Below are 60948 nucleotides of genomic sequence, written 5' to 3'. Positions count from 1 at the left end.
ATATATATTATCAAAATGGGAATAATTAACATGTATTTAATATGTAATTAACCTTATTGTTAGAATTGGCAACTCTTTTGATAGTTGTTAAAAATGTTGTTTGAACAATATATAATTATATCTATATAACCTAAATGTGAAAATAGTATAATAAACAACCATTTTACAACAACATATTACGCAACATAACACTTCTGTGAGTTGTGACCACTAATCTCTCTCTCTCTCTCTCTCTCTCTCTCTATAGATCAGTGGCGATGACACGGTATTGAATCGTTTAAAAGCGGTTTTTCAAAACAAAGCGTCCGAACGAAACGATTCACTGAAATGAATCGGACTTTCCAGCGAGTTTACCATCGCACAAATATTACGTAACGGCGGCGGCTATATGCTAATGCTAAATGTTGCAGTGTGTCGGAGAGATGGCGGCACTCCTGCAACAAGCGCTGGAGAGAACAGAGATAAACAAACTGCCCAAAACCCTTCAGAACAAACTCGAGAAGGTTCTGTCAGACCAGCAGACAGAAATAGACTCACTAAAATCACACCATGAGAAACATAAAGCAGACTGCGGTAGGTAGTAGCAGACATGTGGGCCAGATAGTCATTCAACAGCTGTGTGTGTCTCAAAACGTAGTCTAGACGGTTTTAGGTATCATTGGAGCATTCATGTTGATGCCTAACTTTAATGAACAAAATGTTAGGGAATGAAAAAAAAAATCGGTATGAAGATTTGTTTGCTCTGAGCAGCTACACAAGTGAGCTAGCAAACTGTGTCAAGAGGTTTGCAGTAGACACAAGCTGTGGTTAACAAGTACATTCTTAGTTAACCAATAACTTATAGATATTCACAGACGAAAGAAAATGTTTGGGCTATGTTCGTCTGTTTTGCTGTCTTTTCCACTTGAGCCTTGTGTGTGCAGTTGGGATATGTCTTGATATTTATATAAGAGAATGGCTCGTCACTTTTCTTGTTGACTTTTAAAGCACAATCGATTTACTTTATTATGGTTGTGACTTTCCAATAATACAGTTAAAAACGTTTTATTAAGTATTTTATCTATTAAACCTTTCATGTTAATGAATGCATTCTTATGATCTGTCAGGAGAACAGCAGGTATGAATGGTCCCAGTAAATCATGTTATGTGTGTACCTACAGAACAACAGTACTTCAATCTTGAGAAGAAACTGGCTGAGAGTCAGGAGCAGTTCTTGTCCCAAAGTAAAGAGTATCATAGCATCAAGGAGGAGAATGGCCGTCTCTGTAAGTTCAGTGCTTTTCTGTTCTGTTTTCAGTGCTGCGTTTATGAATTGTATTGAACAATATTTCACCCAAAAATGAAAATGCTCTCATAATTTACTCAGCCTCATGCCATCCCAGATGTGTATTACTTTTTTATTCTGCTGAACACAAACAGAGATTTTTAGAAGAGTTTTTCCAGCTCTGTTGGTCCATACAATGCAAGTGAATGGTGGCCAGAACTTTGAAGCACATACAGGCAACATAAAAGTAATTCTCCAGTGGTATAATCAATATCTTCAGAAGCAATATGATAGGTGTGGGTGAGATACAGATAAATATTTTAGTCCTTTGTAATGTTCTTTTTTTATTTTTTACTTTAAATCTCCACTTTCACATTCTGAAAGTGAAAGCAGAGATTTATAGTTAAAAAATAATTAAATATTGATCTGTATCTCAACCAAAGCAATTGCATTACTTCTGCAGGTATGGATTTTACCTCTGGAGTTGTATGGATTACTTTTATGCTGCCTTTATATGCTTTGTGGTGTTTCAGGTTTCTGGCCACCATGCACTTGCATTGTGACGACAATCATCGTTTATGTTCTGCAGATGAAAGTCATACACATCTGGGATGGCATGAGAGTGAGTAAATGATGAGAGAGCTTTAATTTTGTTGTGAACTATCCCTTTAATGAAGATCTCCTGGATATGGTGAGTGAGCTTGTGCTCTTTTTTTTTTTTTTTTTTTAGCTGAGGAACTTAAGAAGTTAAAGGATATAGAGGAAGAGCAGGGGAAAACTCAGGAGGTAAGTTTTTTTTATGATGATGATTCATATGTACCTTCAGCAGTCAAAGGCATAGAACATATGGGATGCTTTTCAATTTCAGAGTAAGCCGCCAAGAGCCAAATATGAAATTGAGGCAGAAAACAGAGAGCTTTCACGTTTGCTTGAGAAGAGATCTCAAGAAGTGGAAAATCTCAGTGGTATGAATTAATTATGGGGTTGTTGTGTGTATCAGTGATCAAAGTCGTCATTTACATTGGAAGCATTCTTTTTGAAACATAATTAAGCTTAAGTATTGAGAGCTTTATATTTATAGCTAACATGTTGTTTATGGCCATTACGCAGAGGATCTCAAACATCTCAATGACAAACTTGTGGAGACCAATACAATCAAGATGGAGCTCCAGCTTAAACTGGATGAACTCCAGTCTTCTAAGGTTTCCATTGAGGTAAGCACTTTCCTTAAAGGAATAGTTCACCCATAAATTAATTTCTCTCATCATTTACTCAGCCTCATGCCATCCCAAATGTGTGTGACATTTTATCTTCTACTGAACACACAGATTTTTAGAAGAATATTTCAGCTCTGTAGATCCATACAATGCAAGTGAATGGATACAAAAATTGTGAAGTTTCAAAAAGGACGTCAAGGCAGCATAAATGTAATCCATTTGACTCCAGTTGTTAAATCCATGTCTTTAGAAACAATATGATCTGTGTGGGTGAGAAACAGATACATATTTAAGTCCTTTTGTAGTCCGATAGATTACTTTTATGCTGACTTAATCTCCTTTTTGGAGCTGGACTGATCACCATTCACTTGCATTGTATGGACCTACAGAGCTGAAACATTTGTCTAAAAATCTTTGTGTGTGCTCTACTAAAAAAGAAAGTCATGTACATCTTGGATGGCATGAGGGTAAGTAAATGATGTGAGCATTTTCATTTTTAAGGAGTACTATTTAATAGTGTTGAGTTAAATCTGATCATTTATTTCATGTGGTTTAATCTGTTTCTCAAATGATTAACTGATCGGTGCTTTCTCATTAGTGTCGTGAGAAGAGGATGGAGCAGGAGAAGGAGCTCCTCCAGAACCAGAACACATGGCTGAATACAGAGCTGAAGAGCAAGACAGATGAGCTGTTCACTCTGTCCAGGGAGAAGGGCAAAGAAATCCTAGAGCTCAGGTGCTCTTTAGAGAGCAAGAAGGAAGAGGTGTGTGGCCAATTAATATCTTAGACATGTCTCTAAATTAGGCTGTATCTTTTTATATTGCTTATCTGCAGCAATCTTATGTATGTAATACTTATTAGGTGACCAGGCTTCAGGACCAAGTCAACACACTGAAGAAAAACAATGACAGTATGCAGAAGAGTACTGAGGATCTGATGAACAAATTAAAAGAGGTGAACCATCAACAACGTCATTATTTATCAAATTTTTTTTGGTTTACCAATTCACATTCTAGGAAAAACTAAATGGAAAATGTTATGTGTCTGTTATAATTCCAGGCTAAAGACCAGTTGACTTCCATGGAGGAAAGATATCGCAATGAGCTAAATGCCAACCTCAAACTCTGTAACTTGTACAAGGTTAGTAAATGTTATATTTCTTGAGGAGGCTTCAGTGCCAGTGTTTGCTAAAATTGAAGATCCAAAATATTTGTTGTCCACAGGGTGCAGCATCAGATGCTGAAGCCAAGAATGGTGAACTGAACAGAGCTGTAGAAGAACTCAACAAACTGTTGAAAGACGCAGTAGAAGGTGTGGGCAATTTTTTGTTATTTTGTCCCCATTTGAAAGAATATTCTGAATAGAATTGTGGCATACTGCACAGTGTACCTTGTATAAAGCGTACTAGTATGGGAAAGCAGGAAGTTATTTAATGCTAAATGCTTCAAACGGTAAGATGCTACATTGTTGTTACATTATTTTGATACCCTTATTTGTGACATAAAAGCTCTATTGGCAGTCAGGAAGAAAAGTAATAATCACATTTCTTAAAATGAATTTTCTTAAATTAAAATGCATATTGCACTGTAAAATTATAAACCTATTGCAGTGTGCTCTTTTGTATTTTGCACATTTTGGGAAATAATGAAGGTCTTCTGGGTATTACATGCAATGGCATGCATGTAGAGAATTTACATACATTGAACATGTTATAAACTGCAGAAATGGTTAGAGTAGTTTTGTTGTATGCCACACTGAACATATCAATTTTCTTTTTTGGGTATACTTGCAACGTTTCCACTCATTGCCTCACTGTGAATGTTCTACCAAGTTTAGATGATACAGTATGTGGTGTTGAAAAGAAGCTCTGCCTCTTTCATCAACAGCCAATAAAGACACACAGAAGAAGCTCTCAGAGCTGGTGGGTATGAGGGAGAAAGCAGAGTCTGAGCTACACGAGAAGGTCAGGAATCTAGAGAAAGAGCTGGAGAACGCCGACACTCGACTTGCCGATTTTAAAAGGAGAGGTAAGCTGCTGCACAAAACACCTCTGTTTGGGTTGTAGGTAATAAAATGTAGCTTGGTAAAAGTTTATAGGAAGCTATTAGTTTGGAATATATCAATTTAGGTTTAAAAATCATGAATTAGTGCAAGATTTTATTCTATATTGTATTTATATGCTTCAAAAGGTGTTCCAGCTTTCACTGAAGAGGAACTGACAAGCATGTCCCCAACTGCCGCTGCAGTGGCCAAGATTGTAAAGCCTGGCATGAAGCTTATGGAGGTATGAAAGATATTTATTATTACAAGCTTGTTTAAACATTAATTCACATTCACCCCTATATATTCACCCCCACCTCCTACATGTATGTTGCATCAATGTGCTTGACTCTTCTGTATTATGTTCTCAGCTGTATAATGCCTTTGTGGAGGCGCAAGATCAGCTGCACCTAGAAAAGCTGGAGAACAAGCGTGTTAACAAGGTGCTGGATGAGATCGTACTGGAGGTGGAGACCAAGGCTCCCATCCTGAAACGCCAGAGAGAGGAGTATGAGAAAATGCAGAAGTCCATGAACAGCCTCTGTTCCAAACTGGAGCAGGCCATGAAGGTTTGCACGTTTATGAGAGACAATTTTTTTTAGATGGCATGATGTTGGATGAGGTAGACTTCAACCTGTTTATATTCTATTGGATAACAGGAGGTCCATCGGCTGCAGAAGGAGACAGATGAAGCCAATAAGAGAGCTTTAGAACTAGAAAGAGATAAGCAGAGATCACAGAGGCAGCTAGCAGACATGTCTGAACAGGTAAGTTAGAGTTTGTCTGCCTATTACTGGAAACATTGTGATGCAACACCTTAGACTATCCTGTTGCCCAGTGTTGTTATACTAGAATTCCATTTAAATGAATAGTTCACCCAAAAATGAAAATTCTCTCATCACTTACCCTCCTCCATGCCATCCAATTTGTATATGACTTTCTTCTGAACACAAACAAATATTTTTAGAAGAATATTTCAGGCCTGTTGGTCCATATAATTAATTTGAATGGTGGCCAGAACTTTGAAGGTCCAAAAAGCACATTTGTGTTCAGCAGAAGAACATCATACATATCTGGCATTAGGGTGAACCCTTTACACATTTTGGATGAACCATCTCTTTAAAAAAAATTCTCTCTTATTTTTCTTCATCCTTTGAATGGTTCAGGTTTGTGTGCTGTTGGTGGAGGTGGAGGAGGCTCGTGGTAATCAGGTGGTGCGTGAAGATGTGAGCTCGGCGGTCAGCAGCAGCTCTGAGGTGCAGGGATTACGGCAGGTGGCCTTCCGCACCGTCCAAGAGCTCCAGCAGCAGAACCAGAATCTTCTATCCCAGATCAGAGACCTAGAGGAGCAGACAGAGCGAGATCAGAATCAGGCCAAGACTTCCAGGTACTAAACATTCAAGCACCGTACTTTAAGCCGGGCTCTCCCTTCACGATTTTTGGCTGGGATTTCCGAGGTCTGCGACAAAAACGTCCTCGTGGACGGTGCGTCCTCGTGGTCGCGTAGTGACTCGCCTCAATCCGGGTGGCAGTGGACGAATCTCAGCTGCCTCCGCATCTGAGACGCAGGGCTTAAAGTATTCCTGCACCGTGCCGGATCTCCGGCGTGCAGCCGTGAGGGGAAAAAAATAAAATAATATTTGGGAACCTGCGCATGCGGTTTAATATTTTCTAGTCAATTTATTTCACCTACCAATCATTTGAGAGGAACGCAGCTCTAACTAACGTTACAAGCCTGTCAGAAGCAGAGAAGGGCGGGTCCTGGCAACACAGTATGATTGACACCCATACGTCAATCTCACGTTAGCGTTGTTGGTGAAATGGAGCGCAAGTTTATGAAGCCTGGGGATGATGTCCTAGCAATAGATAAAGGACTCAAAAATAAATGCCGCTGGGCGTGGATTGAAGAAAGTAGAGATGGCGAGCCTTTTGACAATTGGTGCCAGAAACTGAGAGAGCCCGATTTGCTCGAGGAAGCTACTGTATGCCAGCAGCGGTAAGAAAGTGCTTGCTCGTCATGATTTAGACTCTGGTCATAGAGCCGCTGCCCGTGCACTCAAACTTACCACGACATTGCCGGAGCAACTGTTACAGCTGACACACCGTTGTCTATGACTGACCGTGTCTGCAATTGTAAAAATACGTGCAGAACATGATTTGTCATTCAGAATTTCGCAGCCACTGGTCACCCTGTGTAGAAAACTAGCAGAAGACAAAAAAGTGTTAACTAGCCTGTCGGTTTCAAATCAATATGCGAGTTACATGAACACTCCATCTTCTGGTCCAAATGTCTTAAAAAGAACGAGTTTGCAGGACTGTGCTTACAACCTGGAAAAAAATAAAAAATAAGTGATAATGGCCTTGATTTTTCACTTCTAATCTTCAGTTTAGCTGTTCAGTTCTTTAGCACTTTGAGCACTTGTTATTTAAGCACTTTAAGCACTTGTTATTGTTCAGAAGGAAAACACTTTATTTGACATAGTACTTTTAAATAAATGGTGCAAAGCATAATCATTGAAGAGAAGTGAATCTGTCCATCTCAGTCTCAGTTTACCAGTTTTTTAAGCACTTTAAGCTCTTGTTACTGTACTTTTGTTATTATCGTCAATATTTGAAGATAAGTCTGTCTGTGCAAAAAAAAAAGTTCAGGCTCAGGATTTTTTTTCACTTTAACTCCTGGAGACGTCAACGCGCACATCTTATTACGTGGCTCGTTGAGCGCATTGCCTTGGACACATATCACATGTGGAGCTTCACGGCATCCACGCTCAACTCCCCATGCGCCCCACTGAGAACAAACCACATTATAGCAACCATGAGGAGGTTACCCCTTGTGACTCCACTCTCCCTAGCAACTGGGCCAGTTTGTTTGCTTAGGAGACCTAGCTCACTCAGCACCCCATGGGAATCAAACTAGCGAACTCCTGGTGTGGTAGCCAGCCTCTTTAACACTGAGCTACCCAGGCCCCGATCTGAGGCAGTCACAGACGCTGGGATATTTTCATGTAATGCTTGAAATTATCTTCACATGACCTTGTTGTGTAAGCGATGAAGGGACAAGTGCAAACTGCTCCAGCCAATCACATTTTATCATGCATTTTATGTACAAGAATGGAAATCATGATTATGTTTTATTGTAATAAACTAACAAGTAAGAATTTTTAACAAATCAATGTATGGTCTACGCGCTCTACTTGACATTGTGCTGTTTTTCTACATCCAATTCTTTCCCCAAAACAGACACAGTCCACAACCTTTTTTATTCAGTCAGCACTCTGGAAGAAATTTTTAACAAAATCAAATCGAACGAAATTTTAAGGTTTTAGTAAAAGTATATTTTAAAAACCTTTTATAGAATTACTTACAAATTCTCACCATGGAAATAGCCATAGAAGCTGGCATGGCGTTAAAAGCAAACAAACACAGTCCACGTCTTTCCAAATGTTGTTGCTGCCACATTTTATTTTGTTTTTCGGACAAAATAAGTGCACAGACAACTTTTGGACAACAAGCTGATCGTGACCCTCCATTCCTGGATAAATCTCGTGATCACTCTAATTACTTGTGTGAATTTATGTGAGAAAACAATGTTTTGCTCTGGGTTGTCTCTTGGTCAAAGATCTTGTAGTTTGTGCACCTCTTCTGTGTTCTGTTGTGTAGTATGAGCGCTGATATGAAGACAGATAACAAAAAACCTTGTTGTGTAATGTGATCAGTAGCGAGAGCCTAGCTGTAGTGTCAATGGCTATGGCATTTGGACCACAGCAAAAATGCATGTATTGTAACATAGTTATAAGGTTCTGTCTGCCCCCAGACCCGTTTTAAATTTCTTATTTCTCTGGAGCTTACTTTGAAGCATATGAAGAACAGTAAATAATCAGTCTCTGCTCTTTCAGGCAAACTGAGCTGGAACAGAATATAGAGAAGGTTCAAAAGGAGCTGGAGCAGTTTAAGGAACAGAGGAACCACCAGAAACAACTTGCCGACTCTGCAATCCGCCAAAGAGACATGTACCGCATCCTGCTGCAGACAGCCGGAGTTGAGCTTCCTCCACAGGGTGAGAATTTTAGACCAAACTATAGTTTATTGGCTTCTCATCCAATTGCTATTTTAAGTGTTGCTCAATTATTTTCTGGGGTCTGTGCTTAGGTTCAGAGTGTGCTGGATCTCAGTCATCTACTACCAGCAGGCCAGCACCAATGCCCACCAGATATCCACTTAGGGCTGCAGCCGCAGAATCTGTCCAGGCTACACAGGCTAAAGCAGCACTTAAACAGGTTCAAAGCCTCTATAAAAGCAGATCATTTTTTTTTTTAAACCTATAAAGGTTGTTAAATTACACTCTTGACCTGTAACTAATTTTTCCTTTAGCTCAATGACACCTTTACAACATATAAAAAAGAGAAAGCAGAAAACGACAAGCTTCTGAACGAACAGATTGAGAGGCTTCGCAGTCAAGTGTCTCACCTGCTCTCACAAAAGGCCAAACTTTCCTCTCAGCTGGAGTTCGCCTGCAAACGGTGATTGCAACTTGCCTGTAATGCATGCAATATCTTGGGTGAAACCGTTTTTTGCAATTTTTTTTCTAATTGTCCAAGGTCATTCTGAATATTCCAGCCACAATACACTGGACATATTCAGTCTTTATGTAGCTTTGATCTTCATTTTGCCTTGCAGTTATGAGATGCTTCAGGAGAATGTGAATGCCTACCGGCGAGAGATTGAAGCCCTGCGTGAGAAGAGTCAGAAGATGACTGCCACACATCAGAGACACGAGCAGATCATTCACACAATAACTCAAGACCTGAGGGAGGCCAATGAGAAACTAGCCATGGCTGAGGTAAAACAAAGCTGCATTAACTTTATATACTGCTATGTACTATTGGGCTGTCAATCGATTCAAATATATTATTTGAGTTATCTATAGGCTATTTTAGTTATCCAATAATTTTTTGTAGTTTAAGCATTCTAATCTTTACAAAAAAAGATGGCGCCGTGACTCAAGATGGCACCGAGTATGGCTGCTGCATTGCGAGATTCGACACAACGCTGCAGTTTATTGTTTGTTTTCGTTTTTTTTGTCTTTGATGGTGTCTGCCTTATTTCATATGACAGACAAATGCTTTTGGACATTGGTTCTGCAATTACATACCAAAAACCGGACTTCAAATTCCTCAATGCCAACCCGCTGTTTACAAACACTCCAGCGGAGCCCTTTGTCTGGGCTGCCCGGCTGCGGAAACGCAGAAGGAAAAGGGGAAAAAGAGCCGGCGTTCTCATCAGAGTAAGACGTTGCGCAAATTGACCCCCGCTAACCAGTATACTACTGGCAAATTTTCAGTCTCTGGACAACAAGCTCTGGGAGCTGAGAGCACGGATCTCTTTCCAACGCGAGACGAGGGATTGCTGCATTATCTGCCTTAAGGAAACCTGGATGTCTGCGGAGATTCCAGACTCAGCCATCGAACCCGTGGGTTTCTCCATGCACCGAGCGGACAGAGTGAAAGACCTCTCAGGTAAAAGCAGTGGTGGTGGTGTATGTTTTATGATCAACAAATCATGGTGTAATCAGAGGAACGTACATTTTATCAAGTCTTTCTGCTCTCCTGATCTGGAATTTCTCATGCTTCTGTGTTGACCTTTCTGGCTACCGAGGGAATTCACAGCGGTCATTATCACTGCTGTGTACATTCCCCCACAAGCCGACACAGACCGGGCACTCAACAAACTGTATGGGTGTATAAGTGAGCAGGAAACCGCGCACCCTGAGGCCCTGTTCATTGTTACCGGGGACTTTAACAAAGCCAATTTTAAAACAATAGCGCCAAAATACCACCAACACACGAGGGGACCAGGTTTTGGATCATTGCTTTTCTCCTTTCCGGGATGGCTACAAATCCAGGAAAATAACACCGTCCTCATGGAGAGAGCACTCGCGGCCGACGCTACAGAGGATGATCACTCACCGTCTATGTTGCGGATGTAACCCGATCCTTCCGACGGGTGAACATCTGTAAAGCCGCGGGTCCAGATGGCATTCCGGGGCGCATCATCAGAGCGTGCGTGAACCAACTGGCTGGCAGTTCTACACCAGCACTGTAGAGAGCATCCTGACTGGCTGCATCACCGCCTGGTACGGCAATAGCACCGCCCACAACCGCAAAGCCCTGCAAAGGGTGGTGCGAACTGCCAGAAACATCATCGGAGGTGAGCTTCGCCTCCCTCCAGGACATATATAACAGGCGGTCTGTGAAAAAAGCTCGGAGGATCATCAGAGACTCCAGCCACACGAGTCATGGGCTGCTCTCACTGCTACCATCAGGCAGGCAGTATTGCAGCACCATGACCCGCACCAGCCGACTACATGACAGCTTCTTCCCCCAAGCAATCAGACTTCTGAACACTTGATCTCTCATGATCAATATACACGAGCACTGCACTTTATTAATCTATTATCTCACACTGGACTATCATAATTATATTCCCCACAATAGAACTACAGCATATATATATATTTTTATATATATATATATATACTTTTTATTTTCTATTTTTATTGTATGTGCACACTATATTGTGTGTATTGTATACTGGACATTGTATATTTTATTGTGTTGTGTAATTATGTGTACATTTGATATGTAAATCTTGTTGTGTAAATCTGTTGTTTATTGTAATTGGTATATGTCTCGTCACTGTCATGACTTCTATGTTGCTCGGAACTGCACACAAGACTTTCACCTACTGTTGCACTTGTGTATATGGTCATGTGACAATATAAGTGATTTGATTTTGATTTGAAAAAGGAATCGTGTATTAAAGTATGTCCACTGCTTGTTTTACCTGTGCCTAAAGACACTGGACAAGGGTAGATTTCTGAAAAAGCAGTCTTTACTCGTCTCATTTGCACAACCAAAAACATGTTCTATTTGTATATTGAATGATGACACATACTTGTGTGTTTGCAAAGGTTCTGGCTGTGCTGACTGGTCTTGAGTAATCACAGAACAGAAAAAAGCAGTTATAATGTCAAACTGAATAAATGTTTAAAAAAAAAATTGTATACATTGAATTAATTGCATGCGTTAACTTGACAGCTCTATCTTGTTCTTCAAATTATGTTCAGCAGATTTTTTTAATATATTATTTTTTATGGCAGATGCGCGTTGAGAACATCAGTAAGGAACGAGACATTTTGAAGCAGGTGGAGAACAGATTGGCACAGGAGAAAGAGTCCATTCTGACAGAGCAGCGGGGGCAGAACCTCCTGCTCACCAACCTAAAATCCATTCAGGTGAATGTACAATGTGTAACTTGTGTACAATGCCAAGCAGGGTGCACTTTTTAAAGCACATTTCTCCATGGCCTTTTTTTAATAATTTCCTTCTTTCAAAGCTTACTATGGAGCGCTCTGAGACAGAGACCAAGCAGCGCTGCAATAATCAGATCCAGCGGCTGGAGAAGGAGATCATCCAGTTAAAGAAGAAACTGGAACAGGAGGTGGAACATAGACACACGATTGAGCGCAACCAAGACGTAAGCTGATGCAAACTTATTAAATATTTTGGTCACTGTTTATTCACCCCGTGTAACACCATAAAGAACATTTTGTCAATCTTCACACAGATCTTTTCCATTTAATCACCTAAAAATGCAAATTCTAGTTATTTACATACCCTTATGCCATCACAGACATTTTGTCCCAGTCTTCTGCTGAACACAATTTAAGATTTTTAGAAGATTTTTACAGTGCATGTGAATAGGTATCAAAACTTTGAAGCTCCAAAAGCACATAAATGGAGCTTAAAAGTTATCCATATGACTCCAGTGGTTAAATCCATGTCTTCAGAATCAATATGATATGTGTGGGTGAGAAACGGATCAATATTTAAGTCTATTAGCATTTGTTGTGCATATTGCCACCTACTGGGCAGGCAGGAGAATTTATAGTAAAAAAGGACTTAAATATTGATCTCTCTCTCATCCACACTAGGGCTGTAGTTCTTATTCATAATTTAAATTTAAAAACGTGAAGCGGTTTTTGTCATCTGTAGCATCTCAATCTCCACAAGGCACAGGTATCATAATAATAACACTGAATACAAGATGGGGTATAATTCAAACACCTTTATTAAATGATTGTTGAGCAAACAGCATTAACAGTAGCACCTGTAGAGTCCAGAAATGCACTCTTTCTCCATTCTCCTGTCATTTATTTACCTCACGAGAGAGTGTCGCCCTTATCACACTCCCAGTGGCAACAAGTGAAAGTGGAACTAATATTACTAACATCCAACAAAATTGAAAAAGGAAGGAACTTGTGTATATAATCTATATAAAATATTTACATACTATAATATAATGCATTGTTAAATGAACTATAATAAAATAATGAATACAAATCATTAAATGAAATGGTGACAAACTAACCAAAACTTTAAGGTTAATAACACCAATGGCTTATCAGTTCAACTTCAGTTTGACATTAATCCTCGTTCTTTAGGATTATCTTGTATAGTAGAGAATACTTTGTCTAAGCCTACTTGTTTTTTTATGGCATATGAAATGCGACAAATGTGGTTAGTGGTAATATCATGATTTAATGGTAAATCATTGAATGATGATTATAAATTAATCAAACGTATCACCATTACCTCTGATAATCGTCTAATAATGATTATCAATTATCCAAAGTTTAACCATTACTTAAAAATGTAATTCACTCATGCTTAACCATCAAGCCGTTGTCCCATCTCAATTATTATCAACAACTGAGTTATCAGTCATTGTATTCTCACCTTGTGGCTATGTAAGTTAGATGGGCGTACTTCAGTGTGACACATTCAATTTCATTGGTCTGTGGGCTGATGAATGCTACAATGGTACATGCTATAAACATGATTGTGAATGTGAACATGATGTGAGCAAACACTGAACGAACAACCGAGAAATCGAATAATACATTAATGCGTTTCTACACATTTGTTCAAGACTGACAAGATCAGGCAACTGCGACATCTGTTGTCTTTGCAAAATATTGAAATCTAATCGATCATTCATCTTATTCATGTATCAACCAATGAAATTGAATGCAAATGATTATCTAAAGGGAAAAACTTAATGGTAATGGTTATACTTTGGATAATTGATAATCATTATTCAGTGATTTACCATTATCAATTATTGCATTACCATTTGTCGCATTTCATATGCCATAGATTTTAAGGCCTAGAGTAAAGAGTCAAATTGAATATTGTGTTTATTTAATTATTCAACCAACCAACAGTATTATTGACAACAAAAACTAGGCAACAGCTATGATATTACCAACGGGGAAATTCAGTTAACAGTGACATTGAGCAGAAATCTTACATATAACCAGTTTTGACAGAGCTGCTATAAAAAGTGAAGTTATCAGCATTGGGCGATTAGATGAAAAGAAAATTGGAGATAAGTATCAGATGTTAAAATCCTGATTGGAGCATCCCTAGTATTCAAATTGACTGGATTTCAACAACTAATGATGATGATGATGATTATTGGGCTGAGACCCCATCACAAAATGGACAAAAACATGTGTACAATTTGAATATTAAGAAGACAGTGTTTTTACTTTGTTTCACTGTTTATTTGTTTGTGGGTGAATTGAAAAAAGGTCTGTTTGGTATTTTAAATAGGACTCTAGTATGAAAACCCCAGTAGCTTTTTGGCAGTTGAACACGTGAAGAACATTAAAAAAAAAATGTGTCTATCATAATCACAGTTGAAATTGCAATCTTTCTAAAAATGTTGGAGCTTCAAAGTTCTGGCCACCATTCACTTGCATTTTGAGGACCTAAAGAGCTGAGATATTCTTCTTAAAATCTTCTGTGTTCTGTAGAAGAAAGTCATACACATCTGGGATGGCATGAGGAGTAAATGATGAGAGAATTTTCATTTTTGTGTGAAAAATTGTAAGTAAATTGACCATTTAAACTTCATTTGGGTGAACTATCCATTTAAGCTTCAAAAATAACAGAAACACTAACAAAGCACCATAGAAGTAGTCCATTTTGAAACATGTGCTGTATTCTAATTCTTATGAAGCCATACAATAGTATTGTGGGATGAACAGACCAAAATTAAGTCACTATACATTGATAATCTTCCACTTAGCTTCAACTCGGCAGTAGCTTTTAAATAAAAAATGCCACCTATTTATCTGGTTTGGTAAAGAGGCACCCGGGAACTAGTTATGTTCGTTATCCATGTCCAATGTGCTCCATCAAGGTTATCATGACTTTCATAATGAATATTGAATAATCACTTGAATTTCTTGCTTGAGAGAACTGTCCAATTAGATTCACTCTTGTTTAGTTTTCATGTTATTCAGGTAACAGGTTATTTGGTAAAGGGAAAGTAGAACTGTCTATACCTAAAGTTAATTAACCTCATTACAGTTCATACAAAATCTATGTTTAAACACTGTCCCTTAATTACTTAATTTTAAACCATGACTTGCACTAAACATAAGTAATTTTGGCATTATATTCATGATGTTAGCCAGGAGGGAGCTGGCCCCCACAGTGAGCCTTGTTTCTCCCAAAGTTATTTTTCTCCCATTAACCAACATCTTATGGAGTTTTGTGTTTCTTGCCACAGTCACCTTCGGCTTGCTCACTGGGGTTATTAATACAATTATTATTTATTTATTTTTAAACATGATTCACAATCGTATTTTATCTAATTACACGTTGACTCATCGACATTATAGACATTACAGTTTTATATTCTGTTAATGCCTGATCTTCTGTAAAGCTGCTTTGAAAGGCGCTATACAAATAAAATTGACTTGACTTAATTAAAAGACTTAAATTTGTCTTTTTTTTTTTTTTTTGGCTAGACTAAGCTGCTGGAGGCTAAGAAGCAGTTGGAGACACAGACGGTACTATATCAGAAGACTAAGGAGCTGCTAAGATCTGCTGAACAGCAGGTCACCTCCCTGAGACCGCAACTGAACAACAATGACAACCAGAACATAACACCTAAACAACCTGTCAGGACAGTACCTAGAGGTAATCATACAAATGAGAGAATACAACGGATTTGATGGAGAGCATATTTATATTGTACGTGTCATATCTTTTCCAGTACTTTATAAGAACATTTCCTGTTGTTTTCTGCTACAGCTCCTGGCGTACCTCAGCAGGAGGTTGATGAGCTCCGTACACGTCTACAGCAGGCTGAAGAACAGAACTCTGACCTGAAGGAGCGTCTGAAAAACACTACTACCAATGTAGAGCAGTACAGATCTATGGTGCTTAGCTTGGAGGAGTCAGTAAACAAAGAGAAGCAGGTAATGATGACCTTAAACCAGTTTGCCACCCCTTCACGCCGCAATATTTTAACGCAACTCACATCACAAACAACATCTCGGCTGTAGATGCTCAATAATTCGGTTCACTTATAATATGCATTTAGAATGGCACTGGAGGTGCTTTTTCTTTTTTTCTTCAGAATTTGAAAAGAAGCTAATTAAACTACTGTGAAGTTGCTTACAAACAGAGACATACAGGACTTCCTGGAGAGTTCAGAATGTCAAAATAAAAGCGTGAGGGTTTAAAAGTTAAAGGTGTCATGGAGAGAATCACGGAGGCAGAGATATGAACTCAGTAGCAGGGTTTATTGAACAGATGATTGAAACAGTGATGTAAACATTGTGAGAAAATCCATTTAAACAGAGTTGCAAACAGCAGGTGAGTAATGACCAGACGGTATAGACACGATGAACAGATAACTCACAACAGTCTTATGATACTTGCAGGCCATAATGAAGACACTGGTATTTTTGACATAGTAGAAAGGTCTTGAGTCGCAGAGATACTATCGATGAGAACGGATAGTTCCCAGATAGAACAGTGTGTGTGAAAGTGGGGTATATTTGCAGTCCTTGATTAGCCACTAATGATATGCAGGTGTGTAGTGACAACTCAGGGGAGAGTTAGCCCTGTGTCTGCAGTGAGGGAGAAAGAGAGAGAGAGACCAGTGGATCAGTGACAAAAGGTGCACGATTGATATATATTACCATTTATATTATTATTATTATTATCATCATTTGTTTACAATTTAAGCTGAATGGGTTCCAAAAAATAACTGTGAAATGAAAAGGAAGCTGATATCTTACAACTAAATTGAACAAAAAAGAGATCTGAATCCTTTAAATCCAGATACAAGTTGAAAAATAAATTGCAAAAAAACTAAACAAAATGGGCTTTTCTACTGTAGACTGGAATTACTGTTAATTTTGCTGCTACATTTTCCAGTATACTAGTTAACAAAGTTTTTCTTAATAAGATAGACATTTATATTGAAATAACGTGTAGTTAGAGGTTTGTGTTTCTTTACATATTAAAGTGTACTCCCAATTAGTTCCACACAATAATGTAAAGATATTCTAAACTGATTATGCAATAAAACAACAACACTGGTATCGGATTAGGATTAGTATTGGCCGATACTGTGATTTTCGATATCGGATAGGAAGAGAAAAAGTGGTATCAGTGCATCCCTAGGTGACGGCAGCAGAAAAGGAAAGGTGGGGCAAGTTGTGTTTTGATGAAAGATTATGAAGAAAATGATTTGTATTTTGGAATAACGTGTGCTGATGAATCATGCATATTAAAACCAGGACAATGTATTAATACAGTAAATATGTTACATTTTGTTTTCATATTTACTTTCATGTTCAGTCAGAAACCTAGGGGTAACCATCGACAAACAACTCAATTTCACCGACCATATCACCAAAACTGCCTGATCGTGTAGATGTTGCACTGTACAACATTAGAAAAATAAGACCCTTTGATCATGCCACACAACTCCTTGTTCAGTCATTGTCATATCTAGACTGGACTACTGTAATGCTCATTTAGCCGGCCTTCTGGAATGCGCAATTAGGCCGCTGCATATGATACAGAATACAGCAGCACGGCTGGATTTTAATGAACCCAAGAGAGTTACACCCCTCTCTACACTGTCTGCCAGTTGCTGCACATGTCAGTTTCAAGGCTCCGAAGCTAGCATACAGTGCTAGTTAACCTAAAATAATTTATGCATAGCTACTTTCTCGCCAGAATGCTGCAGTCTGTAAATGAACAGACCGCAGCATTCTGGCGAGAACCAACTTAAAAAGGTACCAAATCACTTTCCTGGACTTTCGGCTTCACTGTACTCTGTGGTGGAACAGCCTTCCCAACTCAATCCGTGAAGCAGACTCCCTCTCTGTCTTCAAAAAATAGTTAAAGACACATCTTTTCCATGAGTTTTAACCATGCAGTAAAATTATTTTTATAGTCTTTTGCTAATACTTTTCTAATGTAATTGAAACTTTATAATGCAGCACTATTCGTATTACTAGCTCATTAAGATGAATCTCTTATGTTGTGTCTGTCCTCATATTGTCGCTGGATGAAATCTGCTAAAATATATTTTTTTAATGTACTTAAACATGTCTTCCCCTCTGGTTTCAGCTTCCTAACAATGTGGTTTAAACATTTTCAAGCAAAAATATTTTAGTGTCGATATGGCAGTTGCTATGCTTTGTTTTGCCTTAAAACTTTACTGTAAACTTTAGTGTAAACGTTTCTCTTCTAGTCACAGTTCTAAAAATTTGCTCTCAAATTCACCTCCAGTTGGCTGAGCAGACACGCTCTTCAACTGACAATCAGCTGAAGGCGGTGCAGCTGCTGAACCAGCAGCTGGAGGCCAGACTGGCAGAAGCAGAGAAGGAAAAGCTGGATCTCCAGGAGGAGAAGATGAAAGCTGTAGAGAGTGTTGAAGAACGTGTAAGGAACTTTCTCTGATGGCACCTCCATTTTCTTTTGCTTTTCTTAAAAGCAAAGCCCTAATGATTAAAATTCCTTGTTTTGGCTCCACGGCAGGTGAAGGAACTAAAGAGGAGTGTGATGGACATGCAGACGGAGCTGCAGGAAGCCCTACAGAGAGCTGCAGCAGCGGTGACCCAAGAGCAAATAGCCACACAGGATAGCAAACTACAGGTGGGCCTGACACTACATCAGCCAAACAATAATTTCATCACAGTCATCCACATGACAAAACAATCAGCAGGCAGTTTAACTAACTTACTGTATGAATTTTATTTTGGACCCCAGGTTAAGCTGGCAGCAGAGGCTCAAAATAAGTATGAGCGAGAGCTCATGCTGCACGCTGCAGATGTGGAAGCCCTCCAGGCTGCCAAGAAGCAGGGACAGCTGTCAGCACAGAACCGAAAGCAGCTGGAGGAGAAGGCTCAGAAGGCAGAGACGGAGCTGCGTCAGATCCGCACTAAATGGGAGCAGCAGGAAAAGAGAATGAAGGTGAGATCCTGATTCAGATTGATGTTGTAGACATGCCCTACCTGCCATCATTTAAGAAATGTTTTAATTAACCTTAACCATTATGATAACAATCATAATGTTTCGTAGACCAAACACTAAAAACGGTTCAAGGAACGAAAAAGAATGACATTTTTAGCAATACAAAACTGAAAACGGAGTGATTTTCAATTGTTCCGGAGTGAAAATTTTAAATGCTGTTAACTGGTTTTAACCGGTTCATTTTGTTCCGATAATTTTTTCATGGAACTAAAGTCCAAAGTGTTTATCACAGTATATTTTTGGAAATACATCACTTCACATTGCTCGAAAAAATAAAATATGTGCTTTGATCCTGAAGGAAAATGCTCCAGCACACATTTCTATACCTAATCGCCATTGTAGATGTTGCATTCTCTGAATGATGACCTTTTTAACAACTATGTATAATTACTACTGTACATACACAGCTAATCTAGGTACAAGGAAAACATTATTAAAGGTAAAAAGTACAAGTCTTCACTGAATTATTGTTAAATATGATGCATTAATACAAATTTGATGCTACCTTTTTTTGACTCTGAAGCAGATCTGTAAAGAAAATTATACTTAACTGCTTATGATTTCTATGGCGATAAATCCACCACACAGAAAAATAAATAAGTCTTATTTTGGGCTTGTTTTTCCAAACCATGTTGCTGGTTTCTCTTGCAAGATCTGGCAACTGGCAACACTGCAAATGGTATTTCACCTTAGGCAATTACACCTTAGCACAGAGTACTGTCATTTTAAATAGAACGTTATTAACCATTCATTTTTGTTCTAACCGGTAACCTTTTGGAAAGGATGCTGTGGAACTTCTGAACCGGAACAAAGAAAATGCAGTTTTTGCTCAGAACAAACCAAAATGAAAACATTAAATTTTTAGTCCCTGATGTTGCCAGCTTTCTTGGTCTAATAACATCAAACTGTCTGCCTTTTCAGTAGTTTTTATTCAATTGACTTCATCTACATTTTTTTTTTCTCTCAGGAGGATTTGTCTAAAGAGCAGAAGAGAGCTGAGGAGCTGCAGAAACAGAACAGCATGCTTCATGAGCAGATGGAGAACCTGAACAGCAAGATGACCACCTCTGTTCAACAGCAGGCAGACAGAGAGTGCAGTCTGAACATCTCTCTGAATGAGGAGGGCAAGTCTCATGATCAGATCCTGGAGATTCTCAGGTGAAAAGCTTTCCTAGTCCCTTGTTTTAAACATACAGCCCCTTTAGATATCAAAACCTCAAATATTTGAATGGACTGCTGAAGTGGCATAATGTGCCATTAAAGGGGTCACATCAAATCGTTAGTTTTAAATGACCATTTTCACCCTCACTCTTTCTTTGTTAATAGTTCTTGCTCATATCCATATAGTGCAGAAATACCAAGAGTATTATGATATTCTATGCAAACTATGTTTTTAATTCTATCTCAATCGATCAAGGAAAATTGGATTTCTTATGCTATATGACCCTTTTAAACGGTCTTGCATTACACAAAAGGTTGCTAATGATGTGGCCTCACATTCCCCATAGGTTTGTTCGTCGGGAGAAGGAGATAGCTGAGACTCGGCTGGAGGTGATGCAGGTGGAGACCTTGCGCTATAAACAGCGCATGGAGTACCTGGAGAGAGAGATGAAGGAACTACAGGACAGCCTTACTGCAGAGAGAGAAAAACTACAGGTCTTAACATGCATTCTTACTTTTTACGGCTCTCATGCAAGTTAGTGATGTGTACATTTATATATTTTTTTATAAACGTAATTTGTTGAAATTGGTTAACATCTTGTTCTACAGGTGACGGCAAAGACCATGGCACAGCAGGAAGACATGATAAAGCGAATGGAGAGTATGAGTGCTCTTACTGAGACCAACAAGATGCTAAAGAATGAGAAGAACAGACTGGAGCATGAACTACAGCAGACTCGGGCCAAGGCAAGTCCTCAAAAGCACATTGTGTTCATCGCTGTCTGACAAACACCTCATGTAAAATCAATATAATGCACAGCCTTGAGTGGATTATTACTTTTAAGAAACTGCAAAGCCAATGTTCAGTAATTTATTACAAAATCTTAATGATACATTTTTCCAGGGGGGCCTGGGTAGCTCAGCAAGTATTGATGCTGACTACCACCCCTGTAGTCGCGAGTTTGAATCCAGTGTATGCTGAGTGACTTCAGCCAGGTCTCCTAAGCAACCAAATTAGCCCAGTTGCTAGGGAGGGTATAGTTCATGGTCACTATAATGTGGTTCTCGCTCTCGGTGGGGCATGTGGTGAGTTGTGCCATGGAGAACAGCGTAAAGCCTCCACACGCACTACGTATCTGTGGTAACATGCTCAACAAACTATGTGCTAAGATGTGTGGATTGATGTCTCAGTCAACTGAGATTCGTCCTACGCCACCCGGATTGAGTCGAGTCAATACGCCACCATGAGGACTTGGAGCGCATTGGGTATTGGGCATTCCAAATTGGTTAGAAAAAAATTATTAATTTTTCCAAGTAATATAGTTAGCCTAACTGTTTGCTGTTAATGGTTTACAAGCAACATCTTAACTCGCCACATTGGCGTATACACTAGGTGTATATCAGCTATATTACAACTCATTATTATTATTACAGTCTCATTCAAGATTTTGGAGCCAGAACTGTCAGTTTGATAATTAATAATTAAACGCATGCAAGTATAACCTTGATTGTAATGCCTTGGCTATAGATACGTAAGCTGGAAGCAGACATCAAACCCCTGCAGGACTCCAACTCTGAGCTGAGTGAGAAGAGTGGCATGTTACAGGCTGAGAAGAGACTCCTGGAGGAGGACGTCAAGCGCATGAAGACACGCACACAGGTCTCAGGAGGACTTACTGTTCATGCATGAAGTTCTATACACCGAGTATATTATGTGTAATCTTATCATATTAAACACCAGTAGATTAAAATTAGATTTGACAATGAGATCAGTGCTCTTTAATTTGAAGCCCATGTGAACATTGTGAAAGGATTTCTCAGTGTCTCATACTGTGATTGATTGGTTCTGTAGCAACTTCTAAGCCAACAGAAGGACAGCGATCAGGAGGAAAGTAAGAAGCTGCATTCTGAGAGGGAGGCCCATCTCAAACGCATTCAACAGCTCACAGAGGAGACCAGCAAACTGAAGAATGAGGTGGCCAGGTCAGTGTACACCCTCTACCAGAAATGTCAATTTAGGCCAATAAGATCTTATTAGATTTGAACAAACCTCTAGCTTGTTCTGTACTGTTTATGTTAAGGCAATGAATGGTACCCCAAATTGTGCAGTTTGTTAAGCATATGTGTGCTATAATTTTTTATTTGCAATCTGTAGTCGATTTTCACCTGACAGATGATAAAACAGGCAAAAAATCCCATTGACTTTCATTGGATGAGGGGTCTGAGTTATGACTTAGGGGTGGGCTCTTTTGGGCCAGAAAGGAACCACCTAGCTTCCACAAGTATACCCTAGTAGCCACTTTGATGGCCCTACCTGAAATTGCTTATACACCTTGTTACTGCATAGCAATGGCCTGGTAACCAGCCATGACAGCTTAACATTGCAGTAAGTTTTAACCAAGCAAGCACCACTTTCTATAGAAAATGTATAAATCTTACTTTTTACTCCAGCAATAAGTGTGATCTTTTAACCCCTTAAATTCAAATGGGCTTGCGAGAAAAAGTGTAAAAACATTAATAACTACTGTCTAGGCCAACACAAAATTGGTAACGTTTTACTCCGTTACAGTTGACATGATTGGGAACAAAACAAAAGCAGTTTTTCAGAGCCAACTTATTTACACCCAGAGATGTATAATGTCAAATAAGAAAAAAAATTAAATTTTGGCTCAGGTTGTTTTGTGATTTTTCAGAATTTTTTTTGTTTTATTTATTGGCTGAGAGTCTCATAATTTATCAGAATCTATATCATTAAATATTGGAAAATGTTTCTTTACAATGATACTAAACACTTCATCCTTTTACAAGCTATGAGCCTTTATTTTTGGGTATGCCACTGAAACAGGAAATCTTTAAAAACACCTTCAGAACCTAAAAGGTTAATCTGTATCAAAAGTTTTGAGACAGCAATCTACCTTTTTCTCTTCCATACAGGAGTCAAGCGTCTATCAGCACAGCTCAGAGCCAGGTACAGAACCAGCAAGACAACCTAGGGAAGATCACCACTGAAAGAGACAATCTGAAGAAGGAGCTGGAGGCCAAGACTCTGGACATCCAGGAGAAACTCAAAACCATCACGCAGGTCAAGAAGATCGGACGTCGCTACAAAACCCAATATGAAGAGCTCAAAGAACAGCATGACAAGGTACACCATAACAAACTATCACACTTTTTATTATTATTTTTAAAAAATGTTGTCAAGTTAACCATTGAAAAAGGCTATTGTGCCTTAAAGGAATAGAAAATTTAAATTATGTAATGAACTAACCCTCATGTCGTTCCAAACATGTGGCTTTCTTTTTTCTTAGAAACACAAGAGGAATTTTGATGATTGTCCTGTTAGCTGGTTTCAGTTCAATGGCAGTTTAAAATTTAAAGACCCAAAAGTGTCAAAAGTAGTTTCTACATACTCAAATTCCAAGTTGATTTGAAAGATATGACACTGTAGGTTTTGGTGGGAAATGACCCCAAATGTACGTTATTTTACAGTGGACAATTTTTACGTCTGCCATGGCTCTCCTTTGAATGTTCATGAGTGTATGAGGGAAAATCTGTCTTGCTCATTCAATTTTCTCTCTATTTGATAGATGGTGGCAGAGACTGCTGCTAAACCAGCACAGCAGGAAGAGCATCAGGCAACAGTGCAGGAGATTGAGAACCTGAAGAGCTCCTTGAGTCAGGCACAGAGCAGAACCTCAGAGCTGGAATCCCAGCTGGACAGCAAGCAGAAGGTACTCACTTGAAGTTTAGTGTTTTGCTTTACCAATCTCTGGATATATTTCTGAGAAATTGGAGGTCTTTGCCATGTGTTTCCCGTTCTGTTCTCCATAACCTTAAATTCATCAGGCACAAAGAACTAGAGACTACAAATGGAAAGCCCTTGAAGCAGGCTTTGTTTGTGTATTTTATTTTGCAAGATATTTTAATTGCATGTGCTCTGGCATTGATCAGAGGTAGTTGCTCATGCTACTTGTCATTTATAGCTCTTACCATTGAGCCTCCCACATGACCACTTTAAAGAACATTCTATAGCTGGTCACCTTCAAAAGCACCGTTAATCTTAGTTAATCATGTTATGCAAGTGTAATATGAGAATCTGGTTTTGTCTCCATTTCTTTCGGTTTTCAATGTCAAAATGAGATTGGAAATAACTTTTAGTGCCTCTAAAGAAGTGCAGTAAAGTATTGGCCTTAAAGTTTGTTCAGTAATGCGTCACATTAAGGTTCCATTTATTGACATTAGTTAACATGAACTAACAATGAACATTTAGGTTTGAAACACAAGTGTTAGTGGCTTTAATCATGATGAGCATACTGTTTTCTTGTCTTTGGGGTACAGAACATCCATTAGAAGTAAAGGTTTATGTAATCCTCCAACATAAAAATCAAGCAATTTAAAGGTTCCTAACAATGATTGCTATTACAATGTGAGCCAAGATCAACATTGTTTTCATCAAAGAACTCATAGGGCATACAATTTTGGCTTTGTGAAAATTAGACATTAAAAGATATTTGGCTCAAAAGAAACAAGACACTTTGTTGGGCCCCTATTTATTGTGTGTAAACTCCACTATTGTGGGATTCACTGGTTTGGCTGACTCACTGATTAAAACCTGAAGTTATATAATAAAAATGTGTTTTTCCTCCATTCCAGTATGTAATGGAGTGTTGTTCATTAACGTTTGAGACAGTGAGGTGTGAAGTATGACTGTAATATTTTTTTGATTGAGTGAAAAGTGTTTGTTGAAAGAGTGTGCTTTGTGGAAAGGAGTTTAACAAGGCATATTTTTTATTTTTTTTTGCATATGAAATGTGTTAACTTCATAAAAGTGAAGCGATCAAACTATAAAGAGCCTGGCAGTAGTGGATTAGAGGATATTCAAAGTGTTCTGTATAGTGATGTTTGATTATGTTTGTGCGCTATCAGACAGTGCAGGAGCTTGAAGCGGAGGTGAAGAGCCAGCAGGAGCAGCTTGCTCAGGTGCAGCCGGAGCTCACCCGCATGAGAGCTGAGCTGCAGGACAAGAGTAAACTGGAAGAACAGCTCCGACAGCAGATTGCTGATAAAGAGGAGAAGACCAAGAAAGCCATCATAGGTGCCAAGCAGAAGATCAACCAGCTCAACAGTGAGTAAACCAGAACATGTCATGCACGCAGTAGATATTCCTCTGGTCAAAAGCAGTTCATACCTGCTATCAGGAGCCTGATCACAGATCAAAAAAAATTTTTTTTGCAGCATTCCTCTTTTCTCCCTTTTATTTAGTTATTCATTTCATTATTTGTATTTATTAAGTTTAAAGATATATTTTATTTTAGTATGTCTCTATTAGCTCTGAGGTCATCTAAACTGTCTATGGTAGTTCACAACTACCCTTTTAATGGGGGATATGAAATATTAATTTTGGCACCCCATTTTGCCATCTGACCAGTATTATACTCTTAAAAATGACAAAAACTGTTAGCAGATATATACATTTAAATGTAGTCTTTAGTTTTTCTCTTCTAGTACATTGGGCCAAAGATTTATTGTCTTCTAAGCAAAGGCATATGCAAATTCTTTCTAGAACAAGAATGTCTGGGCTGAATTGTGAATGGCTATTTTTTAATAAAAGAGCAAGCTCTTGTATATGCCCTGCCCCAACTTCCTGTCTCAATAGGAAATACATCAGCACAGGACAGAAACTGCTATAGTCGATCCATTACTTTGGGGTATAGAAAAATATCAATGGGATGTCCCCATTTAGATAGCTAGGTAAACATGCATTTGTATGTTAGGTGCAAAGGAAAGGCTGTCAAAGGAGAATGAGGAACAGAAGCTGCAGAGGGAGGAGCTGGAGGTGAGGGTGAGTGCGCTCAAGTCTCAGTATGAAGGCCGCTTGAGCCGACAAGAGAGAGAGCTGAGGGAACTCCGTGAGCAGCAGGAAAGACATGGAGACCAGAGAGATGAAGCTCAGGAGCCTGGCCAAAGCAAGGTACAAGAGCACAATAACTGTTTGTATGCTGTCAAATTGATCTCCAGTTATCAGTCAATGATGTGTCAGTTTGAATGGAAGTATTTTAATGACAAATGTTTTTGAATTAGCAAGCACACCAAATTATGTCTTTGAAATAAAAAGGATGCTGAATTGCATTAATTAACAGTTGACATTAACAGTGCTTGCATTTTTGGGGGATCCAATTTCATATGGTTGTATATTTAAGCTGTGAATATTGCAGTTGAAAACATTTTGCAAAAAATGTCATCATTAAAAATTCAATAATAGTCACCTTACAAAATTCTGTTCCTAAAAATTAATTTGTTTAACAGGTATATTTATTCTTCAAAAGGTTATATTCTGTCCATTTATTTTTCACTTTGCAAATTCTCTAAAACTTAAGTGCTTAAAATTCAGTTGGAAATTCAAGCTCGTATATCCTGGAATTGCAGGAAAAGCAGAACATTGCAGATGCACAATCTTTACTCTCTACTAGGCTTTGCCACTAGGTGGTCCAAGGTTGAATTTCCAACCAAATTTGAACCACTGAAATTTTAGAGGTTGAGAAGTTCCAAAGCAAAATATAATGGACCAAATATTACCTGTTTAAAAATATAAATATCAAATCTTAAAAAAAATTTGGGGAAATTAATTTTGAAGGTGAATATTTATTAAGGTATTTTTTTGTTTGTATTTTTTTTTACAAGGACATTTTTTGCTAAATGTTTTCAATTGAAATATTCACAGCTTAAATATAAAAACTTATGAAGCTGCATCCCCCCCAAAAATGCAAGCACTGTTATTGCATTGCATTTATTTTTCAAATTTAGCATGGTTTTTTGTTTTTAAAGACATTTGCCATTGGTATACTTTCATAAATTTTAAATCAAGATTCATATCAAGTTTTATAACAGACAATAGACGTGCTGGACTAATAATAATAATAATGGAATAATTTTTAGTAACCAATATCGATCAAATTGCTTGATGTATCCTACATTAGATCATTGTTCCAGAAGCTTTTCAGAAACAGTTTTGTCTTTATTTTCTCTAGGTTCAGGATGCTCCTAGGTCTTCGGAGGCCCGACAGATCACTCTGAAACCCACACCTGCTGCTGACAGAGGAAGGTAAGGGTCAATACCTGTTCCCTTAGCTCAACTGGTAGATCTTATCAACACCAAGGTCATGGGTTGGATTCTCGGGGAACATGCATACTGTTAAAATTAGGGCTTTTAATCAAATGAATTGGTAAATGGTAAATGACCTGCACTTATATAGCGCTTTTTTAAGCTTAACGGTTTTCAAAGCGCTTTACTCATTCACCCATTCACACACACACTCGCGCGCACCAATGACGGCAGAGCTGCCATGCAAGGTGCTAGCCTGTCATTGGGAGCAACTTGGGATTCAGTGTCTTGCCCAAGGACACTTCGGCACGTAGTCATGTGGGCCAGGACTCCAACCGCCAACCCGCACTACCACCTGAGCCACAGCCGCTCCAATTGATGTGACGATTAAATTGCAAATAATTACTAAGAAAGGTGCCCAAATAAAGAGAATTTAGTATATAGTAATAATTATAAGCATAATATATTGTAAATAATTTATGATATAATTAAAAAGAAAATAATTCAGAATTTCAATACATACATTTTTTATAGGAGCACAAGTATTGATTAAACAATACAAAGAGTTTATAGTTTATTTTATTTCCATATCATTGCACAAGCATATTATTGGTCTACTCTAGACCGTGATATATTTTATAATAGTTTGTCAGTCTTTCACAAAGACATTGTTTGCGCTATTTGAAAAGTATTCATGTGTCAGAAGGAAGCTTTTGAAGAATCTCACTTTGGGTTGTCACATTTTAGCGTCTTGCGCAATGAACACTGTTTTTGGATGCTGTGTTAAGTTAAAAGTAGTGTTACAAAGCTCGAGATCCCTGCATTCTGTTGTGCTTGGTATGCCTTTTTTCAATGTTGTTTTTCCATGTTCTGTCTGTAACTAGTGCCAGCACATCGGAACCCCCGACGGCTAACATCAAGCCCACACAAGTCACTGGTGCCCCCAGTAAGCCTTCAATTGCAGGGAGCAAGTCTACCCCTAGAGCAAGTATCCGGCCAATGATAACACCTGCTCCAGTGACCACTCCCACAGCCACAGTCATGCCCACCACACAAGTGGAAACACAAGAAGGTATGACTCATGGAAATGTATTTGAAACTACACTCACTGAGAACTGTAGGGACACCTGTACACCTACTTATTCATGTGATTATCTAATTAGCTAATCGTGTGGCATCCTTGCAATGCATAAAATCATCCATATACGGAAATGTACACATCGACTTTCAGAATGGGGAATAAATGTGATCTCTGTTATTTTAACCGTGGTATGATTGTTGGTACCAGCTGGTTTGTGTAGCTCTTTAACTGCTGATCTCCTGGGATCTCTTTCACGCACAACAGTCTCTAGAGTTTACTCAGAATGGTGACAAAAACAAAAAACATCCAGTGATCGGCAGTTCTGCGGACAGAAATTCCTTGTTGAGGAGAGAAGCCAACGGAGAATGGCCAGACTGGTTTGAGCTTACAGAAAGGCTACAGTAACTCAGATAACCACTCTGGATAACTGTAGTGAGCAGAATAGCATCTCAGAATTCACAACACATCAAACTTTAAGGCAGATGGGCTACAACAGCAAAAGACCGTGGGGTTCCACTTCTGTCAGCCAAGAATGGAAAGCTGAGGCTGCAGTGGGCAAAGGCTCACCTAAACTAGACAGTTAAAGACTGGAATAACATGGTTTGATTAATCTTGATTTCTGCTGAGGCACACAGATGGTAGGGTCAGAATTTGGCACAGATAGCATGAATCCATGGTCCCAACCTACCTTGTGTCAACAGTCCAGACTGGTGGTGGTGTAATGGTGTGGGGAATGTATTCTTGGCACACTTTGAGCCTGTTAATACTAATCAATTATTGGTTGAATGCCACAGCCTATTTGTTTGTATTGTTGCTGATCATGTGCATCCCTTCATGGCCACAACATTCCACTTCCAGCATGATAATGCACCATGTCACAAAGCAAAAGTCATCTAAAACTTGTTTCATGAACATGACAATGAGTTCACTGTTCTTCAGTGGCCTTCCCACCACATCACCGGATCTGAATCCAGTAGAACACCTTTGGAATGTGGTAGAACGGGAGATTCGCAGCATGAATGTGCAGCTGACAAATCTGCAGAAATTGAGCAATGCAGTCATGTCAACTTGGACCAGAATCTCAACGAAATGTTCCCAACTTCTTGTTAATTCCATGCCACAAAGTATTGAAGCTGTTTTGAGAGCAAAAGGAGGCCCTACCCAGTATTAGTATAGTTTTCATAATAAAGTGCTTAGTGAGTGTATTTCTCCCTGTGCTTAACTTGCCATATTTGGTGTATTGGTTGTTAAGATTGTCATTGGTTTGTCGCATCAGCTCTTCAGTCCACTGAGAGTCAGATGGAGCATGTGACTGTCTTCGGCAGCACCAGTGGCTCAGTGCGCTCCACCAGCCCTAATACACAAACCACACAGCCCATCATCAGCCAGCAGCAGAGTCAAGCCACTGCATTTGTCCAGCCCACTCAACAGCAAGCTAGTCAGGAGGCAGCTGCAACCATTATGGAAGCAGTACATAGCTCACAAATGGAGAGGCCATCCACCTCCACTGCTGTCTTCGGCACAGGTACAAAGAATCATGACCAGGCCCAGCATAAAATGAGGAATTAAATTTTGCTTTATTTTTTGAGATAAAGTTTACATGGTACTGTGAAAACATGCTGTAAATTGCGGAACTAAAAACATCCTCCTCTGTGAAAAAGACCATTTATTGGACTTGCCTTTAATTTAACGCCATTTAACATTTTGCCAAACTTGCCTTTTATTGTTATTTAAATTTACTGAGGTTCAAAAACACCCTGTACTGAACTTCTGCAAGTTTCTGATGTCAGAATTATTTTAAACTGATTACTTCAGCTAGACCTTAACAGTTTGTTGATCTTTCACTATGTAATGTAGGCTTTGCAAAGAGGCTGTTATTCAAAGATTTGGCATTTAAAGATTAAATTGTATCCACCAGTAAACACTCACCTCAACAAATGCAGAAAAGCACCATCTCATTTCACACGCAAAGAGGGCATATACAGTGACAAGAAAAAGTGAACCCTTTGGATTTTTTTTGGTTTTCTGCATCAATTGGTCATAAAATGTGATCACATTCTTAAACATACCTGTTTAATGTTTTCTGTATAGTAGACTCATGAACAGAGATGTTAACCTGTTCCAATGATTCCTTCTTTAGCTCTCACTCTAGGGTTCTTTTTTACCTCATTGAGCATTCTGTGGTGTGCCCTTTGAGTCATCTTGGCTGGACGACAAATTCTAGTGAGAGTAGCTTTAGTACTAAATTGTCTCCATATATAGACAATTTGTCTAACTGTGGACTGATAAGCTCTGAGACGTTTTTAACACTTTCCAGCTTTATGCAAAGCAACAATTCTTAATCGTAGGTCTTCTGAGATCTTTTTTTTTTTTCGTCCTTGTGCGTGAGTTGCTTTATGCAGACGACGTTGCCTTCATGGCTCATACTGAACAAGAAATTCAGGAGATGTGCAATTCTTTTGCTGCTGCCTGCACAGAGTTTGGACTTATCATAAGCCTGAAGACAGTAGTGATGGTTCAGAATGTTTCTGCTTCCCCTCACGTCACCATCAATGGCACAGTGCTGTCGGTTGTCGAGAAATTCATCTACCTCGGCTCAACCTTGACAGCAAACAACAGCCTTGATGCTGAATTGAATACCAGGATTGGTCGTGCCTCAACAACCTTTGGGCGGCTTCAGTCTCGTGTCTGGAACAACAGCCACCTTTCTCTCAAAGTAAAGGTGCGCGTACATGAGTCCTGTGTGCTCTCTGTTCTGCTATATGGAAGCGAAACGTGGCCTACATACCGGCGGCAGGAGCACAAGCTCAATGCTTTTCACTTCCGTTGCCTACGACAGATCCTTAGCCTGTCATGGCAGGATTGGGTCCCAAATACCACCGTGCTGAAGCTCACTAACAGCAGTGACATGTACACCACGCTCCGGAGGAGGCGTCTCAGATGGATTGGCCATGTACGTCGTATTCCAGATGAACGTCTCCCAAAGTCCATCTTCCATGGGGAGTTAGCTGTGGGACACTGCCCTCGTGGTCGACCCAAGCTCCGCTTTAAGGATGTTGTCAAGCGAGACATGAATGTCTTTAAGATCAACCCTGATCGATGGCATCTCCTTGCAGAAGACCGGGCAGCTTGGCGGTCTGCGCTGACACAGTGCACGACTCTGTCCTGTCATGCTTACACCAGCTTTTGCTCAGAAAGACAGCATGTTAGACACCGTTCAGATCGGCGCTTGCGCTGCAAAATCCTTGATGATGGTCCACATTAGCAGATGCTTGAGAATAGCAAACTCAAAATGTTTGAGTGCTTTTCAGAAGTCAAAGGAGCTCTAACCATTCTCGTTTCATTAATTGGATGCCAGGTTTTCCAACTCCTGACTCTAATTAGCTTTTGTTGGCGTCATTAGCCTAGGGGTTCACATATTTTATCCAAGCTACACTGTGAATATTTTAAGACAAATTTATACATAAATGCCGGTAATTCCAAAGGTTTCACATACTTTTTCTTGCCACTTTACATAGGAGTCTAAAACCACCAGAACGCTTTATTGTAAAGGTCACAGAGAGAGGATGGACAATGGGACAAAATCTTGAACACTTTAAGTGGACCTCAAGGAAAAACAATTAATGATAGAAATAATAATGTACTTTTTTTAAGTATGACTTGGAAAACAGTGCCACATGAACTTATTTACTTGTATGGTTATTTGCCTATTCTGTCAGTGTCAGCGACGACATGCTCGTCTGTGCCCAAACGTGTGCGTGAGGAGGAGCAGGAGAGCTCATCCACTGAGGTGACTGACACCACACAGGAGGATCCTGCCCACCCCCCCATCGCTAAGAAGCTCCGCATCGTAAGGAGAGTGGGCCTGGAGGTGAGCAGTGTATAGATATGTGTATCTTTCTGTTGAAAGGGCTTCTGTGATTTTGGCAGTGCTTAGGCCATTGTTTCCTATTGCAGGACAATACAGTTTCAAATGTAAAAAAAATTCTGAATGCCTTTTTGTGTTGATAGGCAGAATTTTTGTTTTCAATGTTGAAAGACAAATTATTTCTTGCTGGAATCTTGTCATGTCCCACTGAGTTAGTACAAAGTGTTAGACTGTTCCTTGTTGTAATAAAGTACATTTTCTGATGGGAATGGACTTTTTAGATGATGCTGTTTTTGCAGGATGCTTCAGGCACTGAGGAGAGTAATGACGCTATAGGTGAAACTTCAGCAGAAGTCCATCAGCCTCCAGATGCTAGTGAGGTACCAGTCTTTTATCCCTTTTAAGAACAATATAATGAAACCTTTGGGTGTAAATCAGTGTATCTGATCTTCCCTGGTTCTCGCACAGCAGGAAGGCTATCCTGTTTTAGGAAAGGCAGATGAAGAGTCTTTGTCTCAGTCTGTCCCGATGGATCAGGTGAGTGAGTCCCAGCCCTCCGAGTCTCAGATCAGTGGACAGGACTCCTCTGAGGATTATAAACAGGACGTCATTGTGATAGAGACAGACAGTGGTACTGAGGAGGAAGAAGAGGAGCAAGAGGAGCCTGGTCAGGTTGGTGTTTTTTTCATGGAGAAGCAGAAACCCGTTGGCTAAGTATTTAACCCCTCAGTATTTAACCCCTTGATTTTTACAGTATGAAGATGATGATGATGCAGAAGATGATGAGGATGATGAAGATGGTGATGAAGGGATGGCAGAAGCAGCAGAGGACTGTAATGAAGGCGGCGGCCATGGAGATGCCAATGAGGCCTATGAGGCTGAGGTGATCATATGGATCCCCCACTTTTCTAACACCCAAAAGATTTTATGTATTCGTTCTTCCGATATGTTCCTATTAGGGATGTGCATCTCCATAACTGAGGCAGATGCGATACGCATCTCGATGCATAGCCAACGATATGATACATTAAATATGCATATGAAGCAGCTACCAATGTGATACAATTCACGCCCTTACAATGCAGTGTGATCCGATTTCGATTCAACACAATTAGATATGATGCAATGGGGAGCAATATGATACTTTGCAATTCAACATGGTACAGATAGTTCACTTTTATTTCTTTGGTTCAGACGGACAGTAAATCATTAATTTTCTTAAGTGCCTTCTGACTTATAACGCATGGCCCTTTCACAAACAGGCCTTTGCTGTGCAAAAAAATACAAATATTAATTAAAACCAGACTTTATTTTCCTGTTCTGTCTTCAGTTATACTTTTAACAGCTCACAGATTTAACAGTGAATAGTTATATTTATTTTTATTCAAATTTAACAAAAGCATATTAAAATTTTGTGCGATCTACCAGCATTGCCTTTGCGACTCTCAGGACACGCCTCGGCCGCCGTATTGTTGTGATACGTAGCAGCAGTGGGGATGAGAGAACGAGCTTGAGAAACAGTTTAGAGAGGAGAAATCAATCTACATATATAATATTGGTCACAAATTATTGGGCCACATTCTAAATAATAAAAGTATAGCTTATCTACTAAGAATGCAGTTTTCACATCAGTTTTTACCGATGCAAATATGTTAGAAACGATGAATTGCGATACAAATGTCAACTTGCCATGCATTGCATCGTTAACTTTTATGCCGATGCGAATCGGTGAATCTTACCATCCCTAGTTCCTATTGACAATTTTTAAGTCAAAAATCCATGTTGAACATGTCTATTGGCTTTTTTGTTGTAATGGTTTTGTTGTGTTGACAGGATGGTGGGGCAGCAGATCCAGGCATTGACAATGAAGAGAGTCAAGAAGCATCTGATTCTATCCAGAAGCAAGCAGACTCTCAGAGCAGTGGTAGAACACACACACAACACACATGCACACGTCTGCCTTCTAGTTAATTATAAAGGTCCTGCGGTGTGAATATATTTTTTATATATATATATATATATATATATATATTTAATGTATATGTATATGTGTGTATACATGCATACACACACACACACACACTCACATATATATACACACACACATACATATATATATTAGAGGTCGACCGATGTTGTTTTTTTCAGGCCGATGCCGATCTTTTGTAATCCGGGTCGGCCGATTTATTTTGGCCAATATGTGCTTGTTTTTAACCTCTTATTTGAACCTTTTATTTGAAAGATAAAATGTAACACAAATAATTACTTAAGATAGACAAAATTTCTCAACAAATACATTTATTGAACACTTGACCAATCTGCACTTGTAAATTAAAAATGTATAATGTAAAAACATATTGTATAATGTATAACAAATATATTAAACAAAGCAGGTGTTAAGAATTGCTCCGAGACACGAAGGTATAGATCCAAATGCAGCTTTAATTAAGGGGCAATCCAGACACGTAATCCAATATTCAGAGCATCCAAGAGAAGCACAGGCATAACTAGGGATGGGTATCGTTAAGGTTTTAATGGTATTACTTCTCTTACCGATACTGCTTATCGATCCGGTACTTTAACGGTATTCTTAATGGTTCTTTTTGTTATATATATATATATTAAACAAAGATAGATAAATAAATAAATAAATATAATAAAAATATATATATATATATATATATATATATATATATATATATATATATATATATATATATATATATATATATTTATTTATTTTAGGCACAGTGATTTAATTTCAGGAAGGTCTACTAACATTACTGTTCAGGTGCGGTCTAAAAAGAAATCTAATAAAGTAATCAATTGTAAAATAACACTGCATAGTTTATCATAGATAGATTAATGCTTATTAATGCAGAAGTTATTTATTCAAGAGCTGTAAGTGATTTTCTCTTTGCCTTTTGTTGTTTGATTCGCAGTAATGGCTCAATCGTCACGTTTAATAGACAGCTTCCCCTTTAAGACCGAGTCTAATAGGCTCCTGATGCACCATATTTTCTCCCAACTATTTCCATAACTACGTCCATTTAAGACATAAACTGTGTCTAAGTAAATCTCCAAGCCGGTCATTTTGACATATTTTTGTGTATAGTTGATTGTTTATTCGCGCACATGAAACCCAAAGTAGCCTATACTTTGCTTGTCTCATTGCGGTCTGTTTCGGAGCGCGCGCCGCCTTGGGAACGGTCTCTCTTGCGCTCTTTTTATTATTAAACGCGTCCCGCAATTTAGCAACAGTAGCTAGACTGCCTGGCCAATACCATCCCTACAGTGAAGCATGGTGGTGGCACAATCATGTTGTAGGGATGTTTGTCAGCGGCAGGAACTGGGAGACAAACAAACTTCTTTCACATTGTCATTATGGGGTGTTGTTTGTAGAATTTTGAGGAAAAAAAAAAGAATTTAATACATTTTGGAATAAGGCTGTAACATAACAAAATGTGGAAAAAGTGAAGTGCTGTGAATACTTTCCGGTGTGTGTGTGTGTGTGTGTGTGTGTGTGTGTGTGTGTGTGTGTGTGTGTGTGTACTTGAATTCCTTGTAGTCTCATGTCCATAAGGCTTTTGGTTTCAACTTAGAGTAAAGCATGTCACACCACAGGACTGCAGAAACTTCTTGAAATTATGTCAGCTACCCCTATACTGTATTCAGCAGCTTAGCAATTTTACAAGTGAAAAGGTTTGCCAGTTATAACAGAGATCATTTATATATAGGAGTAAAACATTCTGTTAAATTGTAAGGGTTCGAGAGATGGTGGAAAATGGTCATGTTCAACTAAATTACAGCTTTTTTTGGAGAAAGAAACCTTGACTAACATCATTAGTGGACCTCAAAAGTGTAGAATATGGGCCCTTTAAAGAGCTAGTTCACCCAGAAATTTAAATTCTCTCATCATTTACTTACCCTCCTGCCACTCCTCCTTTTTTACTATAAATATTTACATTTACATTCCAAAAGTGAACGTGGAGAACGAAAATAATATTGATCTGTTTCTTGCTTAACTCCAGAAGACATATATTAAACCACTGGTGATATATGGATTACTTTTATGCTGCCTTTGTGAGTTTTAAAGCTTTAAAATTCTGGTCACCATTCACTTGCATTGTATTGGGCTACAGAGCTAAGATACATTTAAAAAAAATCTTAATTTGTGTTCTGCAGATGAAAGAAAGTAATGCACATCTGGAATTGCATGAAAGTGAGTAAATGATGAGAATTTTAATTTCTGGGTAAACTCCTTTTGAAGTGAAAAAGACAAGTTGCTAAACTTAAGGACGATAAGGATGCTAAAAAATTTTGCAAAATGAATTCCATTACCATTGAAGTGCTAGATATGTCAATGCTATGACGAAAAGCATCATATAGTTATATATAGATCCTCTTACATTTGATGTCTTTTCATAAATGTGCTACATTTAGAATATGAATAGAACTTATGTGTTTTTAGGTGAAGCTAGCGTCAGCACTATGGTGCTATTACCTGCTGCTGAGCCCGTGAGAGAGCAGCAGCCCGTCCCCAGCACCACCACCACCTCACTGGGCCCACGCCTGCCCCAGTCCCCCCGCAGATCACATCACACCCCACCCCCACGTCTCAATATCCACCCCATCCCTGAGCTTGGGCCCCCAATCATGCAGGTATAGACTATGCGTATGGCTTTTAGCTGAATCATTTACATATAAACACATATTTAATGTATCTGAAATATAATACTATTAAGCTGAACTCTGAACTGTGTGTATCTGGAAACAGGCTCTACAAGCACTTTGCAATTTAAGTTCAACTTGAGTGATTTTGTCTTTTTTAGCTACAAAATGTTTTATTACTTATAAACTTAATCCATTTGTGTGCTACTCTGAAGTAGATTTATGCCGCTAATGTTTACAGTACAAGCAGGGCTCGAGTTGAGGGGGCATGCATCCCCTTGCTGCAAGAAATTCCAAAAAGCATCCACCTTGTAAAACCACTATCCCCCCCATTCATCCCCTTTAGATCAATTGTGTCATGCATTACTTGGAACTAATCATGCAAGTAAAATATTTAATTTCCTACGTTTGATAAATAAAAGACTTTAAATAAGGGCTTAGCCGGTCAGAATTTGATTTCAGCGTGTGTTTGCCAGATTTCAATTGGTGAAATTCCCCAATTAGATCTTGACACTTGGAAATATTCTGCCGGTGTGACGCTTTAGTCATGTAATTTGGCAACTTAAAGCAGAGAACCTCTCTCCAGCTTGAAAAGACGTGTTTATTTTAACACTGGCAAACAGATATGTTGGAGTTCGGTGATGGGTTTGCTTGTCCTTCCAAGTGTTCTCATGAAACTTACCCCACTGAAGGTAATGCAAGATTTCAAAAGTTTCACACACTTTTAAAAAAATGGCCAAGAGAACAGTTCAAGAAAATAGTTTGCCTTTATTTAAAAAGAGAACAGATGGTAAGATTGCTGTGACGAGTGTACATTTACAACATGTACATGTTTTTAATTCAAACAATTTACAGGGTTTCGCCCATAAACGTGTGTAGAACAACTTTCTTACTCCACTGTTAAAGCATCCTTCATAGAAACAGCCCAAACTTCCAGCACTAGTTCAGTTTTTGGAGTACAAAATTGTGTGCATGTATGTGACAGTGGGTGATCGATCTAGGAAAAAAAGTTTCATGATCATAACATGGATTCTTTTCACAACATTCATCATAAAATACTATAACAGAGGGTAACTGGTGCATATTATGTCCATGTCCTAAGGGTCAATGAATTGATGCTCATTTTTGTCCAGACCTATTAAATTAAAAATACATAAAAATGCCTGGGTAGCTCAGCTAGTATTGTTGCTGACTACCACCCCTGGAGTCGCAAGTTTGAATCCCAGGGCGTGCTGAGTGACTCCAGCCAGGTCTCCTATACTACCAAATTGGCCCAGTTGCTAGGGTGGGTAGAGTCAAATAAGGTAACCTCCTCATGGTCGCTATAATGTGGTTCGCTCTCGCTGAGGCGCTTGGTGAGTTGTGCGTGAAGCCTCCACACGCGCTACCTCTCTGCGGTAATGGGCTCAACAAGTCACGTGATGAGATGCATGGATTTATGGTCTCAGACGCAGAGGCAACTGAGATTCGTCCTCTGCCACCTGGATTGAGGCGAATCATCACTACACCAACACAAGGACTTAAGAGCGCTTTGTGAATTGGGCATTCCAAATTGTGGGGAAAAGGGTCTTAATGGTCACATTAATGGTCCAAATTGTGGGGAAAAATTAACTTAATGGTCACACCATTAAGTAAATTATTTTTGGTAGAAAATGCTGTCAAGTTTTTAAAAAAAATCTGAAAATTATACAAAAATTGGACACAAAGATTACATTTCTGAGAACATGTCACAAGTGTTTTAAACTTGATTTTTAAAAGATTTCTCCTTTTACTCCTGGACAGCCTTATTTGTCATGATCCATAAATATTAGACCCCACCCCCCCAAGTCAACCTTTTTACACATTTGTTACTATTTTCCATGTTGAAGAATTCATTCAGAATCAAACTGGGATGCTTTTTACTGATGGAATTCCAATGTATGCTGGACACTTGGCTGCTTTTCCTTTACTATCTGGTCCAACTCATCCATTTAAAAAGTTTAGTTTTGTAAAGAAATTCATACATTTAGAATTTCATACATTTTAACTTTAAGATCATGTTAAATGTACATTAAGATCATGTTAAATGTACATTTAGTCAAGTGTGTCTTTTGACTGGTGTGTTGAGGAAGGATGTGGGCTGGTACTGTGTCTGAGATTTTAGTTACATATTTGTTCTCTCGCACAGAGGCAGTCCGGACAGAGCAGACGCCCATCAATGAGTCGTGTTCCCCAGCTCACGCCTGGAATCGGAAGCATGGTGAGAGAGCTTTGTGTGAAACTCTCATTTACCACCTAGCAATATAAAATGTCTTCTCTTTTAAGACTTCAGTTTTTCTGACTATGTATTTTTGTTCCTACAGCAACACTTCTTTGATGATGATGACAGGATGGTTCCCAGCACACCCACCCTTGTGGTGCCACACCGCACAGATGGCTTTGCAGAGGCCATTCAGTGAGTCACAGTTGCTTTTCACATTACCTATGGCAGGAGGGTTGCATCATGAAAAAACATGATTGACCATGCATTACTTTATCTCAGTTCCCCTCAGGTAGCTGGAGTCCCTCGCTTCCGTTTCGGCCCTCCTGAGGATATGATGCCCCAGGCCAGCTCTTCTCACTCTGACCTGAGCCATCTGGCCACACATGGAGGCAAGTACAGAAATAGCAGATTTAATAGAACAGTTCACTAAAAATGAAAATTCTCTGATCGTTTACTCACCCTCATGCCATCTAATATGTATGACTTTATTTCTTATGCTGAACACAAATTAAGATTTTTAGCTCTGTTGGTCCTCGCAATGCAAGTGAATGGTGACCAGAAATTAGAAGGTCCATAAATGGAGCATAAATGTAATAAATATGACTCCAGTGGTTCAATCCATGTCTTCAGAAGGGACATGTGTGTGGGTGAGAAACAGATAAATATTTAAGTAAATTTTTACTATAAATCTACACATTTGACAGGCCCCAACCATTAGGAGGCTGAATATGAAAGTGAAAGAGTATCTTTGCAGTAAAAAAGGACCTAAATATTAAAAGATTCTCACCCACACTTATATCTCTTCTGAAGATATGGATTTAAACAGTGGAGTCTTATGGATTACTTTTATGCTGCATTTATATACTTTTTGGACCTTCTGAGATCTGGTCACCATTTACTTGCATTGTGTGAACCTGCAGAGCTGATACATTCTTCTAAAAATCTTAATTTGTGTTCAGCGGAAGTCAGTCATACACATCTGGGATGGCATGAGGGTGAGTAATGATGAGAGAATTTTCATTTTTGGGTGACTTTCCATTTAAGGGCCGTTCGCACTGACAGCAATTGTCAGCGACAAGGCGACCAGAAGTCATTTATTTTCAATGAGAGTTATTTCATTTGTGACGATGAGCTACAGCAACCGTTGCTGATGCACCGTGAAGATGTCCAGTATCTAGAGTCTAGAAACCTTTTACACTATGCAAATGAGAAGCAGCTACCAATGGGATTGAAGACCCATGTTATCTGATTCCTGTAAGGTACATGATTGATTGACTGAGGGATTTTCCTGTTCTGTATAATTTGTCTCTGTCCACGCACGGGGATACAATAAAAAAAAAAAAAATGATGCTTGGAGAACGGTGTCTGCATTCGAAGTGAGTTTGACTCAAGCATCATTAATCATTCCCCTTGTTAATGATATGATGCAGGATACACTGCTGCAATTTATGTTCATACATCTCTCCCCTCCATAATGTTTATTTTTAGCAAGAAACATTAAATCTGATTCATTTTCCGAATAGAATGACATCTTTTGTTTACCAGCAGTATACGTCATTCATGATTTTTAAAAGCTATGGCAAGTTGTGTAGCACACCAATAAAGGGCGACCAGCAGTAAGAATGCCCAGTGATTAAAGTCAGTGTGAATTGAGCTTTAGATTCAGCATTCTTCCTTTAATGTAGGTGACATGGAAGTGACCGTTTGTCTCTCTGCTGTGCTGCAGGTTTGGGCATGTATGAGAGTCCTCTTTTCTTACCTTCTCATGATGATGAGTCTGGAGGCAGGAGTGTCCCCACCACCCCTCTACAGGTGGCAGCTCCAGGTGAGCAGCTGGAAGATGTCTGGTTTGTTGTGAAGACTGACAGAACAGTGATGCATCTCTAACCTTCCTTCCCCTGTCTTTTTTGACAGTGACTGTATTCACAGAGAGCCACCCATCTGATGTAGTAGAGACAGCATCTCAGTCTGTTCCAATGGTGAGCACATCCACAGCCAGTCTGACTGCCCCAGGGGAAGCTGTCACAGGAGATGACGGAGATGACGTGTTTGTGGCAGAGGCTGAGAGTGAAGGGTATGTACTCAATGATCACAACAGTGTTTAATGATTCACCTCAGAACAGTTCTGTTTACAGTTTTACAAACAGTCACTTATAAGTGGTGCTTGCTAGAGATCCATCTGCTGACGTATGTGCTCAATTGGCAAATTAACGCGTTATTCCACCTGTTGTCAATTCTGAAAATTACCAATGGCCTTGCCAATGGATAATGTAAAATGTATTTTAAATGTTCTTTTTTTTTATGGTTTGGAATAAATATTGTATATCAAATTTAATAGAAGTTTAATTGTAAAGGTTTGTGCTAAAGTTTATAATACTTGTGTTAGAGATGGTTTATTCAGTGAGTCATCTCTTCTGTCTGGATTGTAATAATAGGACTAGTGGTGAGGCATGTCTAGAGAGCCAGTCGGAGATGGAATCGGCACAGCCGTCCGATGATGCCAGCCTACCCTCCACTAGCCAAGAGCCCACGTCCAGCTCTGCGGGTATACACATCTCACAGTCTTTGTGCTTTCATATAAGCATTTTTCCCTGTTTACCTTATTCATCTCTTCATCTTTCTTTCTCTTTTTAGATACTTGCACCACCAGTACTGGACAGACTAAACCTGCAAGTCGGCTCCTCCCCCAGCACCAGCAGTCCAGTAGGAGCCAGCTCATCCGAAGAGGTTAGTACAATGTACCCAATTTCTCATTCCGCCTTCTTTCCAACTCACACACTCAGTTGTCTGAGTCTTATTTTCTTCATCCACCCTCATATACTCTCGGTTCCTAATTACTTGCATGTTTTACACAATATCTTGCATACAGAAACACACCACAGACCTTATTTTTAAAGATGTACTGGGTTTTAATGAAGCAACAGATATTTGAGTGCATACAAAGGCTTTTTTTTTTTGTCAGGACGTCACACAACAAAATTAAGTTTGAATAAAATTGGACATTGTGATGTTGATTACAGAAGAGAACAGAATTTGGTTAAAGATATTGGACCCAATGAAATCAAAATGTGACTTTAGTGGCTAGTCCATGTCTCTTGGCTTAAAGGCCATCTATATTCTGGTGTACTCCTAAACGTTGACAAAATTAACTTTTAGAAGATATACGCATTATAATTGAACAGCCTGTTTCTTCCAGGAAACGGATCAAAAATACTGATGACTCATGTTGCACTACACATTTGATTGTTGTCCAATCAAATGTGCCTCCCCTTAAAACCACCTGCATCTGCAATCCTGAATCATGGCTGTAATATAAAGCCTATTTGCTATTGGCAATGAACAATACTTCTACAGCATTTATTAAACTTGGTTGATGTTAGTTTCAACATATAGTCATACATTTTTAAAATCAAATGTTGCATTAGTTAATGCACAATGAAATGACATGAACAATTGTTTTCTTCTTTATTACCTAGCATAAACTAAAATGTAAAAATGCTGTAAAAACATATGTTGTTAACTGTTAGTTCATGATACCTAATGCATTAACAAGTGTTAACGTATGGAAACTTATTGTAAAGTGTTACTGAATACATTTTGGACTGTTGCCTAATTTGAATGACTTATTAACTCTTTCTCAATCATATCCTGTAGGTATGGTTTTTTCTCGAGCAGGTCGGGGTCGAGGACTCAACAGAGGCACTCCCATCTAAATCTACCTGCCTTTACAGCATCTGGCCAGCAGAAACTCTGATCAAACACCCATTATCCACTCTTTAGAGTATCTGAGATCTGTTTACTGCTATTTTCCCTTTTTTTTTTTTTCATCTAATATTTAGTTTCCTTCAGTGTACTTAAACAATGGATTAGATTTGTTGTTTTATATTTTTGTGAGTAATCATCCTGACACTATGTTCTATTATTTTGCTAATAAATGGAGAAATCTCTCTCGCCGTGCAGATGCTGGTTTTGTTCATTTAGTGCTGGTTTTTCAGGGACAGTTGAGCCAGCTTCTGATGTCTTTCTGCTGGGAGGGACTGCTGGCAGGGGCCGCCAAAGTAAGCGCTTCACCACTGATCTTGATGTTAAGGACTTTAGCTGTAAATAGTATAAATAAGTGTTATTAAATCCATGGGTTAAAATATATGGTTTAAAAATCTAAGATATAAAGTGCAGTAAAGCACTGAGATAAGAGACAATGTTGCTAAATCATACAGAAATCAACTACAGATAGGCTAACATCAGCAAATACCCAGAATTGTTTAAAACACTCAAACTTCTGAAGTACAAACTAAAATCTTGGCATAGTTCACCCAAACAATACACAAAGGGAAATGTTAGGAACTGACAGCCTTAATCACCTCTCACTTTCATTGCATAATTTTTCCCTACATTGAGTGAACTCCCTTTAAGTATGAACAAACAGGTCTGTTATAAGATAAAATATTGTCACTTACGCCAAGAGAAAACAAGGTAATCGAAACCGTCTGATTTCTTGGGGTTGGGCATAGACAAGGCTGAAGTCACAGGGGTAGGGAAGCCCTTCCACTTGGCATTTATGTTGATCACTGCTGACAACTGGATCTCTGTCAAAAGTAACATATATTTTAAATGACAAACCATAGACAGATATGTGGAATCTTATAATATTCAACATATCAATGCTGTTCATAATTGCATTTTAAACACTATTTCCAATCCATTGCCAAAGACATCGGCTTCAAGGGCCTCAAATAAATTGACATTAAAAATGTACAATACCTGCTTGTCCAGCATGTTGATTCTTGGTGTTGAATGAATTTTTAGATCTCTTTCCACTGCAAGTCGGCCCACTTCCAGATGGATAAGAGAATTTCTGAGCTGTTCCTCCTGTTTAGAAAACACAAACTGATAAATATTTTCATTTGGGCATTGTGTAGTAACAATGCTAACATTATATATAGGAGAAAGAAGGAAACCTTTCTTGAAGAAATAAACAGCCTCTGGTCTCTTTCTGGTGGCAGGGATAGGCAGAGCAGCAGTGATTTCACCATTGAGCCCACCAAAATCTCTAGACACTGATCTGGGATATCCAAGCTCCATTACACCATTCTCAAAACTCCAGTAATCATCCCCCTTAGAAGAGTGATGGCAGATGCAAGCATCACTATCAATTTGGCTCACACTTCAGTGTAAGGTTTTGTTCTAAATCCTATGTATTAATCTTCGGTATGTAACTGATTCCCCTATGGACATGAATGTTACATCAAATCATGAGGCTTGCTGAGTTGAAGGTTATTACTTTTGCTAATACTTAACAGCCAGACTTACTAATGGTGATTGAATGGTATTGCTCAGGGGGAAGAACTACTCACATTTTAATCAAATCTAATAAAATTATTATAATTCAATAAATTAATAATTGTGCTTCAGGACACACTTTAATAGGTTGCACTTGATTGTTCTCAGTGTTCTTAAGTACCTTGATGATGATGGTCTTGCCCTGGCAGTTGCAGCGAGTGAAGGCAGTATCAATCGGGGAAGGGATACCCAACTCTTCAGTGATTCTACGAGTAGGGCCAGCTGTTCTTGTTTTGGGGTTCACCAGCCAAAAGAAGTCACCTGAAATTGATATCATATTGGTTAATCTCAGATGCACGGTTATATTTATATATATATATATATATCCTACTTCATATGAAGAGAACATAAAAAGTGTACCTCTGAAAACTATGATGGAGCCATTAAAGAGAGCTGCCAGTCCATCGATAGGAAGGCCGCTGCAGAGGTCAGGATTCAAACTTGCATCTTACAGCAGAAATGAATGAAGGGAATTTAATATTTTTACCATATTTGCTAAGCCACATTTATTAGGTCTTATGATATAAATGAAGGGTAAATACAGGTAAAGTGGGACACTTAAAGGGATAGTTCACCCAAACATGAAAATTCGCTCTTCATTCACTCACCCTCATGCTATCCCAGATATGTATGATTTTCTTCTGCAGAACACAAATGTTTTTAGAAGAGCATATCAGCTATGTTGGTCCACACAATGCTAGTGACTGGGGTCTGAAATTTTGAAGCTCCAAAAAGCACATAAATGCAGTGTAAATGTAATCCATAAACCTCCAGTGGTTTAATCCATGTATTCTGAAGAAATCCAGTTGGTTTTGGGTGAGAACCAACCAAAATGTAACAATTTTCAGCATAAATCTTGAAATTAGCTGTCTCCTTGGCGAACATGATTTCAAGCTCGATTACACTAACGATAGCACCATCTTCTGCGCATGCGTCTAGCACTAGAAAATGCAATTGAGCTTGAAATTTTTATCGTGCCTAGAGACTGCAATGGCAAGATCTACAGTGAGAAAGGTTATGTTTTGCATGAGTACATTATGAGAGAATTTTCATTTCAAGCCTAATCATTGATCATTACCTTGTGTGTATGTTCTTTCTTAAAAACAGCATTAATTATTATGGGATGACATTGATGAAGCCATTTTAAAAAAACAGCAATGATAAATGATCAGAAGTTGTCCCACTTTACCTGTGTTCACTCTAAAATATGCCATTTTAGAAATTAGTGACAATGTGCAACACTGTAAACATTTTAATTGATAATGACTTGTCTGGTTCATTTTAAGGATGTGCACAAATTCAGAAGAACTATTGCATCTGCATACCTAATCCCGCTGGGTTGTTTGCTCCCATGGCTTGGGCAATGTCTGCGATACTGCTGGGTCTGCTTGAACCAAAGGCAGGTCCACTAGATATCTGATCACCTTGTCCACTGATAGTGAGAGCGACAGGTACAGGGATGGTCAGGGGATTCCCAGAGGAGGGTACACCTGCTTCTACTGGCCCAACTACTGGAGCAGGACCTGATTCTAGCAGAGGAAACACAGAAGAGTTGGGGCCAATGCCTTCAAGGAGAAAAAGGCTCATTTTGAGAGAAAAAGCTGTTTAATAATTTGAGTATCAGTCCTAATATAAATGCCTAATGTGAATTTGTAATAGTTGTGTTTTTCCCAATAGAAGTTAATACCCATTTTAATTAAGTGTAATGAAGCTCATTAGGGTGTTACCTGATAAGTCAGAAGGGCTCAAAGGCTCAATGACCTGAGCGAAGAGGCCTCCAGCAAGTGATGGAGCCTGAGATGGAGCCATCAAATTATATATCCCACCCAGAGCACTGTTTCCTGAGAAAAAATAAAAGGAATACAAATAAAATAAAAACTGTTCATAAAAGCACTGAACATCCACTAAAATATATTTGTGTACTGCCCCCTGCTGTCTGAACTCACCATCTCTCAGGACATCTGGGCCTTGATGGTTTGCAAGGCATACCGCAATACACTCTTTAGTATTGTCTAAAAAAGCAGATAAAAGGCACTTTGAATGGTAAAATGTAATATGAAATAGGAGGGCTGGTTAGAGGCCAGAGAAAAGGTCCAGTCAGCTTAACATTATCACTACTGGTACACAATGAATTTACCTATTTGTGGATGTTTTACTATACTTTTCTGATATTGGAAAACTTAATGCCACCTTTCCTCTGAGATGGTCTTGTAATATACACTAGTGATCCTCAATATTTTGTACTGTATATTTTATTGGGTAAGTGGCAATCCTACACAGTAACAAAACTGTTTATTGTACAGAATTGTAAAAAATAAAGAAAAACAAAATAAAATATAACAATTTAGTAACATTATGGTTTTCGAGGATGATGACATTCAACTATTTGACTAACTTCTACCGAAGTCACTTTTAAGTCAAGTCCATCCACTCTGCGGCCATCATGGGGACACACCAGTGCAGCTGATTCTTATGGATACAAGTGCCATAAAAGTTTATTTCCTATCTACTTGAATGGGGAAAGACCATAATCTCCAAAACGGTTGGTGATCAAAGAACATACTTCAAATCAGCAGTTAAACTGGACAACAATGACATCATAAATTGTGCTTCTTTAGCTCTGATCATGCTAAAAAAAAGAAGCTATTTTTCAGGCTGGTTCAGCTGAAGCACATGCATGTTCTATAAAAGGAGATTGGCACTTTTAATTGTAAAACAGGACTCTCCTTTCCTTTTAATCCATCATATTGGACGTTCCAATCTGTATATAAACTTATAGATAAACTTTTGGCATACCACACTGTGCATGGTAGTCAGGGCAGCATGTGTTGTAGAGGACACAGTCTGAATCACAGTCACAATGTCTCCCACGCCTGAACGACTCAGCACACCGACCCCTGCATGAGCCACCTGCCATTTACACACACCATTACCTTTTACACATCATCACAACTGATTCATTTAGATATTATAAAAAATATTTCTTTATAAAAAGTAAAAAAAAAATAATGATATTTTATTCATTTGTTTATATGAGTTGATCTAGATAATGAAGATAAGCAGAAAACAAGCATTCCAGGTGGCACTGGGAACTGAAAAGTGGCACTGAAAAATTATTACTTTGAAGAAGCTAAAACATATTCGTTTTGATTTGTTCAACATTTTGCGTCACTGAATAATTCCCATACTTCCATTTGTGTTACTTAAAAGTGCACTCAGTAATGTTTTAAATTTGTCATCTTGGACTTGGACACTGACACCTATGAATGCACATTTAATCTCTGTAACAGACCAGTTATTGGGTGGGTGAATGACTCGCCTCATCTGCGTCTGCAGCTAACTGCACAAAACTTTCTGCATTTAGAGATAGATCCATAAATGATCAATAAATGACTCACCTTGAGCAGCACATAATGGCAGGAGAATGCAGGCCAATGTCAGGAGAGATGAAATCAGAGTTGATCCAGTCATGGTAACCCAGATATCACAATGGATCCGTGCACACTGATATGAACACCTGTACTTATGCTTAAGAAAATAAATGACAATTTTTAATGAACTGAAAACAATAATAATAATTAAAAAAGGTCGGAAAACAAACTAAACTAAAACACATTTCCTTTACCCTAAAACAAACTAAAATCAAGTTTCACAAGTTACATTTGAAACCTTTAAAACGCTTCTTTAGTAAACATTAAAATAACACTAGATAACAATAACACTGGATGGCTCTGAGAAATTTAAAAGCATTAAACATTTCTGAATGAGTTAATGCATTACGTTTGGCAGCCCTAAAATTTTCAAACTGAAATAAAAACGAAATATTATAAAAAACTAATCTGGAACTAGCAGTCTGGTGAATACTAATGGAAACTATAGTAATTTGAAAGGACAATATTTAAAATTATTTTTTTATGGAAATACAAACTAAATAAAAAATGTAAATAATCCTGGCCTCAGAAAGATAGGACATGATCACAAAACACTGAAGCTTTTATTTTTTAAATGCAATGATTAATAATGAAATGATCTAAATATACAGAGAACAACTTACCAAATAGAAGTGCCTTTGTGAACTCACCTTGTTCAGTTCTTCGATACTTTGTCTCTTTTATATCGTATGACAGCTGGATTTCTGCTGTTGGACTGAAACTCCTTTAATTAACCACCGTAGCCCAATTAAAAGCATGATGATGTAAAGACTGGAGGATCTCACGTCCTACACACACCAGACAACACCAGCAATGTGTCAGAACCACAACATTTTTTCACACTGCCGACAGAGTCAGTGACCCCTGTTAATTGTCCACAGTAAAATCTCTGTGGGTCTCAATGTTCCTAATAAATCAGAGATGGGATTTAAAAAGATTGTATGGTCAATTCAGGTTTTTTTTTGGTTTGTTTGTTTTACATTTATATATATATATATATATATATATATATATATATATATATATATATATATATATATATATATAATTTTAAATTTTTATTATGGTCATTAACGTTTGTGTCCAGTGGATCTTATACTGAATTTCAGTACATTTCATAAATGCGGTCAGCTCATTGTTCAAAATGAACCTTATTAATCAAATTCAAAACATCTAGTAGCAGAGGTCCTGGATTTTTCCCAGACTTTATTTAGTTGCCACAGATGGTGTTTGACCTTTCTGAGTCTGTTCACAGTTTATTGTTTGTTATCGAATGGAAATTTCCACCAAAATGACTAATCAAAATGAACCAAAGCAACAATTCTAGAACATTTTATCACAACTTGATTTCATTGTGTTCTATCCATTTAAATTTGTAAAATGGAAGTTTATTTAATCCATTTGAGTTGGGAATACATTCATTATTTTTGTGGTGCTAATGTAGCTTTGATGAAACTGGACAGGGGATTTCCATTTCCCATCTTGCTTTGCATGGGACAGCATAGGGAGAACACATGTTGAAATTAAGTGTTATGTTATGCATTATTTGAGCAAGATGAGAAAAGGAAGAAATGTGTTAATGTTTAATGTTTTGTTATTTTGGTATTTAAAAAAAGAGTGTCTGTTATGCTGGAGTTTTGGGGGTTACCATTGTGGTGAAGAAGCACAATGCGCTTGTGCTTGCGTTGAGGATGGACTTAAACTTTTAAGTTAGCTTTGATTCAACTGCTGCTCATCTGTTTAAACAGATGCTGTTAAATTGATAGAGCAACAGTTTCCCTGACCTGAAACTTGTTCACCTGGCATATACTACTGATTAATAAAAGAAGAAGTATTAGATAAGCGTTAGTACAGGGGTCTTCAACCATTTTCAAGCCAAGGACCCCTTGGTGGGTAGAGAGATGGAACCGGTACCCCCGTTAAACATTGTATAAAATTTTATGCCTATAAAAACGTGGATGGTAGGTTACCATATCATTGTATGTATACTTCATGATGTTTACATTGCAAAGCCATTGAAATAATCATTAAATGCTGCCCTGCTGAAAAGATCAGCTAAAACCAGCATATGATGGTTGTCTGGTTTTTGCTGGTCACCCAGCCTGGTCATAGTTGGTCAGGCTGGTTTTAAAGTGGTTTTGAACCATTTTTTAGCTGGCCAGGCTGGTCTTAGTCAGGGTGGTCTTAGCTGGTCAGACTGGTCATGCTGATCTTGGGATGTGCACGAGTAGTCGAATATTTGTTCTGCAATAATTATTCGAAAAGTAAAAATACTATTTGAATTTCGCAAAGTTGTGCTTTGCTGGCCATATATACAGTGAGATACATGTTATTTCCTGAGCACACAAACAAAAACTGGCAGTTATAACAGAATGCACTGGGTGGCGCTGTTGAGTGTGGACACAAGTTGATCAAATTTGATGAGCAAACGGATCTGTCAATATGTTCAGATGGACACCAGAAAGGGGGTTATTACAAGAATGTGGCTTACTGTGAGAAAGCTGGGATCCTGTTTAAATGTACTGGATAAGCAGAGTACACTTTACTCTCGTATATATGCAGCTCGTCAGAAAGCAGCGTCCCCATAGCAACATAATCCCCTCAGCGCTTCTGTAAACAACAAACATGGCATCCGAGAAAGACTTTGCTTTCTGAGGTAAGGGACATTCAATCATTTAAACTGGTGTGTATAAACGAGTAAAGTTTACGGAGCACATGGATATGCTTGTTTTTCAACAAAAACATGACATGAGATACAATATGTTTAACAATATTATATGGCGAGTGTTTATACTCGTCCTGTACGTTAACTGTGTCAGTCTATTTCATTAGCGGTTCTTTTTCTTCGCTTTGCGTGAGCTTAATGCTTTCATTCTATTCTTTTTTGTTTTCACACATTGCTTGTTTAAATTAAAAAAAATTAAAACACAGGACATGATATAAGCTTGTTTTAATTATAATTATAAGCTTGTTTTTTTAATGGTGACGCAACCTTTATGAATAATTTATTTTTACAAAGTCTCTTTTTTAATATTTGTTTTTTATGAGCTTAAATATTCGGATACCAAAATATTAATGCTACATAATTACATATTAGATACAGTTATTAAATATTGTTATTTACATAGGCTAAATATACCTTTAATTAAATCTTTTTTTATATTACGTATTGCATTTTAATGGGGACATATTATATATTACAGCAAACAATGTTTGAACGTCAGCTGTAACAAGATCAAATTGAAATTCACAGCTTTTTTTAACACTTCTGTGTACAAATTTGGAGAATTATAATTATGGAAAGAGAAAAGAAAATAGATTTTACAGGTGTACTTTTTTTTTTTTACAGGTATACTCTGGACCCATTTACTGAGGTACTTCAACTTGGGAATTTACATTACTTGCGTTTGAACATCATATTTACGGGCTGTCATTGCTGTAATTTTTTTTAGACATTTCCGTTGAAGCAAAGAATTGTGGGTTGTGAGTGCCCACGAAGGATACATCTCATGCATCCTCCAAATTCCCGTAAAAGAAGGTCACATTCGAAGTGTCCTACTCGCTTTTCTGAAACGAGACAGCCTCGATAACGTATGCGGCCGACAAACGTGACCTCCGGAGGACGCATCCTTCCTTCCAAACCAGAAACAGCCTAAGTTTTGCCTTAAGAACAGGTGGTGCAGCCTAATTAAGCACTGACTTAGTTACAAACTAACTAGGAGTTACTAAGCCCTTATTGTGAACTTTACATCTCAACTTAAGTTAGACCTTGTATACAGCTGGTGCAACCCGTGACTAGTGCTGTTTAGTCACACTTTAAGATTTGGCATGCAGCCGCAAAAGACTTCAACATGCCCATAATTCATACTCCTGTCTTTCACTGTCGCTTGCGTGTGAGTGATTATTACAAATGCCAACAATGGTGGATCAAACAATAATTTGCGGACCCCTGTTGAAGACCCTTGCTGTAGTAAATTGTGTTTGTTAACCTAATAAAGTTTAGTTAAAACTACTCTACAGTGTTGGGTAGTAATGCACTACATTTACTCTGTCACATTTACTTGAGTAACATTTTGGGGAAAATTTACTTTTATGAATGTTTAATTGTGGGTATTTTTTACTCTTACTCAAGTAAGTTTCTAATGAAAAAAAAGTACTTCTACTTAATTAAAATGGGCATTATTCCTGTCATTACATTACTGGTTTTAATTTAATGAGTGTTATTAAATGCGTATTGAGAGTTTTTGAGTGGGACTTTTCTGACAACGGAACTTTACAGCGGTGCTCTGTCACTAGAGTCGAGCTCATCCCTCCTGAGTCCTGAGGCAAGGGCTCAAAACAAACACTTTCTTTCGACATGCCTTCATTTTACACCAAAACAAGTGGATATTTCAAGATTAAAATAAAAGTTCCATGGATAAAGTAAAGTGTTTATGTGATTATCAAGTTGTAAACTTAAGTAAACGTTCCTGTACAATTTGAATGGAATGTGAGAATGGTGTTAATACCCAAATCTAAATCCAACATTCTAGCCAGTAAACCAATGTTGTGCTACAGTATGTAACAAATGCTTTAGCTTTTCTCCTGTTATAACATTTTATATAAATGTTTTCACTATAAAATTGCCCTGTCCTGTGAACAAAAGTAAGTGAAAGGGAAACCATCCTCTTTGTAGGAAGTTGTTTTTCTCTTAAGTAATGTCTTTCAGATGTAAAAGTCATTTGCCACACCTCAAAACACACTGCTGTGATTATTTCAAACCTCTGCTGTGGTCATGTGCTTCAAAAACTAAACATTGCCTCAGGGACACCCACTATTCAGACACTTCCATAACAATCCAAGTCAATAGATTTTCTGTTCAGACTCTTTTTTTAACAGTCTGAGAACAAAGTTGATATTTTAGAAAAACAAGAAACACCTTAAAACCTCAGAGATGGATCATGTTCTCACTGGGTTTTAGTTTAGTATTTGGTGAGAGAGGATTTAATTGACAAGTGGGACCAACTCCATTTGGAGTATCTCACATCACAATTATACTACACTGTAAAAAATGGTAACCGGCAATTGTTTCCACCTGAAATAACCCTTAAATTGTTCTTGTTAGTATAACCTAATGTATTAAAATAGATTAAATTTGTTAAAAAATATTTTTGGATTGAATCAAGCATGTTTATTTAGATGAAACACCACATGAAGCAATTTTGTACTTTTTTTTTCAGTGTACATTCATGGATCTGGCCACATTTTTTATTTTCTCGTGTGTTTTATATGTTGTAATGTTATAGAAACAATGTATTTTTTTTATGTCAGATAATCTTGTATGTTACCTTTTACAAATCTGCTGCTTAATATTTGTTTTACTTTTTAAATTTAGCTGAAAACTTATAATAGGCTGTTTATTGGCAGGTTCCATTGTGACAACTTGCCTCGTATAATGTTACAATGTGCCCTGCTGTATAGCAAAAAATAAGGTTTTCAACCAGTATTTTTGTCTTGTTTCCCAGTAACAATATCTAAACATCCTATAAACAAGAAAAATGTACTCAAGCTGAAAAATTGCACAAGATAAGCCTTGTTTTCAGAGGAAAATCTGATTTAACAAAATTTTGTGAGGTTTATGCTTAAAAAAGAAGCATACAACAATTTGCCAGTGGGGTAAGAAAAATATGTAAATTTACTGAAACGTTCTCACAGGTTTCATTTCAATACATTACCTCTGAAAACAAGGCTTGCTGTAATATATAAATGAATAATAATTCAGATTTTTTTTAAATCAAAATGTTATATATGTTAATATTAGTTAATGCAATATGAACTAACAATGAACTAACAACTAAAACCACTGACAGGTGAAGTGAATAAGATTGATTATATTGTTACAATGGCACCTGTCAAGGGTGGAATATATTAAGCAGCAAGTGAACAGTCAGTTCTTGAATTTTATGTGTTGGAAGCAGGAAAAATGGGCAAGCATGAAGATCTGAGCGACTTTGACAAGGGCCAAATTTTGATGGCTAGACGACTGGGTCAGAGCATCTCCAAAACGGCAGGTCTTGTGGGGTGTTCCCGGTATGCAGTGGTTAGTACCTACCAAAAGTGATCCAAAGAAGGACAACCAGTGAACCGGCAACAGGGTCATAGGCGCCCAAGGCTTATTGATGCATGTGAGGAGCGAAGGCTAGTCCGTCTGGTCCGATCCCACAGAAGAGCTACTGTAGCACAAATCGCTGAAAGACTTGATGCTGGCCATGATAGAAAGGTGTCAGAACACACAGTGCATCACAGCTTGCTGCGTAGCCATAGACCGGCCAGAGTGCCCATGCTGACCCCTGTCCACAGCCGAAAGTGCCTACAATGTGCACGTGAGCATCAGAACTGGACCATGGAGCAATGGAAGAAGGAAGCCTGGACCGATGAATCACGTTTTCTTTCAGATCATGTGGATGGCCGTGTGTGTGTGCGCCGTTTACTTGGGGAAGAGATGCCAGCAGGATGCACTGTGGGAAGAAGGCAGGCAGTCGGACCACATACACCCCTTCATGGTAACTGTATTCCATAATGGCAGTGGCATCTTTCAACAGTATAATGTGCCTTGCCACACTGCAAAAATAGTTCAGGAATGGTTTGAGGAACGTGACAAAGAGTTCAAGGTGTTGACTTGGCCTTCAAATTCTCAAGATCTCAATCCGATTGAGCATCTTTGGGATGTGCTTGACCAACAAGTCCGATCCATCGAGACCCCACCTCAAAAATTGCTGGACTTGAAGGATCTGCTGCAAGACCTTTAGAGGTCTTGTGGAGTCCATGCCTCAGAGTCCACCCCTCAAAGGGTCAGAGCAGTTTTGTCTCCACGAGGGGGACCTACACGATATTAGGCAGGTGGATTTAATGTTGTGGCTGATCGGTGTATATTGTTCATTGTTAGTTCATGATATCCAATGCACTAACTAATGTTCACGAATATAACCTTATTGTAAAGTGTTACCAAAAAGACAGATAAATACTAACTGGCATAAAATGTGTGACAACTAGCCCCAGTATCCCCTATACCTTTTAAACATGCAACTCATGTAACCTATGTAATTACCACATAACACACTAATGTATTTATTAACTTAATTAAACAATGATCATAATGTTAACTTCTTGTTTGTATGTATACCAATTGTTTTATTATTTTCATGATACAGGAGTGCACACTGCAAAGAATAAAATGTCACATAGCCTGTCTTGCTCAACAACATTCCACCTAACCACAAATAGTAAAGTGAGACAACTTTGATGCAGACATTCCATAGATGAGATTTGACACGTTTCATTCTATGGTTATGTTATGTCTATGAATATGCCGTGTCTGTAGTTCATTTTTTTTAATTATATAATCACTTTGTTAAAGCATTGTTATGGCATTATCACAATTCATTATGCACACATAAGCTGCTTTCTTAGTTACCTAAATACCATCAGTCTAGACACAGCAAGGCAAATGAAAGAAGCACATTCATTCATGTCTGCTGTAAAAGTCATTATTGCTGTTCCTTTCCTGCCTGTTCCAGACACTTTACAAGCGCTTTTTAATTCTGAGGGGAAAGTCATTTTCAAACCAGTGAGTCAAAAAAGTTATTGATCCCTTTTCCCAGAGCAACCTTTTGTGCAATGGGAAGGTTCCATTGAGGTTAAAGGTTATTCAGGGAACCATGCATGCCAATAAAAAACTTTATTTGAGGGATAAATATGTTATATATAAACTACAGCCTTAAAGGTATTATTCACCCATGAATTTAAATTCTCTCATAATTTTCTCACCCTTACTGTGTCATCCCAGATGTGTATGACTTTTTTCTTCTGCTGAACACAAACGAAGAGTTTTGGAAGAATATCTCAGCTCTGTAGGTCCATAAAATGCAAGTAAATGGGTACCAACATTTTCAAGGACAAAAAGCACAAAAAGGCAGTGTAAAAGAAGTCCAGAAGACTCCAGTGGTTGAATCCATATCTTCAGAAGCAATATTATAAGTGTGGGTAAGAAACGATAACATTGTTTAAGTCCCATAAATTCTCCTCACTGGCCAGTAGGTGGCAATAATGTGAATTAGCAAAAACAAAAGAAGAATGTGAATTAAATTCACTGACGTGCGGTCTGGGTAGGCAAACTAGGCACTGCCTACCCTGCCAAAATTCAAAAATAAAATGTTTATTAAATAATAAACTTGTATTTGTATTTTTACTTTTTATTCTTGTGATTTTTATATGCAATATGTGTGTTATTCCAATTGTTTAGACGTTATGATGACAAATGTAGCAGTTACGCATAATCAACTAAAAACAAATGGTAGAATAAGCAGTGCTTTTACTGCTTACTGATTCATTGCAGACGACACGCGGAAAACCCATTCCTCCTATGGCAAGCCGTTTTAACTTTTATTCATTTCCAGCATATGAATTCTTGATATCAATAATTCAGTTTTCACTAGTTAAAATGATAATTGTTGATATCAGGAATTCGATATCTACTAGTATCAATGGCAGTTTTTGATATCAGAAATTAAATTTCCACTAGTAACAATGCTAATTCTTGATATCAACAATTACATTTTTACTAGTTAAATGCTCATTCTAGATATCAAGAATTGTATTTCAACTAGTAAAAACTATAATTCTTGATATCTGTAATTGTATTTTCACTAGTGAAATGTCACCATAGGCTGCCATTCAAAATCAATTGTTGATATCAAGAATTGATTTCTTACTTGTTGAAATTCCAATTTCACATATCAGAAATACAATTCGTACTAGTAAAAACCTTTATTTTTGATATCAAGAATTCAGTTGTCACTAGTTGAAATGTCTATTCTTGATATCAACAATTGAATTGCTACTAGTAACAATGCTCATTTTTGATCTCAATAATTCCATTTTCACTAGTGACAATGTTCATTTCTGATATCATGAATGTGATTGTTACTAGTAAGACAGCCATTTTAGATATCTGAAATTATATTGATATCAGAAATACATTTTCAGATATCAAAAATTAAAATTTTTACTAGTAGCAATTCAATTGTTGATATCTAGAATATAAATTTTTACTAGTAACCACTTAATTCTTGATATCAAGAATTCACATTTTTACTAGTAACAATGTAATTATTGATATCAAAAATGATATAAATACAAAGCTGATATGTGTATTCGGAATTATAACTAGTAAGAAATCAATTCTTGATATCAACAATTGATTTTGAATGGCAGCCTATGGTGACATTTCACTAGTGAAAATACAATTACAGATATCAAGAATTATAGTTTTTACTAGTTGAAATACAATTCTTGATATCTAGAATAAGCATTTAACTAGTAAAAATGTAATTGTTGATATCAAGAATTAGCTACTTGTGGAAATTTAATTTCTGATATCAAAAATTTCCATTGTTACTAGTAGATATCGAATTCCTGATATCAATAACTATCATTTTAACTAGTGAAAATTGAATTGTTGATATCAAGAATTCATATCCTGGAAATGAATAAAAGTTAAATCGGCTTGCCATATTCCTCCTGTATTCTTTAACATGTACGGCAAAAAGCACAAATCTGCTGTGCCTTTTGACGTAAATATGTTACGCCCGTAATCATCTCCGTTACGTATCAGACATGGACCAATTAAAATCGAGATATTCCTGGACATTTGCGTAGCTAACGTCATTACACCACAGCTAGCGTACATGCCCCGCCAAATTCAAATTCAAAATGACAGCACCGGCCGTAATCACGGAATTAAGAATTTTTTCCAAGCTCGATTTTAATTCCAAATATGAGTTAATTGCAAGAGGGAGGTCTACGCCAGTCTTAGATGGACTAGTACAGCAAAAGGGCCCAAAAATTATCCGATCATTTCAAACTGATTGGTATGTAAGAAAAGATTGGCTATGTGGCTGTGCTAACAATCAGCGGCTGTACTGCTATCCCTGCCTGCTTCTTTCAACCAGTCGGACTGTTTGGACTTCAGCGGGATATTGTGATTTGAACAACCTGCCTGCAGCTTTAACCAAGCATGAAAAGTCGTCAGCTCACATCCAGTGTCAAATTACACTGAAAACCTTTGGAAAATCTCGGATCGACCTTGCACTTGACGAGCAAAGGAAGCTGTATATAACCTACCACAATGAAAAGGTAAAGGATTGTTGTATTGTATCTTCTGTTATAAAGATGAAGATTGCACATAAAAAATAAGCACATAATGTTGTAAAAAATAAACAACTTATGTTCTGTTATATGTTCTGTGTTTTGACTACTGAATTTTGTATAATAATATCTAATGAATATATATATAACACATATATAAAATACATACATTTCTTGATATGCCGCGCTTGTGCGTAACGTTCACTGTGTGTGTGTGTGTGTGTGTGTGTGTGTGTGTGTGTGTGTGTGTGTCTGTCTGTGATAGAGAGAGAGAGATATACACGATATACATCCTGATTTTTAAATTAATTTTTTTTTTTATTATTGACAAATAATTCATCCTGATTTGTACATTTCTTGATATGCCGCGCTTGTGTGTAACGTTCACTGTTATTACGTATTATTAGCTTAAACAATAAATCAGGTAATCTGGCTTTCATAACTCAGTGCCTAGCCTCTTTAAGACATCACCGCACGTCACTGATTAAATTGGGGAATGATTGTAAAAACAAACAAAAAAAAAAAAAAAATACTTTATTGATTTGTTACTCACTCACACTTATCATATATACATACTTATCACACATAGCTTCTGAAGATATAGATTTAACCACTGGAGTCTTATAGATTACTGCCTTTATGTGCTTTTTGGACCACCATTAACTATCCATTGTATCTACAGAGCTGAGATATTTTTCTTAGAATCTGTGTTCAGCAGAAGAAAGAACGTAATCAGGGATGGCATGAAGGTAAATGATGAGAGAATTTTCATTTTTGGGAGAACAATCCCTTTTACTATTTCCTGCAAAAACATTTTTTCCAATCATACCAGTTTCGAGCCCCCACTTTTGTCCTGTTTTCCAGTAAATATATTAAAACAAGATACATTTACTTTAAGCAAAACTGAGTTCATGTCAATGGAAATATAAATGACACATTAGAATTTAGAAGGATATAAACATTTATTTTTTGTACCTTTTCTAGTCTATGTATTTATTTTACTTTTATCTATTTTAAATGCTCTTAAGTCCTTGTTCTTACGGATGCTCTTCAAATTTACAACCTGAACGATTATCGCTTAATTATGGGGCTTGTATACAGATAAAGCAGTTATATCAGATACATTTTTATACAGTAGTTATTTTAATGAATCACAGCAATATGCATATTATCAGGATATTGTGTTCAGAGAGAATTATTTTTATCTGTTCACACTTAAACCTTTAGTGGCCAACACAGGGACTGAATACTTTTGAAAACAACACATGAACAAACATTTTTGCTAAGGACATTTTCTAACAATATGTTAAAATAATTAGGTTTAGTTATTTTAGATTTATAACAGAACTGTTAATACTTTTGCAAGGCACTGTATGTACCTTCTGTAAAATTTAGAGACAAGGGTTGGTCAATCTGGGTTTTACTTTACAGCTTTTGCTTGCATATCTTGTTTAACTAAATGTTTGAATTAGGTTTGAAAATGTATCATTGTTCATGCATTGAGTATGTCTGTGAATTCTGTGTCTTTTCCACTTTCCGTTATTTAAAAAAGAAAAGAAGAACAAAAAAAACATGTACAAGCTGAACCCAACAAGCCATTTTCAATGACCTTTTTTATTTTCACAGAACTCTAAAACTCATTGCTGGTGACTGTTTATACAATTCTCCTTTGAATTAAATATTTTCACATTTAGTTGCTGCACCTATCACAGTTGGTAAAATCTATGTACAAAATAAAGGTTTACAGTACTTTTACATTTGACTTCAATGACAAAAAAGTGTCTCTTTCTTTAAAAATACCAATACAAACCTTTTGTTTTCTTGTTTTTTCACATTATGCTTGGTACAAAATAAGAACTTCTTTTTTGTTATGGGGTTAAGTGTGCACTGGGGGATATTAATATTAAAAGTGAGACTTGTGTCATGTGATTTGGTGTGGTGCTTCCAGCATCTCCATTAGGAAAGTGTCTATGGGTGTGTCTCCGATGAGTTTGAAGAAGAACAGGTGCTCCAGGCATTTCAACCCTATGGAACGGAGAGCGGGCAGACGTAGGAGCAGCTTGGCAAACCTGAGAGAAATGAAAACTGGTCATACGCTACCACCACTAAACCTACATGACCTATATACCATATCTGTTCTATTAAAAAGCATATGTCTGTTATAAAATACTCTGTAACAGAAGTGCTGTTACATAAATAAAATATTATGGTGAGGGAATTACCTGCCAGGCTGATCAGGGTATTTGTGTTTTGTGTAGGCCTCCAAAGAGGCATACACTTTTTCCCTTAATGCTTCTACCTCGGATGGGTTTGACAATCCTTTCGCATCTACAAAAGGGACAGTTACATAAAACATAAGAACACATGCATTTCATCCTGCCTTAAAAGAATGTGGCTCTTTGAGCACTTAACTTTAGACATACCATTTTAAGTGCACAGTTGTCTTTTCTTTCTTTGTAATATTTCATTTTAAGTTTATCTAGACAGATCTGAGCTAATTTAAAAAAGCTATGGACCCTGTGTGGTTCTGAGAGGTTGTTACCTGGGTTGAAGAGGACAACAGCCCTAAGACAGCCCAGCTCTGTCTTGTCCATCTGCATGTCCTTCATCTTAGACACCAACTCTGTTAATACCCTGCAAGCAGCACACAGAAATAAGGTCTAACACATCAGACGAGGTGGAACGAGAACTTGGATTAAGATTTTAACATTAGAATTTAGAAGGATGCAATAATATAGGTAAAAATCTAAGCAGATAGTCAACTAGAATCAAACTAAACTCAATAATGACATGAAAAGGGCTTAGTCTAATAAAGATGGAGGAAAGAAAGGAAAGCTCAGTACATATGTGCATCTACAATAAGGGAGTGTCTTGGATCTGACCTGTCAAATATGGATCCCACCCCTGCGCTGTGAGCGCTGCTGCGATGGAC

The 60948-nt window shown here is 37.9% G+C and overlaps 3 protein-coding genes across 7 annotated transcripts in view; 1 reads left to right on the top strand and 2 right to left on the bottom strand.

Annotated features, from left to right (window-relative positions):
* The first annotated feature begins 271 nt into the window (after nucleotides 1–271).
* LOC127648928 (nucleoprotein TPR-like) lies at nucleotides 272–42863 on the top strand. Of its 2 annotated transcripts, none has more exons than XM_052133763.1 (51): nucleotides 272–573; nucleotides 1161–1265; nucleotides 1995–2050; nucleotides 2133–2229; nucleotides 2375–2478; nucleotides 3080–3244; nucleotides 3343–3435; nucleotides 3541–3621; nucleotides 3705–3792; nucleotides 4368–4508; nucleotides 4671–4765; nucleotides 4893–5090; nucleotides 5181–5288; nucleotides 5688–5908; nucleotides 8418–8578; nucleotides 8671–8798; nucleotides 8893–9041; nucleotides 9199–9361; nucleotides 11681–11815; nucleotides 11917–12057; nucleotides 15404–15575; nucleotides 15690–15856; nucleotides 18192–18344; nucleotides 18441–18557; nucleotides 18672–18875; nucleotides 19903–20093; nucleotides 20444–20591; nucleotides 20706–20843; nucleotides 21625–21756; nucleotides 21949–22079; nucleotides 23031–23241; nucleotides 23684–23827; nucleotides 25023–25221; nucleotides 25871–26067; nucleotides 27125–27198; nucleotides 28083–28270; nucleotides 29556–29804; nucleotides 31999–32150; nucleotides 32447–32527; nucleotides 32619–32819; nucleotides 32902–33030; nucleotides 33981–34071; nucleotides 36619–36809; nucleotides 38986–39057; nucleotides 39161–39252; nucleotides 39340–39449; nucleotides 40787–40885; nucleotides 40975–41134; nucleotides 41496–41605; nucleotides 41695–41787; nucleotides 42715–42863. In XM_052133763.1, exons 1-51 carry the CDS (start codon nucleotides 402–404, stop codon nucleotides 42771–42773), a joined length of 7056 nt encoding a protein of 2351 aa, XP_051989723.1. In that variant the 5' UTR covers nucleotides 272–401; the 3' UTR covers nucleotides 42774–42863. The 2 variants fall into 2 exon arrangements, with proteins under 2 accessions (XP_051989723.1, XP_051989722.1); XM_052133762.1 differs by having other exon boundaries at nucleotides 32616–32819.
* On the bottom strand, nucleotides 42845–48554 carry LOC127648929 (proteoglycan 4-like). Of its 2 annotated transcripts, none has more exons than XM_052133765.1 (12): nucleotides 48455–48554; nucleotides 47799–47928; nucleotides 47197–47310; nucleotides 46347–46412; nucleotides 46128–46241; nucleotides 45726–45929; nucleotides 44761–44847; nucleotides 44522–44661; nucleotides 44019–44175; nucleotides 43822–43929; nucleotides 43518–43646; nucleotides 42845–43158 (listed from the first exon to the last, which is right to left on the bottom strand). In XM_052133765.1, the coding sequence occupies exons 2-12, from the start codon at nucleotides 47869–47871 to the stop codon at nucleotides 43052–43054; spliced, it is 1299 nt and encodes a 432-aa protein (XP_051989725.1). In that variant the 5' UTR covers nucleotides 47872–47928; nucleotides 48455–48554; the 3' UTR covers nucleotides 42845–43051. The 2 variants fall into 2 exon arrangements, with proteins under 2 accessions (XP_051989725.1, XP_051989726.1); XM_052133766.1 differs by having other exon boundaries at nucleotides 48482–48541.
* An 11050-nt stretch (nucleotides 48555–59604) lies between these two features.
* The window catches only part of rxrga (retinoid x receptor, gamma a), an 18334-nt gene continuing 16990 nt past the window's right edge, over nucleotides 59605–60948 (bottom strand). For all 3 annotated transcript variants that reach the window (XM_052133790.1, XM_052133791.1, XM_052133792.1), the window contains exons 7-10: nucleotides 60899–60948; nucleotides 60559–60650; nucleotides 60239–60344; nucleotides 59605–60085 (exon numbers count right to left, since the gene is read on the bottom strand). The exon at nucleotides 60899–60948 is cut by the window's right edge and continues 83 nt beyond it. In XM_052133790.1, coding sequence (XP_051989750.1) covers nucleotides 59938–60085; nucleotides 60239–60344; nucleotides 60559–60650; nucleotides 60899–60948 — 396 coding nt within the window. In that variant the 3' untranslated portion in view covers nucleotides 59605–59937. The remainder of the gene's footprint in view (nucleotides 60086–60238; nucleotides 60345–60558; nucleotides 60651–60898) is intronic.

Source organism: Xyrauchen texanus, chromosome 9 (assembly GCF_025860055.1).
Source record: "Xyrauchen texanus isolate HMW12.3.18 chromosome 9, RBS_HiC_50CHRs, whole genome shotgun sequence".
NCBI lineage: Eukaryota > Metazoa > Chordata > Actinopteri > Cypriniformes > Catostomidae > Xyrauchen > Xyrauchen texanus.
The sequence above is the reverse complement of the archived record's forward strand: the minus strand, read 5'-3'. Positions and strand labels throughout refer to the sequence as shown.

Coding starts and splice junctions, on each gene's coding strand:
- LOC127648928 (XM_052133762.1), top strand. CDS start 402: ATGTTGCAGTGTGTCGGAGAGATGGCGGCACTCCTGCAACAAGCGCTG. Junction 8,799..8,892: donor CTAAAGCAGCACTTAAACAG/GTTCAAAGCCTC, acceptor TTTTTCCTTTAG/CTCAATGACACCTTTACAAC. Junction 39,450..40,786: donor CCATCTGGCCACACATGGAG/GCAAGTACAGAA, acceptor GCTGTGCTGCAG/GTTTGGGCATGTATGAGAGT.
- LOC127648929 (XM_052133765.1), bottom strand. CDS start 47,871: ATGACTGGATCAACTCTGATTTCATCTCTCCTGACATTGGCCTGCATT. Junction 47,311..47,798: donor GCCATTATGTGCTGCTCAAG/GTGAGTCATTTA, acceptor TGTAAATGGCAG/GTGGCTCATGCAGGGGTCGG. Junction 43,159..43,517: donor TTACCTTGTTTTCTCTTGGC/GTAAGTGACAAT, acceptor TACTATTTACAG/CTAAAGTCCTTAACATCAAG.